Source organism: Rhinoderma darwinii, chromosome 2 (genome assembly GCF_050947455.1).
Source record: "Rhinoderma darwinii isolate aRhiDar2 chromosome 2, aRhiDar2.hap1, whole genome shotgun sequence".
NCBI classification, from domain to species: domain Eukaryota; kingdom Metazoa; phylum Chordata; class Amphibia; order Anura; family Rhinodermatidae; genus Rhinoderma; species Rhinoderma darwinii.
The window spans coordinates 167673687-167745775 of record NC_134688.1 but is presented as its reverse complement, the minus strand read 5'-3'; the positions used below and the strand labels follow the sequence as shown (position 1 = coordinate 167745775).

General features: G+C 42.4%; 1 protein-coding gene across 1 annotated transcript; it reads left to right on the top strand.

The window, feature by feature from the left end:
- Positions 1–31477: 31477 nt before the first annotated feature.
- Positions 31478–64013, top strand: LOC142741767 (ileal sodium/bile acid cotransporter-like). The gene is made up of 6 exons (XM_075851101.1): positions 31478–31875; positions 46310–46428; positions 51014–51102; positions 57093–57268; positions 57799–57956; positions 63880–64013. The coding sequence occupies exons 1-6, from the start codon at positions 31478–31480 to the stop codon at positions 64011–64013; spliced, it is 1074 nt and encodes a 357-aa protein (XP_075707216.1).
- The last annotated feature ends 8076 nt before the right edge of the window (positions 64014–72089 follow it).

The following is a 72089-nucleotide window of genomic DNA, read 5'->3' as shown; positions in this document are numbered from 1 at the left end:
CTCTTTTCCTTCTAAGCCCTGCCGTGTTCCCAAACAGCCGTTTATATGAACACATGCGAGGTATTGTTTTACTCGGGAGAAATTGCTTTACAAATGTAGTGATGCATTTTCTCCTTTAGTCCTTGTGGAAATTAGAAAAAATTAGCTAAACCTACATTTTCTTTGAAGGATTGTAGATTTTCATTTTCACGGCCTACTTCCAATAATTTCTGCAAAAAAACCTGCGGGGTCAAAATGCTCACTATACCCCTAGATAACTTCCATATAGTTTCCAAAATGGGGTCTCTTTTGGGGGATTTCCACTGGTTTGGCACCGCAAGAGCCTTTCAAACCTGACATGGTGCCTAAAATATTTTCTAATAAAAAGGAGGCCCCAAAATCCTCTAGGTGCTCTATTGCTTCAGAGGCCTGTGCTTCAGTCAATAAGTGCACTAGGGCCACATGTGGGGTATTTCTAAAAACTGCAGAATAGATATTGAGTTGCGTTTCTCTGGTAAAACTTTCTGTGTTACAAAAAAAATAGATGAAAAATGAATTTCTGCAAAAAAAAAAAAGAAATTTGAACATTTGACATCTACTTTGCCTTAATTCCTGTGAAACGTCTAAAGGGCTAAGAAACTTTCTAAATGCTGTTTTGAATACTTTGAGGGGTAAAGTTTTTAAAATGGGGTGACTTATCAGGGTTTTCTAATATATAAGGCCCTAAAATCCGCTTCACAACTGAACTGGTCCCTGTAAAAATAGCCTTTTGAAATTTTCTTGAAAATGTGAGAAATTGCTGCTAAAGTTCTAAGCATTGTAACGTCCTAGAAAAATAAAAGGATGTTCAAAAAACAATACCAATCTAAAGTAGACATATGGGTGATGTTAATTAGCAACAATTTTGTGTGGTATTACTATCTGTCTTACAAGCAGATACATATAAATTTCGAAAAATGCCAATTTTTGCAATTTTTCGCAAAATTTTGGTGTTTTTCACAATTAAATACTTAATGTATCACGCAACTTTTGCCAGTAACATAAAGCCCAATGAGTCCCGAGAAAACAATCTCAGAATCGCTTGGATGGGTAAAAGCATTCCGAAGTTATTACCACATAAAGTGAAACATGTCCGAATTGAAAAAATTTGCTGTGTCCTGAAGGCCAAAACAGGCTGCGTCCTTAACCCCTTAATGACCAGCCTATTTTAGACCTTAATGACCAGGCTATTTTTTAAGTTTTTCCATTGTCGCATTCCAAGAGCTATAACTTTTTTATTTTTGCGTCGACATAGCTGTATAAGGTCTTGTTTTTTGCGGGACAAGTTGTATTTTTCAATAGTACCATTTTTAGGTACATATTATTTATTGATTAACTTTTATTAACTTTTTTTTGGGGGGGTAGAAAAAAATCAGAAACTTCGCCACTCTTTTTTGCTTCCTAAATCTGTGCCGTTTACCGTGTGGTATAAATAACACAATACGTTTATTCAGCGGGTTGTTATGATTGCAACGATACCAAATTTGTATAGTTTTTGTATGTTTTACTACTTTTACACAGTAAAAACGCTTTTTTTTCAAAATTATTTGTTTTTGTGTCTCCATATTTGAAGAGCCGTAACGTTTTTATTTTTTCGCCGATGCAGTTGTATGAGGGCTTTTGTTTTGCGGTAAAACTTGTCGTTTTTATTGGTACCATTTTGGAGTACTTTTTTAACTTTTTTACTAGTCCCATTTTTACTATTTGGACATTGCTTGTAAAACAGATAGTAATATCGCACAAAATAGTTACAAGTTCACATATCCCATATGTCTACTATATGTTGGCATCGTTTTTTGAACATTCTATTATTTTTCCAGGGCGTTACAAGGCTTCGAACTTTTGCAGCAACTTCTCACATTTTCAAGAAAATTTCAAAAGGCTATTTTTTTGGGGACCAGTTCAGTTCTGAAGTGGCTTTGAGAGCTTTATATATTAGAAACCCCCCATAAGTCACCCCATTTAAAAAAAACTGCACCCCTCAAAGTATTTAAGACAACATTTAGAAAGTGTCTTAACCCTTTTGGTGTTTAACAGGAATTAAAGCAAAGTGGAGGTGAAATTGACTAATTAATTTTTTTTGCAGAAAATCTGTATTGCTGTTTGGATACACGGCAGGGCTCAGAAAGGCAGGAGCGCTACTTGGCATGCAGATTTTGCTGGAATGGTTTTTGTGTACCATGTTGCATTTGCAAAACCCCTGCGGGACCAAATCAGTGGAAACCACCCAAAAGTTATCCCATTTTGGAAACTACACCCCTGAGCTTTTTGACCCCACCGTTTTTTTGCTGAATTTCGTGGAATTAGGCCGTAAAAATTAATATCAATATTTTTTCCACTAAAAAGGGTTATATGAGAAAAAGCACCCCAACATTTGTAAAGCAATCTCTCCCGAGTACGGCAATACTCCACTTGTTGTCATAAACTGCTGTTTGGTTACACGGCACGGCACAGAAAGGCAGGAGTGCTACTTGGTAGGCAGATTTTGCTGGAATAGTTTTTGGGTGCCACGTCGCATTTGCAAAACCCCTGCATGGACCAAATCAGTGTAAACCACCAAAAATGACCCCATTTTGGAACCTAAAGCCCTGAAAGAATTTATTGAGGGGTATAGTGAGCATTTTTACCCCACAGTTTTTTTGCTGAATTTCGTGAAAAAATGCTGTAAAATTGAAAATTCCATTTTTTCCTGATAAAACATGGAAATTTCCAATTTTTACAAAGAATAAAGGAGAAAAAGCACCCAACCATTTGAAAAGCAATTTCTCCTAATTACAGTAATACTGCACATCTGGTAATAAACTGTTATTTGTATACATGGCAGGGCTCAGAAGGGAAGAAGCACAATTTGGCTTTTGGTGCTCAAGGTTTGCTGGAATGGTTTTTGGGTGCCATGTCGCATTTGCAAAGCCCCTGAGGGACCAAAACCGTGGAAACCCCCCAAAAGTGATCCCATTTGGGAAACTACAGCCCTCAAGAAAATTATTGAGGGGTATAGTGAGCATTTAGACTTCACAGTTTTTTTACAGAATTTTGTGGAATTAGGCCGTAAAAATTAATATCAAGATTTTTTCCACTAAAATATTGACATTTCTTCAAGGTTTGTATGAGAAAAAGCACCCCAACATTTGTAAAGCAATCCCTCCACATGTGGTCATAAACTGCTGTTTGGACACACGGCAGGACTCAGAATCGGAGGCGCACTATTTCGCATGCAGATTTTTCTGGATTGGTTTTTGGGTGCCATGTTGCATTTGCCAAAACCTGAGGTACCAGAGTATAGTGGAAGCCCCCAAGAAGTGACCCCACTTTAGAAACTACACCCCTTAAGACATTTCTCTTTTGCCAGGACTTATGACAGGGCTCAGAAGTGAAGAGCACAATGGGCATTTGAGGCCTATTTTGGTGATTTTCACAACATTGGCCCGTAATTGCAGGACTCTGAGGTCAAACAGTAAAACAAACCCGCAACTAGTGACCCCTATTTTGGAAAATAAACCCTTTAAGGCATTTTAACCCCTTCCGGCATTTTCACGTACAGTTACGTGATGGGAGCTGGTGTTTTCCCGCAATTCCACGTAACTGTATGTGAAGGAGATGGAGCTGGCTCAGGAGCTGAGCCAGCAACATCACCGCCGGGTGACAGCTGTATGTTACAGCTGGCACCATGAGGTATCGGCCAGGACCGGTGTTAGCCTCTGATCCGACCGATTAACCCCTCACATCTTGCGTTCAATAGAGATCGCAGCATGTGAGGAGTTTATAGCCACCAGCACCCTAGCAACATGATCGCTGGGTTGCCGGTGTCCGCAAAGGCTATCGGAGGCCTAATACTTACCTCGCGGTCTGCCAGGAATGGAATCCTCCTATGCCCCGTCGTCGGCAGGGCCCAAAAGGCTTCCGGTACCATCGGCAAGATGGCGCCGGCTCAGCTTCTGGCTCAGAAGCTGAGCCGGCGTCATCAGCAGTGTGTGTCCGCTGTATGTTACAGCGGACATCCCACTGTAAAGGCAGGAACCAGAGCTAGCTCCGATTCCTGCCATTAACCCCTTCAATGCAGCGATCCAATGCAATCGCTGCATCAAAGTGGTTTGTATGAAATCGGCAGCCTGCCATGCGATGGCAAGGCTGGCGACTGCTACTGTGGCAACAGGAGGGCTAACAATGGCTTCCTATCTGCCATTACGGAAGCCGATTAGGCCCCGTCCGGAGGCAGAGCCTGATCGGCTTGCTGTCAGTGAACAACTGACAGTTCTAATACATTGCACTACATAGGTAGTGCAATGTATTAGAACATCAAACAGTTGGAGCTTCAAGTCCTCTAGTGGGACTAAAGAATAGTGTAAAAAAAAAAGTGTAAAAAAAGTAAAAATAAAAGTTGGAAAAAATACAATAAAAGTTTCAAGTAATAACATAAAACACAATCGCTCTTCTCCCTAATCAAGACATTTATTATTGAGACAAATAATAAAGCCATACATATTTGGTATCGCTGCGACCGTAACGACCTTAACTATAAAAATATTATGTTATTTATTCCGCGCAGTGAACGCCGTAATAAAAAATAAATAAACAATACTGACATAATTGCTATTTTTTGGTCACTTTGTCTTCCAAAAATTTAAATAAAAAGTGATCAAAAAGTCACATGTACCCAAAAATGGTACCTATAAAAATTATAACTCGTCTCACAAAAAACAAGCCCTCATACAGCTCCGTCAACGAAAAAATTAAAACCGTTATGGCTCTCACAACTTGGCGACAGAAAAAATCCATTCTCTTTACAAAAGTTATTTTATTGTGCAAAAAGTTGTAAAACATAAAAAAGTGCTATAAATTAGGTATCACCGGAATCGGACTAACCTGCAGAGTAAAGGTAACATGCAATTTATAACGCATGGTGAACGCTGTATAAAAAGAACTAAAAAAAATGCCAGAATTGCTGTTTTTTGGTCACCTTGCCTCCCAAAAAAAAAAGGATAACGAGTGATCAAAAAGTCGTATGTACCCCAAAATGGTACCAATAAACACTACAGCTCGTCCCGCAAAAAAAACAGCCTTCATACAACTACATCTATGAAAAAATAAAATTAGTTAAGGCTCCAATAAGTCAGGAAAGAAAAAATATGCAGTTGTGCCAACCCGAGGGGAACATTTCTTCTGTTTCAAGTGGCGAATTATCAAAGCCCCTAAAATTAGGGAACCAGGAAGGGTAGGGCCCAAACATATCTTCTGGAAGTGAGGGTGCCCGTATTATACCAGGACAACACTTCCCAGCAAAATTCCTCAAACTGCAAAGATGCTAAGTGTGGACCAAAAGGGGAATAAGTAAGGACCATTTATCAGTGCGACACCGGCCTGTGCAGAAAGGATTGTGTCACAGCGTAACACAAATCTATGGATTATTTTTTTTATTTTTTTTTACCCCATTATTATACCACCTGACTATGCCCCTTATATACTCCGCCCGGCTTACATGTACCCCCACAATATAAACGGAAACACCAGTAAGACTCCAAACAAAACTACTACCAAGCAAAATCCACGCTCCAAAAGCCAAATGGCGCTACCTCCCTTCTCAACCCTCCTACAGTGTGCCCAAACAGCAGTTTACTTCCACATAAATGGCATCGCCATACCCGGGAGAACCCTTTTAACAATTTTTGGGGTGTGTGTCTCCAGTGGCACAAGCTGGACACTACATATTTGCCACTGAAATAGCATATCTAGGGAAAAATTAAAAATTTTACTTTGCACCTTCCGCAGCGCAATCATTCATGGAAAAGGCCTGTGGGGTGAAAATGCTCACTACACCCCTTAATAAATGCCTTGAGGGGTGCAGTTTCCAAAATGGGGACACTTCTCAGCAGTTTCTTTTATTATTTCACATCAGAGCCTCTGCAATTGTGATCCAATACTTTGTAAATTGCCAAATTAGGCCTTCATTTTACATGGTACTCTTTCACTCCTGAGCCTGGTCGAATGTCCAGGCAACAGATTAGGGCCACACGTAGGGTGTTTCTAAAACCGGGAAACACAGCATAATAATTAGAGAGATGTCTTGTTATGGTGGAAAAAGCTGGGCGCCACATATTGGCAAATCCCATTTTCACTCTGCAACATCGAGTGCACACCAATTTCTGCCAATCACTTGTCGGGTTAATATGCTCACTACACCCCTAGGTGAAACCTTGAGGGGTGTAGTTTCCAAAATGGTGTCACTTCTGGGGGGGATCCACTGTTTTGGTCCCACAGGGACTTTACAAATGCGACATAGCACCCAGAAACCAATTCAGCAAAATCTGTACTCCAAAAGCCAAATGGTGCTCCTTCCCTTCTGAACCCTACTCTGTGCCCAAACAGCAGTTTATGACCACATATGTGGTATTGCTGTATACAGGAGAAGTTGCTTTACAAGTGTTGGGGTGCTTTTTTTCATTTATTTGTTGAGAAAATGATACATTTTCAGCTAAAACTACGTCTTATTGAAGAAAAAGGATTTTTTTTATTTTCACTGCCCAATTCTAATAAAATCTATGAAACACCTGTGAGGTCAAAATGCTCACTACACCCCTAGATGAATTCCTCAAGGGGTGTAGTTTCGTGAATAGAGTCACTTTGGGGAGTTTCCACTGTACTGGTATCTTAGGAGCTTTGCAAAAAGTAACATGGTGTCAAGAAACCAATCCAGCAAAATCTGTGCTCCAAAAGCCAAATGGCGCTCCTTCCCTTCTGATCCTTGCCGTGTGCCCAAACAGTAGTTTATGACCACAAATGGGGTATTGCCGTACTCCAGAGAAGTTGCTTTACAAATGTTGGGGTTCTTTTATTCCTTTATTTGTTGAGAAAATGAAATATTTTGAGCTAAAGCTACGTCTTATTGGAAAAAAAGGATTTTTTTTTATCTTCACTGTCCAATTCTAATAAAAGCTATGAAACCCCTGTGGGTTAAAAATGCTCACTACACCCCTAGATGGATTCTTCAAGGGGTGTAGTTTCCTAAATGGAGTCACTTATTTGGCGTTTTCACTGTTTTGGTCCCTTAGGGGCTTTGCAAATGCGACGTGGTCTCCGCAAACTATTCCTGCTAAATTTGAGCTCCAAAAGCCAAATGGCGCTCTTTTCCTTCTAAGCCCTGCCGTGTTCCCAAACAGCCGTTTATATGAACACATGCGAGGTATTGTTTTACTCGGGAGAAATTGCTTTACAAATGTAGTGATGCATTTTCTCCTTTAGTCCTTGTGGAAATTAGAAAAAATTAGCTAAACCTACATTTTCTTTGAAGGATTGTAGATTTTCATTTTCACGGCCTACTTCCAATAATTTCTGCAAAAAAACCTGCGGGGTCAAAATGCTCACTATACCCCTAGATAACTTCCATATAGTTTCCAAAATGGGGTCTCTTTTGGGGGATTTCCACTGGTTTGGCACCGCAAGAGCCTTTCAAACCTGACATGGTGCCTAAAATATTTTCTAATAAAAAGGAGGCCCCAAAATCCTCTAGGTGCTCTATTGCTTCAGAGGCCTGTGCTTCAGTCAATAAGTGCACTAGGGCCACATGTGGGGTATTTCTAAAAACTGCAGAATAGATATTGAGTTGCGTTTCTCTGGTAAAACTTTCTGTGTTACAAAAAAAATAGATGAAAAATGAATTTCTGCAAAAAAAAAAAAGAAATTTGAACATTTGACATCTACTTTGCCTTAATTCCTGTGAAACGTCTAAAGGGCTAAGAAACTTTCTAAATGCTGTTTTGAATACTTTGAGGGGTAAAGTTTTTAAAATGGGGTGACTTATCAGGGTTTTCTAATATATAAGGCCCTAAAATCCGCTTCACAACTGAACTGGTCCCTGTAAAAATAGCCTTTTGAAATTTTCTTGAAAATGTGAGAAATTGCTGCTAAAGTTCTAAGCATTGTAACGTCCTAGAAAAATAAAAGGATGTTCAAAAAACAATACCAATCTAAAGTAGACATATGGGTGATGTTAATTAGCAACAATTTTGTGTGGTATTACTATCTGTCTTACAAGCAGATACATATAAATTTCGAAAAATGCCAATTTTTGCAATTTTTCGCAAAATTTTGGTGTTTTTCACAATTAAATACTTAATGTATCACGCAACTTTTGCCAGTAACATAAAGCCCAATGAGTCCCGAGAAAACAATCTCAGAATCGCTTGGATGGGTAAAAGCATTCCGAAGTTATTACCACATAAAGTGAAACATGTCCGAATTGAAAAAATTTGCTGTGTCCTGAAGGCCAAAACAGGCTGCGTCCTTAACCCCTTAATGACCAGCCTATTTTAGACCTTAATGACCAGGCTATTTTTTAAGTTTTTCCATTGTCGCATTCCAAGAGCTATAACTTTTTTATTTTTGCGTCGACATAGCTGTATAAGGTCTTGTTTTTTGCGGGACAAGTTGTATTTTTCAATAGTACCATTTTTAGGTACATATTATTTATTGATTAACTTTTATTAACTTTTCTTTGGGGGGGTAGAAAAAAATCAGAAACTTCGCCACTCTTTTTTGCTTCCTAAATCTGTGCCGTTTACCGTGTGGTATAAATAACACAATACGTTTATTCAGCGGGTTGTTATGATTGCAACGATACCAAATTTGTATAGTTTTTGTATGTTTTACTACTTTTACACAGTAAAAACGCTTTTTTTTCAAAATTATTTGTTTTTGTGTCTCCATATTTGAAGAGCCGTAACGTTTTTATTTTTTCGCCGATGCAGTTGTATGAGGGCTTTTGTTTTGCGGTAAAACTTGTCGTTTTTATTGGTACCATTTTGGAGTACTTTTTTAACTTTTTTACTAGTCCCACTAGGGGACTTCACTATACGATCCTCCGATCGCTATTATAATACACTGCAATACTTTTGTATTGCAGTGTATTACTGCCTGTCCGTTTAAAACGGACAGGCATCTGCTAGGTCATGCCTGCGGCATGATCTAGCAGGCATTCATTACAGGCAGACCTGGGGGCCTTTATTAGGCCCCCGGCTGCCATGGGAGACACAGACACTCGGCGATCTTATCGCCGGGTGTCAGTGGGATGAGAGGGAGCTCCCTCCCTCTCTCCAAAACCACTCAGATGCGATGCTCGCTATTGAGCACCGCATCTACGGGGTTAAACGGGTGAGATCGATACTAATATCAATCTCACCCGGCAGAGCAGGGACGCCCCCAGCCCTCAGCTGCCTCTGGCAGCTGTGGGCAGGGAGATTTGACAGCTCCCTGCTCTGTTTACTTATTCCGATGCCGCGACGTAAAAAGTCTATGACATCGGAATAAGGCCCGTTAGTGACCGACGTAAAAAGACTATGGGCCGGTCACTAACAGGTTAAAGGGTTAAGGGGTGTAGTAAGCATTTTGACCCACAGGTGTTTTTTTAATTAGAAATTAATGCGCAAAGTGAAAATTGTCATTTTCTACTGATATGCCATTTTGGTGCCCAGTTTGTGCCACTGAAGACAAAGACCTCATAAAACGTTAAGCGGGTTCTCCCGGGTATGACGATGCCATATATGTGGACATAAACTGTTGTTTGGGTGCAAGGCAGGGTTCAGAAGGGAGGGAGCACCATTTGGAGCGCAGATTAAGCTTGGTAGTTTTTTGTTTAGGGTTTTACCGGCATCTCAGTTTATAGTGTGGGGGCATATATAATCTATGCGGAGTCCATCAGGGCATAATTAGACGGCACAATATTGCGGTAAATAAATAATAATCCACAGATGTGAGGCCGGTGTCGCACTGATAATTGGTGCCGAATCGTATGCGACTTTGGAAAGCTCTGAACATTTTGTGTTGTCATATTCTGAGAGACAGAACTTTTTTATTTTTTCTCCACAGGAGCTGTGTGAAGGCTTATTTGTTGCGGGACAATCAGTACTTTTCATTGGTATCATTTTGGGGTACATGCGATTTTTTGATCACTTATTATTAATTTTTTTGGCAAGCAAGGTGACCAAAAAACATAAATTCTGACAATGTTATTTTTTTTATAGTGTTCACCGTGTGCTATAAATTTAAATTTTACTTTATTCTGTGGGTCGATACGATTACGACGATACCAAATGTATATCTTTTCTTTTTATGTTTTTTAGCGTTTGCACAATAAAATCACACTTTTTTTTAATTATTTATTTTTTGTGTCACCATATTCTGAAAGCCATATCTTTTTTATTTTTCAGTCAAAAGAGCTGTGTAAGGGCTTGTTTATTGCGGGACGGGTTCTAGTTTTTATTGGTACTATTTTGGGGTACATGCGACTTTTTGGTCACATTTTATTTAATGTTTGTGATGGGTAGTGATAAGAAAATAGCTATTCTGGCACTATTTTGTATTTATTTATTTTTTGCAGTGTTCACTGTGTGGGAAAAATAAAATTATAGTTTTATAGTTTGTGTCATTACGAACGTGGCGATACCCAATATGTGTACTTTTTTTTACCGGTTAAATTTTTATCCTATAAGAAAAGATTTATAGGAAAAAAGCTGTTTTTTTTATTAACTTGAAACTTTTAGTTTTACACTTTTAATCAACATTTAAATTAACAATTTTGTATTTGTCCCACTAGGGGACTTGAAGGCCTGCACCACTGATCTTTACTCTAATACATTGCACTACCCACGTAGTGCAATGCATTAGAGCTGTCAGCCATTCACTGACAGCAAGCCTATTAGGTATAGCCTCTGGGCAGGGCCTAATAGGCTTCCGTACGTGGCAGACCAGTAGGCCCTTGTTGCCGTAGCTATGATTGGCATCCCCACGATCACATCCTGTTGATGCCAATCGCAACAAACCACTAAGATGCCACGATTGCTTTTGATCGCGGCATCTAAGAAGCTAATGGCAGGGTCTGAGTTAGCTCCATTCCCTGCCGTTACAGCAGGGTGTGAGGCTGTAACATACACTGGCACCCTCGGCTGATGTCGCAGACTTGGCTTCTGAGCCTGTGCCTTTTTCCTTTTGCTGGCGGAAGCCTTTTAGGCCCTGCCTCCGGGCGGGACCTATCAGGCTTCTGTACTTGGTAGACAGGAGGTCACTGTTAGGCCTCCAGTCTGCACGAGCAGCCATCGGTTTCGATCTGCTGGTAAACACCATAGATGCAGCTAAGGGATTAATCGACATGCAGCAGGGTGTCAGCTGTAAAATACAGCTGACACCCGCTGACGATGGTGCGGACTCAGCTTCTATAGGTTCCTATACTTTGTGTTGCATTAAGTACTTAACGACAACAACGCACAAGTACGTTGGATGTCGTTAAGGGATTAATCAGCACCGAATTTTGGACCTCAAAAAGGTCATGGTGTTAAAATTAAATTTAACTCCTTCCCGACAGCCCACCGTCTTTTGACGTCAGGCGGTGCAGGTCCCCAGTCTATAGCGACGTCTTTTGGCGTCGCTGTAGATGAGGCTGATGAGCGCTCAAGCGCTCATCCTCTAAGCAGGAGCTGTAACTAACAGCTCCTAATCTCAGAGCTGCCTTCTGGACACAGCTGGGGTCGGAAAACATTCCAACCCCAGCTGTTTAACCTTTTGATTGCCGCAGTCCGTGACCGCGGCATGATCAAGGGAATTCCCCTCTTTGACCTACAAAGGATCCCAGGGCTGTCTGTTCCATTTGCCTACTGTTTGGGCACACTATGTGCTGCCCTAACAGCAGCCTGTGTCATATTGACACAGTGTAATGTATTAGCATACAGGAGTATGCTAATAAATTATAAGTAAAAAATAAAGTTATAAATAAAGTTATCCCTTAATGGAATTAAAAAAAAAAAGTAACAAAAAATAAATTTAAAAAAAAGTCCCCAAAAAAGTCATTATTTTGCATAAAATATATTTTATTGCCCCCTCATTACATAAAAACAAAAAACCTACACATATTAGGTATCTGTACGACCAAAATAACATGAAGAATTAATTTAACAGGTTATTTAGCATGAAACATGAACCGGATAAAAAATAAACAAGAAAAACAACGCAGAGAATTGCTTTTTCCAATATTCACGCCGTAAAAAAAAAATGCTTTACCTCCAAACTGCAGGGGAAAAAAAAAATACTATTTCTCTCGCATAAAGCAAGGCCTCATACAGCCATGTCAATGAAAAAATAAAAAAGTTATGGCTGCTGAAAGGCAGAGAGACAAAAACAGAAAAATGTAACTGGTCATTAAGGTCTTTTCAGGCCTGGTCATTAAGGGGTTAAGGTCTATGAATGTACTACTTGACCATTTGGCTGGATGATGGAAAGCAGTAGGTTTGATAGCACTTGTTATATCCAAAAAAGTATTTCTCTGTGTATACTATATACTTAGCTGTTCAAGTGACTGTGAGATCATACAGTATATTAAAATATATGTAAATAGAACATTAGATTCTCAGCAACCTGAGATACAAGGAATTGTATCCCTGTCATCTCAGAAGTGGGAGTGCCTAATCCCATATGTATAAAGTGAAGAATTTATGTGATGTTTATTCTTGAGATGGTAACCTTACTACAAAGATAATAAGTTAGAAACAATAAGCAAACAAAATATGAGAAAATGTCATCCAATAAGATCTGTAAACCTTTTACTGCTGGAAATGCCCACAAAGGTGTACGGATTAAAGGGATAAAGTGAAAAATTATGTGATGTGGAAATCAGTGTAAATAAATGGAATCCACCTGACATTCAGTTGAAAGGTGAATCACAATATTATGTTTACCTATTGCTTACACAAAATGATTGTCATCTCCGCTGTGTCAGGAGAGGATTACAGAAATATATATACGTAAACATGCATCTGCACATGTGGCTTGGCCGCTGTATTTTTATGCCTGAAATCTCTACGCTTTAGCGGTATTAGGTGATAATCATAGGGGATATTAATAAAAAAAATTGAAGTACATTAAAAAGAAGCTTGATTTTTGTTTTACTAAGGCCTCATGCACACGACCGTATTTTTTCCCACCCGTAAATACTGGCGTAAATACGGGTCCGGTGTCACACGTATTCGACCCGTTTTGCACCAGTATTTACGGACCCGTGCCCGTAAATATGGGTCCGGTGTCACCCGTATTCCACCCGTATTTACGGGCACGTTTTTGGCGGCAAAATAGCACTGCACTAATCGGCAGCCCCTTCTCTCTATCAGTGCAGGATAGAGAGAAGGGACAGCCCTTTCTGTAATAAAAGTTAAAGAAATTCATACTTACCCGGCCGTTGTCTTGGTGACGCGTCCCTCTCTTCACATCCAGCCCGACATCCCTGGATGACGCGGCAGTCCATGTGACCGCTGCAGCCTGTGATTGACCTGTGATTGGCTGCAGCGGTCACATGGGCTGAAACGTCATCCAGGGACGGCCAGGACGTCGGGCCGGATGTCGAGAGGCAAAGGCAACGGCCGGGAGACCGGACTGGAGGAAGCAGGAAGTTCTCGGTAAGTATGAACGTCTTTTATTTTTATTTTTTACAGGTTGCTCTTTATTCTGATCGGTAGTCACTGTCCAGGGTGCTGAAAGAGTTACTGCCGATCAGTTAACTCTTTCAGCTCCCTGGACAATGACTATTTACTGACGTCGCTTAGCAACGCTGCCGTAATGATGGGTGCACACATGTAGCCACCCGTCATTACGGGAGCTCCATAGACTTCTATGGACTGTCCGTGCCGTTATTACGGCCTGAAATAGGACATGTTCTATCTTTTTCAACGGCACGGGCACCTTCCCGTAAGAAAACGGGAAGGTACCCGTGGCCAATAGAAGTCTATGAGCCCGTTATTACGGGTCGTAATTACGACCCGTAATAACGGGAGTTTTTACGGTCGTGTGCATGAGGCCTAATTAAATGCCAAAAAAAGGAGAATGCATACCTGGAGTTATATCGGTTATATAATAAATAACGGGTTGATTATTTTGTTTTCTGCTCATCCTACTACAACTGCCTTCTTTGTAGCAAAGTTGGTTCCTCCCACCATTATTCTATAAGGTACTCATGTTAGATGGGCATTTAATCAGCCCCGTTTTTTTCCTGTACAGACACTCATCAATCCCTGGGCATCTAGGCATATTTCAGCCATAGAAAAAACAGGTCCTGTCCCATTAGGCTATGTAGTGGCTTTGTTCAATTACACAATTTCCCTTCAGAGTCTAGTATGGCCTTATGAGAGCTATCTGGCCATTTAAATAACCACGGTAGATAAGCAATATCTCTCCTGAAGCCATAGCTCAGAAGAATAGTGTTCAGGTACTAAAGGGGGTTTTACACTGGGCAATTATCGGGCAGACAAGCCTTCATGGAACGCTTGTTGCCGATAATTGCCCTGTGTAAATAGGGCAGCGATCAGCAGATGAACGAGCAAATGATCGATCATCTGCTGATCGTATTGTTTTAAACAAACTTAAATATTATTGTTGTCGGCAGCACAACGGAATCAATAGCATAGTCAGAACCCTTGCACAACGGACACAAACGGAAATCATTGGCACCAGAAACCTATGGTTTCCGTTTGTGTCTGTCAGGGCTCCGTTACGACAGAAAGCTCCATCAGAACGTCGGAACGGAGCCCTGACGCAAATGTGAAGGAAGCCTAAGCTGTCTTTACAAAATTGAATTGATAAATATCTTCCCTTGTTTCTTCCTAATGATAGTAGTGAGAGAAGAGCAAGAGATTAAACTAATAATGGAGTTAAATTAGTTTATAATGTATATTTGATGATAAAACAGTATTGAAATGGTGTAAATGTATAAATTATTTTAAAAGATAATGTTATGTGCCATACCGTGTACATTTCCAATACAAGAATATAATCAATGTATGACATAGATAATTGCAAATTATTTATTAACCTCTTCAGAACACAGCCTGTTTTGGCCTTGTGGACCCAGCCAATTTTTTCAAATCTTACATGTGTCAATTTATGTGGTAATAACTTCGGAATGCTTTTAACTATCCAAGCGATTCTGAGATTGTTTTCTCGTGACATATTGGAGTTTATGTTAGTGGAAAAATTTGGTCAACAAATTCAGGATTTATTTGTGAAAAACACCAAAATTTGGAGAAAATTTGCAAAACTAGCATATTTCGAAAATTAAATGTATCTCCTAGTAAAACAGTCCCAATATGTCTACTTTATGTTTGCATCATTTTTTTTAACATCCTTTTATTTTTCTAGGAGGTTACAAGGTTTAGAACTTTAGCAGGAATTTCTCACACTTTCAAGAAAATTTCCAAAACCTATTTTTTCAGGGACTAGTTCAGTTCCGAAGTGGCTTTAAGGGACTTATATATTAGAAACCCACATAAGTCACCCAATTTTAAAAACTGCACCCCTCAAAGTTTTCAAAACAGCATTTAGAAACCCTTTAGGTGTTTCACAGGAATTACATCAAAGTGGAGGTGAAATGTATAAATTTAATTTCTTTTTTTTTTTAGAAAGTCCATTTTAATCCATTTTTTTTCTGTAACACTGAAGGTTTTACCAGAGAAGCGCAACTCAATATTTATTGCCCAGAAATATCACACATGTGGCCCTAGTGTACTAATGGACTGAAGCACATGCCTCAGAAGCAGAGGCGAACCTAGAGGATTTTGGGGCCTCCTTTTTATTAGAACACATTTTAGGCACCATGTCAGGTTTGAAGAGATCTTGTGGGGCCAAAACAGTGGAAACACCCCCAAAAAGTCACCATTTGGCAAACTACACCCCTCAAGGAATTTATAGAGGGGTATAGGGAGCATTTTTAGCCCACAGGTTTTTTGCTGAACTTAGTGGAATTAGAAAATCAACATTTTTTCCAATAAAACGTAGAAATGATCAAAGCATAAAGAAGAAAAAACACCCCAACATTTGAAAAGCAATTTCTCCTGATTACGGCAATACCCCATATGGGGTAATAAACTGCTGTTTGGACACACGGCAGGGTAAAGAAGAGAAGGAGCGCCATATGGCTTTTGGAGCTCAAATTTGCTGGATTGGTTTTCGGGCGCCATGCCACATTTGCAAAAACCCTCAGATACCAAAACAGTGGAAATGCCCCAAAATGTGTCCCCATTTGGGAAACTACAGCCCTAAAAGAATTTATCTAGGGGTATAGTCAGCATTTTGATCTCCCAATTATTTTGCTGAATTTAGTGGAATTTGGCCATGAAAACCTCTATTGTTTTTTATTGTTTTTTGACGGAGTTTCACCATGCGCTATAAATGACATATATAATTTATTCTGCCGGTCGATGTGATTACAACGATACCATATGTATATAGTTTTTTTCATATTTTACGGTGTTTGTACGCTAATATCACGTTTTTAAAATAATTTTTTCGTAGTTGTGTTACCAGATTCTAAGAGCCATAACTTTTTTATTTTTCCATCAAGAAAGCTATGTGAGGGCTTGTTTTTTGTGGAACAAACTTTAGTTTTTATTGGTACAATTTTTGGGTACATGCGATCTTTTGATCCTTATTTATTCATTTTTCTGAGGGCTTAAGTGACTAAATATAGCGATTCTGGTACTATTTTTTTAATAACTTTTTTACGTCGTTCACGGTGCAGGACAAATAACATTATATTTTTATAGTTCAGGCCGTTACGATACCAATTATGCATAGTTTATTTTTATTTATTTATATTTTCTAATAATAAAAGGACTGTATAGGGGACAAAGGGTGATTATTTTATTTTATTACTTGGAACTTTTACTTTTTTTATAAAAAATGTTTAACTTTTTTTTTTAGTCCCACTAGTACTTGAAGATCCAACTGTTGGATCATTGTTATAATACCCTACAATACTTATGAAATTCAATTGTTTTTTATTTTTACAAAGTACAATACAAAAGTATACAACATCTCAATGATACAGTCTCACAGTATTGTATACAGAACACAGAAAAAGTTTGCACCTTTAGATATCATAAACGTGCCTCGGACGTTGACATACTGACGTATTAACAGACAAACAAACATAAAAACAGACATACAAAGAGTGGTGGTGATAAATACAAGCAATTATACATATGAGATGTCAAAAAGGAACAGGATGATACAGGATATGAAAACCATGTATAAGTTAGCACAGATACATTCAGAGTGACAGAGTTCTTACGGAGCAGAAGTTGAACATGGGGTAACTCCATCCAAGTGGCCCATTGAGACAAACACTTCTGCCTATAAGCTTTAGATGTAGCAAAGTGCAATAGAAGTGAAGATAAACCCTGTTTAGCACCTCCAAGAGATTCAGAGCCTCAGCTGTTTTCCATCTCTTGGCTATATGGAATCTGGAAGCGATAAGAATATGGCTTATTGGCCACCTATATTCTAAAGGGATCTCAGCCATCTGCATATCCAATAAAGCCAATGCAGGGGAAGGTAAAAGTTCTGCTCCCATTAATTCCGATATATAGCGGAAGATACGCTTCCAGAATGGGTAGACTGATTTACATGTCCACCATAGATTAAATAAAGTGCCCCTTGCTCCACATTCCCTCCAACACAAAGGAGAAGCCGCGGCTTGCATATGTTGTAGCCGCACAGGTGTGAGGTACCAACGAAGCTGAATTTTCCTAACGGCTTCTATATGATTTACACATTTGGATATCCTATCTGAGTCATGTAAAGCAGCCCTCCAGTCCTCCTCCGAGAACTCCCGACCCATATCCGTCTTCCACTGCGTCATGTATTTCAATTTGAGAAATGAGCTGTGGGTATTTAAGGACAAGTAAGCTGAGGCCAAACCTTTCAGCGATGTAATATCCGAATCCAAGAATCTTTGAAACAACGAAGACAGCCCAGAGGCCTGGAGAGCTGCTGAACCCCTCTGAAGAAAGTGCCTAATTTGCAGAAACATAAACAAGTGGGTATTCGGGATATGGAATTTAGCCTGCAAGTCCGCAAATGAGCTTAATTGCAATCCATCAAACAGGTCAGATATCTGCTGTATGCCTGCTTGCTTGGCACCACAAAGAAAGGTCTAAATTAGGTATCCAGTGGGAAAGATATATGAATGGGCATTTCATTAGGGAACAATGATACACTTTATATACCTTAACTGCTTTGCTCCACATCTGAATCATATGCCTAGTCGTAGATAAAGAGCTGAGGTCAGTTCGCGAACCTACTAAAACACCCTCGTAAGGCAGCATTAATATCTGATCGAAAGGTATGGACACTCTCTATTTGTGTCCACTGAGTTTTAACCTTCGGGCCCCAACAATATCTAACCGCCGCCAAGGCAGCGGCCATGTAATACAGATAGATATTTGGTACACCTAAGCCACCTCTAGACACATGGGTGATCATTAAAGCTTTAGATATCCGAGCTCTTTTATTCGCCCATATAAATTTAAGAAGTGTGGATTGTAAATCAGTAATAATAATAATAATAATAATAATCTTTATTTATATAGCGCCAACATATTACGCAGCACTTTACAATTTAGAGGGAGCATGAAACAAACAATATCAGACATTACATAGTGACAAAGTTCATTTACAATTCAAACCTGGGGAGTGAGGACCCTGCTCGCAAGAGCTTACAATCTATGAGGACATAAGGGAGACACAAAGTGTAACAGTGTTTGTTCTGTACAATAGTCCGGCCATTTTTATACACATGCGGTGGTAACATAAAGCTGCATGAGCCGGTCACCAGCCACTATCCGTGTATGACGGACATGAAGAGAAGGAGTGTGAGGGAATCTTATTCTGATGACTAATCTAAATGGAGGGCCATGGAAAGGAGTCAGATTAGGGAATGTTATAGGCCTGTCTAAATAGATGTGTTTTCAGGGCACGTTTAAAACTGTGGATATTGGGAATTAATCTGATTCCCTCAATGGTATTTGTAGGGGGATAGTTTTCAAATAGTAAAGAATCTTCGGCATGAGCCACATCTTTACTGGGTTTATCCTACCCGCCCATGATATATTAACATCAGAGACATGCTGAATTTGAGCCTTAATGGAGGAACAGAGATCTTTAAAGTTAAAGGCAACCATATCCGCCGATTTAGCCATAAGCTTAATGCCTAGGTAAGATATATGACCTTCCGTCCAGCTGAATGGAACTAATGTAGGAATATGTTTTTTAAGAGATTTAGAAACGTGAATTGGTAACAATGCAGATTTGGAGTCATTAATTTTATAATAAAATACTTTACAGAAGACGACTATACTCGCCAGGACATGAGGAAGAGATTGAACTGGGGAGGTTATAGTCAAGATTACATCATCAGCATACAGTCCAATTTTATGCTGCACATTACCGACGGAAATACTTATGACATTCTGGTGAGATCTTATAGACAAAGCGAATGGCTCCAAAATTAAGATTAGCGGTGAAAGGGGGCACCCCTTTCTTGTAACATTTGACAAGCAAAAGGATTTGGAGATTATCCCTGATATGAAAATCTGGGCCGAAGGTAAGGTATACATTGACATTATAGCTCTATGGATCCACCTCACAAACCCAAATTTAGTAAGAACCTGTGACAGGAAGCCCCAGTGAACCCTGTCAAAAGCCTTTTCGGCGTCCAAGGAGAGGCACACTGTAGGAACAGAAGAAGACTGAACAATATGAATTAAGTCTATCTTTCTCCTAGTACCATCAGTAGCTTGTCTGTGCTTAACAAACCCAACTTGGTCTACATTTATTAGTGAGGGAAAGAGAGGGTCCAACCTAAGGGCCAAAATTTTTGCAAACAATTTCTGTTTCAATATGTCTTTATTAAACAGTTGAGACATCAGAAAATATATGTGTATAACAGTTCTACTCGCAGGTAGAAGTAAATAGTTAGTCTCAAATAATAATTAACCTATAAGCTTTAACATTTTGAGAAAATGGGATTCAAAATAATATGGATAATAAAAGAAAGGTAAATAAAATAAATGTTGTGAAGAACGTATACAGGTCATCATAAAGAAAAAATAAAATGTATACAACAGACAATGTATGAGCTCCCAAATCCGTATTCAACAGAATAATAATAATAATCTAAAATTACCTGGTGATGTTAGCGGCTTCCCTGGTTTTGGCAAGGCAATAATTGTAGCTGCCAGCATTTCCTTAGGGAAGGAATCCGCTTGTACTGAGGCATTAAACACTTGGGGCAAAGGGTCTGATAAGAGGTCAGGAAAGGTTTTATAGTACTCTCCCGGAATCCCATCAGGACCCGGGGCTTTCGAGGTTTTAATAGCTTTCCCTATATCTTCTACTGATACAGGAGCATTTAAAGATTCTGTTTGTAAGTCATCTAGCTTTGGGAGATCTAGTCTGCGAAGGAACTCCTCAATCAGCTTGTCTGTAGGCTGGGGAACCGTCTCATCTGTGTTTAAATTGTATAACTTCTCATAGTATGCAATGAATGCATCAGCAATATCCACCCGATTATGAACTTTGCCTTTTGTAGGGTGATCAATGAAACCTATTGTACTCCTGGCCTGATATTTTTTAACTCTCCTAATAAGTGTAGCCCCAGCTTTATCTCCGGCTACATAGAAATGTGCTTTCATCCGTTTCAAAGCCATTTTGTATTTGTACAACATCAATAAGTGGAGTTGTTTATGAAGTTCTCTAATCTGGGCATTAGGCATTAGGCTTCAACTTATTCAAGCGCTCCAGGTGATATAACTGAGTCAGTATGGAGTGTTTACACGACTCTCTCTGCTTCTTTTCGAAAGTTCGCTAATTTAATAAATTCTCCACGTATAACTGCTTTGTGGCAGCACCAAAGTGTGGATGCAGAAATTTCAGGGATGAGTTAATTTCAAAGTAACTTTGAATAGCTGCTGCTAAGGTTTCCTTGTGTTTGGGCATATTCAGAAGATATGTATTCATACGCCATGGTCTATGGTTTTGGTTTGGTCTATGGTTTTGGAAATGATATTTTTCTAAAACAGTGAGTAAAATTGGTGCGTGATCAGACCATGTAATATGTCTAATAGAAGTTGATTCCACTGCTTGCACCAATTCACTATCTATAATAAACATATCTATTCTCGTGTAAGAATTATGGGTATGGGAGAAGTAAGTGTAATCACTTTCCCCAGGGTGTAAGTATCTCCATATATCATGCAAGTGTTCGTCTTTCAGTAACTGTGGTATAGAGGGTTTGCCCATACCAACCACATTCGTAGAGTCCATGTCAGGATAAGATGTAATATTAAAATCTCCACACATTATAAGGGATCCCTGTTTGACCTTATTTACTAACTTAAGAAGCTTATTAAGAAAAGAGATTTGTCTTTGATTGGGGGCATATACCCCAACTAAGGTGTATATTTTGTTATTGATATCACAGGTGATAATCAAGTATCTCCCTTGTGCGTCTACCCATGAATTCCTATAGGAAAAGGCCAGTGTATCCTTAATTGCTAAGAGCACCCCAGCTTTCTTACTCTCATTATTTGCAGTGAAAATATGAGGAAAACGGGCATGTGAACATTTAGGCGGGGCAGAATGTTTGAAGTGAGTTTCTTGGATACAGATAATGTCACACTTTGATTGTAAGGCTTCCGTCCACAAACTAGATCTTTTATATGGGCTATTAAGCCCATGAGCATTCAGGGAGAGAATTTTAAACACCATCTTAAACAAGTAAAAGCAAGGCGTACCTGATCCACAAAGAAAAAATTTTAAGTATTAGTACCAGTCATATTACAAAAGACATCACCACCACAACCGATAAACAGCATATAAAAACAGTGTGCAACAAGGCCACACATTAGATGTGTTAGCCAAAGGAGTGAGGGCATAATTCTGGGGTATACGTATAAAGCCATACACATACACCTATGACCCTCACAAACAAAGTGTGATGGGGGGGATATTTAAAGAAGCACTAAAAGTGCACAGGCAGAGAGGACACTCCACCAATATAGGGACTCATATTCACATTATCAACTTATAAAAGGCTTGTCATAACAGTTATAAGAACCTGTCAAGCACCCCACTGGTGGGAGGATGAACAGGAGGCAAAAATATCAAGATAAAGCAGGCACTGAAGAAAGATCAATAGCTACTCCAAACTGTCCTTGCCATTCTATCTTATACAACAGCTTCCACAGCCTGACCGTGGGTATCACCTGAGAGGAAAATATGCATTCTACACACGCATAAGTAAATGTACCAACATTAATCACATGGCCAGCACTTCCCGCCATTCCTCCTCAATCCTTGCGGGACCACGAGGAGAAGTTCCTTGAGCAGATGTGCGAGGAGAACAAGAGAGAGGTATTAAGTTCCAATCCTTGATGGCTTTCGCCGCCTGTGCTGGAGAGACCCATCCTTGTGGACCAGGAGCTTAACCGGGAAGCCCCATCGATATGGTATGCCACGGTCCCGGAAGAGTATTGTAGATGCTGAAAATTCCCTCCTTTTAGCAAGAGTGGCAGCTGATAAATCAGTGAAGACTGTGATATCTCTGCAGGCATCCGGCAGGAGAGAAGGTTGTTTGAAATGTGAATGAAGGCCTCCTTTATATGAAAGAAATGAAATCTAGTGATAACATCCCTGGGTGGTGAGGGAGCCACAGACTTAGGTTTCGTCAGTCTGTGCAGGCGGTCAAGCACCTTCTCCATTTCTGATATATCTGGTAGCAGAGCAGAGACTATGTCCACTACATATTTATACAGTTGGTCGTTAGAAATTGATTCCGGGATGCCCCTTAGCCTCAAGTTGTTTCCGCAAGAGCGATCTTCTGCATCTGCAGAGGCCTGTCTCTCCAGCTCATCCTCCATACTGCTTACTTTGTCAATAAGATCGTTGTGCGACCCAGTGAGCCATCTTAGATTCCAAGTGATCCGTACGATCACCGATGCTTTGTATATCAGCTTGTAGTGTGTGAAGCATAACTTGGAAGTCTTCCTGAAGAGATTTACGTAGTGTAGATAACATACTTGCCATTGTTTCTTCCATCAAGGATGATGTTGAGGTCTGAATGGGACTATGAGTACCTCCACTGCTGCCGCTTTCAGCTGGTGAAGAGCACGCCATGATAGTTTTACAGCGCAGGCTATGCTGAGGCGTATTTCCCTCAGGAGGGTGGAAGAATTCTGTCAGCTTTTTAGGCTCTTTAACCTTACTCGTACGTCCCATATCTCATATCATGCAAACAAGCCCTATAGTCTTAAAATAGTTGAGATGGATAGTGCCGCAGTTTTCCCCACATATGGCGGAGTGCAATCACTGCATGGTCATTACATATACGTTAGAGGAGGACCAGCCGCCATGCTGGATAGAACTTAGCGCCTCTGAGCTGCTGTGTGCCCCCTTGCAGGGTCAGGCTGATGGCAGATGCAACACACAGATGCTTCCCTATAGGGAGATGTACTGTACAGTCTATGTACCCAGGGCAATGCACGGCCCTGGAGGTGATGTGGGTGAGCAGCAGGCCACAAGCTATGACTCCTGGAGCCTTACAAAATGACGGCCGTGCTTTATCCCTTGCTTCAGGACTATTTTATGCCACTCTGGCAGTACTCACAGTCTCCAGGATGACGTCCAGCACCTTGTGCAGCTTGCGGTGTGTGTAGTGCACCTTCCGGTGTCACTCTGGGACATCCGGTGCAGCGGGAGTGCGGCCCGCGCACTTCCGGTCAAAAGTGAGGCCGGGGATCCAACGAGGGCACAAGGCCCAAAATGCAAAAGTGCTCAGAACCGGCCGAGACCGGTTCCAAAACGACCCCCAGTGCAGCGGGGATCCAGTAATGGGGTATGATTCGTCCCTCCAGAAGGACAGCTGTTGGCAGATTAGGAATTGCTCAGCAGAGCTCTGCAGGAACACGTCCTTCCTCACTGCATGCAAGCCACCTCTCCCCCCTACAATACTTATGTATTGCAGGGTATTATACCTGTCAGTTTCACACTGACAGGCAGCGCCTATGGCAGGACTTAATTGCCTTGTGTAGATGACAGACCTGGAGGCCTTTGTTAGGCCTCCGGTTGCCATCGCAACCATCGGCACCCCGCAATCCCGTGGCGGGGTGCCGATGTTGTTGTAACTCCATAAATGAAATGCGCCGGTAACTATTGACCGCCACATTTAAGGGGTTAATCAGTGGGGATCATGGCTGTGAACCAACCCAAAGTCTTCCCTCAGTACTAAGTCTGCTAGTAGTAGCTAGTACTGAGAGATACCGGGCTGCAAGGAATGCATGAGTGCTCAGTTAGGAGCACACGTAGATTAACGGACTGCAGGCACAAGGACCAGCGCTGCAGCACGTTAATCTACGTGGGGTGGTCAGGAAGGAGTTACACATTAAAAATGCACTTGATTTGTGTCTGAGATAGATGGATGGATGGATAGATGGATGGATGGATGGATGGATGGATGGATGGATGGATGGATAGATAGATAGATAGATAGATGATAGATAGATAGATAGATAGATAGATAGATAGATAGATAGATAGATAGATAGATAGATAGATAGATAGATAGATAGATAGATAGATAGATAGATAGATAGATAGATAGATAGATTAAAGTGTAAAAGTAAATTAGATGAAAAATAAAGACCAGGTGGGTAAGAAGTCAGTTATCATTTCTCCTTCTATCAGAAAACCAGAATGGGCCCCAGATGGTTTTTTATCAAGTCAATAATCTAATGTTTACTCCTGTATTACATTGTCATGAAGACAGTATAATAATTCACTGGGAGAGCGCCTTCTATTAAAAAAAATAGATTGTCCTGAATGTCGAGAAGAAAACAGAATGACAAATAATCTATCTCTGTTACTTTGGATTCTTTCCATGGCAACAAATGCTACATTACAGAACAAACACATTCAAGAGACAGGAGAGTAACCGTTTCTACAGCGGTGTTGCTGCCACCTACTGTTTTTTTCTGCCCAAAAAATAAGAAATTAAGAAAAATCTTTCTAAAAGCCAAAATTAATATATTTGGCAAAAGATGAAATCAATCAACTCAGTGGGGATCTGGGTTTTATATAGCATTTCTAAAAAAAAAAGTTTAACACGGATGGCTTTTTAATAAATTTCTAATTCATTTCCAGTTGGCTTTAAAGTTTTGAGATATTGAGAATAAAAAAGGGCAGATTTCTGGTATTAAAACGTCATGTGTATCCATAGAATTATAATTTCCAAAAGAGTAGCAATCCGGCTTTAATGGGCCATGATGTAGAGATGATTGTGCTGTAGGTTTGTAATGTATTTAAATCATATAGCTTCATCTTTTACAAGCCACTCTTGTCCTGACCTAATGTATTGAGCTTCTTTTCACAGCTAGGGACACTAACAAACTTATAGATTTCAGCACTACATATAATTACAAGAATTTAAGATAAGCAAGTAACACGTTCTACTAAAGGAAGCTGGGAAACGGGTCATCAGACAAAAGGCTATTTAATATGGAAACAACCCAACAAGGATCAAACAGGATAAGCGAGATAACTGACAGCCACTTATCTCCCCCATTGAAATAATATGCAAACTTAGCAAAACATGTGTGCTAATGGAGAAGCCTTGGAATACAGTTATTCTCCGAAAATCTCATTCAGCCCTCAGCTATTTTGACTAACTTTCCTTAAAATGCTTTGATGACCCACAAATAGCCTATGCTGTGCTAAATACTAATGGGCTAAATACTAATGGGCTTTCCTATCACTATGAACTATGTAGTTATACCACATTTCTAACATCATATCACTAAAAGCAGTTATATAAAGGTTCTCATATACAATAGTAGCGTCAGACTGGCCCACCAGAGGACCGGAGGATCCTCTGGTGGGCCCAAGCAGCGAGCTGCTTTTATCCGGCAGCGGAGCATAGAGACATTGTTTCCCTGCACCACTGCTTACCCTTGTAGGCAGGTCCGGCGTTAGGGACCCTGCCAACTATAGCAGCCATAGCGGCTGCTACGGGGCCCGCGGCATGAGGAGACTCACGCCGCCCAGCACATAAATGTTATGCCTCCTCATGCTCAGTGGCGTCGCTAGCACCGGGGCCCACTTCACATTCCACATTCACTTTTTATAATTGAATAGTATAGGCCTGCAGCCTAAAAGGCGCTGGGACGGAGTCCCTGCACAGGCCGGCGTGATAATGTCATTGCATCAAGTTGGCTTACGCAATCTGAGACGGTGGAGCGCTCCTTCCATCCTGGGAACAAGGCTATGTAAGTACAATTATATATTATTTTTTTGGGGGGTGTGACGCTATCTACTAGTGGGGGGCTGTGTGGCGCCATCTATTAGGGGGGCTGTGTGGCACTATACAGGTGGAGGGCTATGTGGCACTATCTACTAGGGGTGGCTGTGTGGCACTATCTGCTAAGGGGGGCTGTGTGGCATTATACAGGGGAGCACTGTGCGGCACTATACAGGGGGAGAGCTGTGTGGCACTATGCAGGACAGGAGGCTGTGTGGCACTATGCAGGGGAAGGGTTGTGTGGCACTGTACAGGGGGAGGGCAGTGTAACACTATACAGGGGAGGGCTGTGTGGCACTATACAGTGGGAGGGCTGTGTGGCATTATACAGGGGGGTGCTGCGTGATGCTATTTACTAGGGGGAGTTGTGTGGCACTATCTATTAGGGGTCTGTGTTGCACTATACAGGGGAAGGGCTGTGTGGCACTATCTACTATGGGTGGCTGTGTAGCGCTTTCTACTAGGGGGATACAGGGGGAGGGCTGTGTGGCACTATCTACTAGGGGGGCTGTGTGGAACTATACAGGGGGAGCACTGTGCGGCATTATACAGGGGGTGGGCTGTGTGGCACAAAACAGGGGGAGGGCTGTGTGGCACTATACAGGGGGAGTACTGTGTGGCGCTATCTATAAGGGGGAGCTGTGTGGCGCTATATACTAGGGGGGCTCTGTGTCACTATACAGGGGGAGGGCTGTGTGGCACTATACAGGGTAGCTGTGTGTCGCTATCTACTAGGGGGCTGTGTGGGACTATACAGGGGGAGGGCTGGGTGGCACTATACAGGAGGAGGGCTGTATGGCACTATCTACTAGGGGGGCTGTGTGACACTATCTACTAGGGGGGCTGTGTAGCACTATACAGGAGGAGGGCTGTATGGCACTATCTTCTAGGGGGCTGTGTGACACTATCTACTAGGGGGGCTGTGTAGCACTATATGGGGGAGCGCTGTGTGGCTCTATCTACTAGGGGGGTTGTGTGGCACTTTACAGGGGGTGGGCTGTGTGGTGCTGTACAGAGGGAGGGCTGTGTGGCACTATACAAGGGGAGGGCTGTGTGACAATATACAGGGGGGATGTTGGCACTGTCTACTAGGGGAGCTGTGTGGCACTATACGAGTGGGCTGTGCAGCACTATACGAGGGGGCTGTGTGGCACTCTCTACAAGAGGGGGGCTGTGTGTCTGGCACTATCTACAAGGGGGGTTGTGTGTGGCACTATCTACAAGAGGGGGACCTGTGTGTATTGCACTATCTACAAGAGGGGGCTGTGTGGCACTATCTACAAGAGGGGGGCTGTGTGTGGCACTATCTACAAGAGGGGGGCTGTGTCTGGCACTATCTACAGTGGGGCTGTGTGTGGTACTATTATTATTGTGGGGCCTGAAGGGGGTACTATTATAGTGTGTGGCACCGAGGGGGCATTATTTCCATCTAGGGCATTATAAATGTGAGGTTTTTTGTAGGGGGTGGGGAGGTGCTACAAAAGCGAGAAGCCAAAGATGTTTGTGTTTCAAATTCTGCAGAGGCGATTTGTATTTGGGAGAAGGCGTCAGGGCAATCTGGGACTGATGAAGAAAAAGGAAAAGTGAGCGACTCCAATCTGAGAAGACATCACTGGTGAGTTACTGGATTTCACTGGATTGTATTAAAGGAGTTTTCTCATCTTAGACATTTATGATTTATCCAAAGGAAATGTCAAAAATGTCTGATAAATGTGGCTCTCAGCTCTGGTACCCGCAGCTATATCTGGAACTGACCGCAAAATCCAGGCGCAAACCAGGGAGAGCGTCGTGCGTGCACGCAGCTCTCTCTATTCTGTTGTATGGTTGTTATGGAAACAGCTGAGCAGCTCTTGCTTGGCTGTTTCCATAACTGACATTGAATAGAATTGTAATGATGGGGGTGGGGAGACAGACAAGTGAGCCCTAATCTACTCGCCACTCAGTCCCTGCCTACTTGCAACGACCCGCCCTAGGCGACGGGGTACAACTGGGCGACAGTCCCTACACTCAGTAAGTGCACGACAGACAACCAGACAAGGAAACACAGAACAAAGGGAAACGGGGCAGTTGCCCACGGCAACACCGTGAGCAACAAGAGAAGTAAACGAGCCGAGTCAAACCAGGAGAGTACGAGGTGCCATACGCAGAGCAGGAGAGTAGTGAACAAGCCGAGTCAAACCAGGAGTGTACGAGGTACCAAACGCAGAGCAGAAGAGTAGTCAGTAAGCCAGGGTCATATGAAGCAGGGTCAAATAGTACAGAAGCTGCAGCAGGGCCAGGAAACCAACAGAGAAGATTCACAAGCAAGGAGGAACAGGAAAGGCAGGTATAAATAGACAGATGGCGGGAGCTAGCTCCGTCTGGCCAGACTGTGATAGGCTCTCCCACTCCTAAGCCTGCCATCCTGAGTGGTGGAAGATGGAGTCAGTCTCACAGACATAGAATCAGGTGCAGACTGATTACCTATGGGTGTGGATACAGAAGCTGTGCCTGGCAGATCCTTCACAAGAATGCAGAGAGCTACGCGCACGCGTGACCCTCATTCCACTGGTCTTCGCCTGGATTCTGCAGTCAGTTCTAGATATAGCTGCGGGTACCAGAGCTGGGACACGCATCTATCAGACATTTTTGCCATTTCTGTGGATATGCCATAAATGTCTAAGATGAGAAAACTCCTTTGTTATATGGTCTGCAAAGCGCTTGTGTAGGATTGGCGTCTACCACTATATGGTCACTATTGGTCTTTAGTTTACTACACACATTTTACTACACAATTAAGAGTGGTTGCATTATTTTTAGATAGCTGACGGGTGGGCCCCAAGAATTATTTCCTCTGGTGGGCCGAAGGTAGTCCAGTCCGACACTGTACCATAGCCGACCTTCGAAAAAGCGAAAATCATGTAGCCATTAGACCCTTCTTTATCATTTTAAATTTTTATTTTACACTATTCTACTACATGATATAAAGGGTTTCTTACATTCATTTTTCTTGCAAAATGATAGTTATGATATGGGCAGTATAAACATCTACAGTGAAACTTCTCCAAAAGACCACATCCTTGAGAAGACCACCCCTGGTCTAGATCAGATTTTTCTGAGACGGATTTTCAATTATATCCTATGTATATTGGTGCTCTTCTTGAGAGGACCACCTCCGTAGAAAACCTTATTTTACTGCAATTTTTGGGGTTTATCTCAAAGCGGTTTCATTGTATTTTATGCCAGTTGTAAATGACATTCAATTCTCCGACATTAACCCCTTAATGACCAGGCCATTTTGCACGTTAATGACCAAGGATTATTTTTTGTTTTTTCACGGTCACATTCCAAGAGTCGTAACTTTTTTTTTATTCCATCGACATAGCCGTATAAGAGCTTGTTTTTTGCGGGACGAGTTGTATTTTGTAATTGCACAATTTTTAGATGCTTATAATATATCGATTAACTTTGACTAACTTTATTTTTGGAGGAAATTGAAAAGAAGCAACTATTCCAGCATTGATTTTCACGTTATAAATTTAGGCCGTTTACTATGCAGCGTAAATAACATGTTAACTTTATTCTATGGGTCGGCACGATTAAGGGGATAGCAAATATGTAAAGGTTTTATATGTTTTCCTACGTTTGCACAAAAAAAACCTTTTAGAAAAAAATTACTTGTTTTTGCATTTCAAGAGCCGTAACTTTTTTATTTTTCCGTCAATGTGGTTGTATGTGGGCTTGATTTGTGCGGGCCAAGGTGTAGTTTTCATTAGTACTATATTGGGGTACATTGGACTTATGGATTAACTTTTATTTAATTTTTTATGGAGGGAATGGGAGAAAAGAGAGAATTTTGCAGTTGTTTTTTGCGTTGTTTTTTTTTGCGCCGTTCATTCGGTGGTTTAATTAATGTATTCATTTTATTGCTCAAGTCGTTACGATCCTGGGGATACCATATATCTGTATGTGTTATTTGTTTTGACACTTTTACTAAATCAAACCACTTTTTGGGCAAAAAAAAGTGATTTGATTTTATTTTGACAGTAAATTATTTTTTTTTTAATTCACAAAATGTATTTAACTGCTTCACATTTATTTTTTTTTTAGTCCCACCAGAGGACTTCACCATGCGATCTGGTATACTTAGCATATCAAAGCATTATTGCCTGTCAGTGTAAAATTGACAGGCAATCTATTAGGCCGTGCCTCTGGCATGGCCTAATAGCCATTTGCTGAAGGCAGACCAAGAGGCCTTTGTTAGGCCCCTGTCTGCCACGGAAACCCGACGGCGCCTCGCAATTTCTTTACGGAGGCGCCGATGGGGTGACAGAGGGAGCTCCCTCCCTCTGTCAAACACATTAGATGTCGCTGTCGCTATTAACAGCGGCATCTAATGGGTTAAATTGCCGGAATCGGAGCGTGCTTCGATTCCGGCAGTTGCGGCAGGAGCCAGGCTGTGTATAACAGCCGTGCTCCTGCCTACTGATCCCATGGGTACACTGGCAGTAGCCACGCGATCAGAGGACGGATATATCCGTCCTTTTGCGGGAACTAGCAACTATACAGGACGGATATATCCGTCCTTCATCGTAAAGGGGTTTTCCACGACCGGACAACAGGACAGGTCATCAGTATATGATCGGTGGAGATCCCACACCCGGGCCCCGCACCGATCAGCTGCTCTGTCTGCCTCCCGATGTTTTGAACAGTGTGTAGTAGTTGGAACCGGAAGCAGATGGCTCTGACCACTGCAAAGCAGCTGTTTTGTAGAACTGCAGCTCTGCTCCTATTCACTGTCGATAGGTCATAAGTTGTCTGGTCGTGGAAAAGCCCTTTAGTGTCTACCATGGCAGAATCTGTTGTACCACCTCAGCGCAGCTGCAACTGTCACTATTTGACTTCGTTTGAGCTCTGTCAAGAAACTTGGAATCAGGACATGCGTATTGTCATTTGTGGAAGCTGCCAGGAGAAATATTATTTAAATGGAATGAGTTTGTGACAAAACATTAGCTTGAGGCTTAACCATCTAAATGGCACACCTCCCGTAACCAGCAAAGGTTTCATAAATAATTTAACTTGAGGTTTCTTGTAAAATTTGACACTAAATATATCTCAAGAACTTTACCTCTTAGCTCTGGTCTTTCCTGTTCTTCCTGATGTACCATGGAGTTCTGACCTCATAATGCATTTTTGACACTTTTATTAGACTTTAAATGTATATATATATATGGATTTTGCTCAGAATTGAGATATTATGAAGCAGCTGTTGAGGAGTTTGTTGCAATTGCTTTTTCGAAGAAGACTGTAGAAAATTAAAAAGCCATGAATCTACTAACATCAGAAAATAAGAATATGTTACTTTGCCCAGAAAATGCCACAATTTGCAATGGCACAAGTTGTCTGTTGCCCCCTGACAACTATAACAAGATTCTTAGCATTGTTTTGAGTACGACGATCACAATATTGTTGGCTCTCGTCATGTTCTCCCTCGGCTGCAGTGTGGAGTTTAAGAAGTTTTGGGGCCACATTAGATGGCCATGGGGTATTATAGTGGGTTTTCTTTGTCAGTTTGGAATCATGCCAATTGCTGGTTTTGTACTAGCAATTTCATTTGATGTCCTTCCAATTCAAGCTATTGTTATTCTTATTATGGGATGTTGTCCCGGAGGAACTGGCTCCAATATCTTGACCTACTGGGTAGATGGGGACATGGATTTAAGGTAAGATTGCATTAAGAATTTATATATATATATATATATATATATATATATATATATGCCGGTAGGCTCACAAAATTTGATCAAAATCTGCGCTAAGAACCTCCCTATTGTAGGTAGATTTAGCAGTAGTGCATATTTATTTGTATTGTATTTAGCAGTTTAGGTGACATTGGTGTTCGCAGAGTGCGGTCGCCATTTTCTTGTGTGCTGCATATATATATATATTTATGTGTGATTTTCTGTAACCAAATTTGTTTTTATTTGTATTTGCTTCCTTTCCTTCCAGAAAAAGGGTCATGTCAATAGGGGACATACGCAATCTGATTTTTCCCAATACAAGGTGGTGTATCTGACAGCTGCTTCTCTGCCTCTCCCTACTGAAAAAATATATATTTTTATGGGAATCAGGGCTGATAGCTGCCATATTTATATAGATTAGACTATGAAAAAAAAAAAAATTAGTTAAAAACTAATGAACCCTAAATTGAGATTGCAATAATCAGAGGTGCAGGGACATGCAGCACATCTTCTCTCTGGCTAATAGAGCCATGACAAAAAGGACAACCCCTGCATGGTACTGCAGCAGTAGTCCCCATGATTTCATATCAGGGATTCAAATTTCCCAGAAAGTTTATTGTATATAGAAAATTTCTCTTTTCTAATATGCAGTGTGCACAGTAGAAGCAAGTAATTTTGCTTATAAATGCACTAAAAGCTCATTAACATGGGCATAACTGCCAAGATATCAGGCACAGCAGGTACTATGAGGCCCATCTCAACTCAGTGGTGAAGGAAATGTAATAATTTCCATGGATTATGGAAGGCAAGATCACTGGGAAATCAAGGAAAGGAGGAGAAGACAATTCTTTCAAGTCCTAATGATCTTTTATGTCCTAGAGCACGCCCTATTCCAAGTTTTTTTTATTGGGTTCTATAGTAACTTTTGGCACCCCTGTTAAAAAATCCCAACAGAAATGCATGTACCAAAAAATAAAAAAATGTAAAAAAAAAAGCACTTAAAAGACAAACATTTGCTTTATGGTGAAATATGTAATGCAACCCTTTATGTTCACACTTCCATTTTTCATGCAGTTTTTTTTTATGCCTTAAAAGGAATAAACCCCCAGAAAAGTAGGAATATTAGGGTAAACTCACATATTTCATTCCATTCTAAAATACAGCTTACACCATGGAGACAACTATCTGCCCTATCTCAAATTTCACACTATGTACTGTAATGAGTGAAATGTGCTATAAAATCAACAGCGAAATGTGCATGTAAATATTATTCTTTGTTTGGGCTGCATAGAAAGGGTCATGTCTATAGGGGAAATGAAGATCAGATAAATTAGATTTCAACCTGCGCAATCTGATTTTCCCCAAAATAAGTCTATGCATATTCCTACTGAAAAAAATACCAGGGCTTAACCCTATCCTCTTTCTATAGCTAGCTAAAGTAATATCATTTGGGTTTTTGCTGCAGATTGTTGCAGATTTTACTGCAGATTATGATGCATATTTTTGAGCCAAAGCCAGAAGTGGGTCCATGAGTAAGGATGAGTATAAGTTCTTCCTTTATTTTTCACTTTTGACTTTGGCTTAAAAATCTGCAATAAATATGTGATGTGTGAATCCAGCCTTAAAGGCTATGTAAGGGGTCCGACCTCCAGGGTCCCTGCCAATCAGCTCACTGAAACGGCTACAGCACTCCATTGAGGGTCACGCCCACTTTATTATTTACACGGACACCTCAGCTGTGCCTGGCACTGCAGCTTGACCAATTCACTTCAATAGGACTAAATGGAACAAGCTGCAATACCAAGCACTCATAAAGACATGCCACTGTGTCTGTGTAAACTATGAAGGGGCCCCTCCATTGTGCTGATTGGCAGGTTCATAAGGGGCGGACCCCCGCTGATATAAAACTTTTGGCCTAGCCTAAGCTGTGGAGGTGTTCAGGTGATACTTTTCTGATAACCTGTTTTACATACGCACGCACTCCCTTACGCTCTGCATGGATTAAATATGTTTGTAGCTGTTGTGTGTGTAGTTTAAACTTCAAAACTTTGGGAGGGACCCTAATACACTGTGGATACTATAACCAGTTGGGTTTTGGGGGGGGGGGGGCTGACACCACAGAGAAAAGAAATATAAATGAAAGTTAATAAACATCTTCCATTCCTGCTAAAAAAAAAACGTCAACAAAGAAAAAACCTATGAGGTGACAGAAAAAATACGCAATAAGTTAGACTACTTTTTGTACATCTTCATAAGCTTAAAACATTGAAAGAGTTCCAAGATATAACATTGAAATAAACCAATTCATAATTGTAAAACTTGAAATATTTAAAAACAGAAGAATATATTCACAGAATGTGTTTACTAGTTTAAGTATGTGATCCTTGTCAGGGATAAATGTTTTACACTTTCAATTTAAACATTTACAACAGAGAACGGTAGTAATTGTAGAATAATTTCTAATTATTATTTGCTTAACTCAAGTGCTGATTTGAAATAAGCATGGAGTGTAGGAAGGTAATATATGAGATCCTAGACTAGGTTCACTCTTTTTCCATCAATTGCTTAATCTTTAAAGGAGTTTTCCAATCAGAGACGTTTATGACATATCCTAAGGATATGTCTTAAATGTCAGATAGATGCCGGTCCCACCTCTGGGACCCGCACCTATCTCTAGAACAGGGCCCCCTAAACCCCGTTCTACTGCTCTGTGTTGTGGCTGATGCATGTGATTCCTGCAGTGGCGGATTAAGTACACCATAGGCCCTGGGCTGTTACCCTAAGTTGGGCCCCCCTTCTCCACCGCCATCCTGCCGCGCTGTAACTATTGTTAACACTACCTTTTTGTCCAGGCATTAACAAATGCGTGTTACGATTCCCCTTGTCAAAAGGCTGTGTCCCTACATACTGACAGTCTCCAACCATCGCTGACAGTATCGCACTGTGTAGGGACACATCCTCCTGACAAGGGGAATGGTAACACCCATTTGTCTATCAGTCCTGGACTGCACAACGGCTTTTTGTGAAATACAAGGATTTCCTATAATAAACACATCAGGAGAGATGACAGATTCTCTATAAATCTATTGACTCACAGGTGACAACGTCGGATTTTTCCCTCTTTTCTTAACCATCCGGTCTAGACTTCATGACGACTTCTCCCGGGCATGACCCATTTCTGCACAATTTACCACTCAGATGTCTTCAGCTCCTCACTTTTCCACACCTATAAACGAAGATAAAATTATCATGGTGCCAAAAACGGTGCCCCTAATTATAATAGCACCAAACACTGTGCCCCTGAATAAAATAGTACCAAACGCTGTGCACCTAAATATAATAGCACCATAGTCTGCGCCCCTGAATATAATTGCATCAAACACTGTAAAGTAAAGCACCACATACACACAGCCTCTGTAGATAGCACCACACACAGCCCCCTGTAGATAGCGCAACACATAGCCCCTGTAGATAGCATCATACAAACATCCCCCTGTAGATCGTGCCACACACACCTTCCTATGGATAGCGCCACACACCCCCCTGTGGATAGCACCACACACATCCCCCTGTAGACAGCACCACACACAGCCCTACCTATAGATAGTGCCACACAGCCCACCCTGTAGAAAGCACCACACACACCCCCCTATGGATAGCGCCACACCCGCCCTGTGTATAGCGCCACACCCCCCCTGCGGGTAGCGCAACACCCCCCTGCAGATAGCGCCACACACAGCCCCCTGTAGCTAGTGTCACAAACAACCCCATGTAGATAGCGTCACACACAGCCCCATGTAGATAGCACCACACAGACCCCTGTAGATAGCATCAAACACAGCCCCCTGTAGATAGCGTCACACACAGACCCCTGTAGATAGAGCAACACAGACCCCCTGTAGATAGCGTCACACACTGCCCCCTGTAGATAGCGCTAAATACAGACCCCTGTAAATAGCGCCACATCCCTCCCCCTCTTGTAAATAGCGCCACACAGCCCCCCTTGTATAGTGCCACACAGCCCCTCTTGTATATAGTGCTACACAGCAATCCCCCTTAGATATAGTGATACACAGCGCTCCCCCTTCTATATAGTGCTATACTGCAACCCTCCCTTGTATATAGGGCTACACAGTGCCTCCCTCCCTTGGACCTACAGCTCTTGTAATTGCTCAGTATAGTGTCCCCCAAAGCTGACCCAACAGTATATTGCCACCCATAGCTGCCCCGTGCGGCATAATGCCCCCATACAATATAATGCCCAACATAGCTGCCACATACACTATAATGCCCCATACAGTGTAATGCCCCCATAGATGCTCCATACTGTATAATGCCCCACATACAGTATAATGCCCCCCATAGCTGCCCCATACTGTATAATGCCCCCATACAGTATAATGCCCCCATAGCTGCCACATACAGTATAATGCCCCCTTAGCTGCCCCATACAATATAATGCCCCATACAGTATAATGCCCTCCATGGCTGCCACATACAGTATAATGCCCCCCATACAATATAATGCCCCCATAGCTGTCTCATACAGTATAATGCCCCCATAGCTGCCCCATACAGTATAATGCCCCCCATAGCTGGCCCATACAGTATAATGCCGCCCATAGCTGGCCCATACAGTATAATGCCCCCATACAACATAGTGCCCCCCATAGCTGCCCCATACAGTATAATGCCCATCATAGCTGCCACATACAGTATAATGCCCCATACAATATAGGGCCCCCCATAGCTGCCCCAACTAGTATAATGCCCGCTATAGCTTCCACATACAGTATAATGCCCCATACAGTATAAAGCCCCCCATAGCTGTCCCATACAGTATAATGACCCATAGCTGTTCCATACAGTATAATGCCCCCATAGGTGCCCCATACAGTATAATGCCCCCATACAGTATAATGCCCCCCATAGCTGCCCCATACAGTATAATGCCTATCATAGCTGCCACATACAGTATAATGCCTGGGCCCCATAGCAAACTTTTGACTGGGGCCCCCCTTCCCCTGGGTATCACACAACTCCCCCCTGGTCGATAGTGCCTCCCTATAGATTCCGCCACACAGCGCCCCCTATAGATTGCACCATACAGCCCCCTGTAGATAGCGCCATACACAGCCCCTGTAGATAACGCCTAACAGCCCCCTGTAGATAACGCCATACAGCCCCCTGTAGATAACGCCATACAGCCCCCTGTAGATAACGCCATACAGCCCCCTGTAGATAACGCCATACAGCCCGCCCCCTGTAGATAACGCCATACAGCCCCCGGTAGATAACGCCATACAGCCCCCTGTAGATAATGCCATACAGACCCCCCTGTAGATAACGCCATACAGCCCCCCCTGTAGATAACACCAAACAGACCCCGCTGTAGACAACACCATACAGAACTCCCACCTGTAGGTAACGCCATACAGACCCCACCCCCCCTGTAGATAACGAAATACAGCCCCCCCCCCCCAAAAAAAACGGCCTATAATTTGTCCTACAAAAAAGATGTATCCCTCATCCACAGGATAGGGGATACATGTGTGATCACTGGCAGCGATAAAGAGAACAGGGGACCGAAAGTCCCCCTGAAGTTCTTCCATGACAAACCTCGAACTTCCGGTGTCTGCGCAGTTCAATTAAAATGAAAGGTGCGCTGGTCACGCATGTGCACAAGTGCGACCGGTTCACAAGTCATTTCTATGGAGCTGCAGACAGACCCCGGAAGTCCGAGGTTTGTCATGGAGAACTTCAGGGGACTTTCGGTCCCCTGTTCTCCTTATTGCTGGGCATCCCAGCGATCACACATGTATCCCCTATCCTGTGGATAGGGGATTCATGTATTTTGTAGGAACAACCCCTTCAGTGGCGTCGCGATGTAGCAGCCATAGCGGCTGCTAGCAGAGCCTCCGGCCATGGGGGGGGCCGTGCCGGCGGGTGGCACGGGCCCCCTCATGCTGCGGGGACCCCGTAGCAGCCGCTATAGCGGTAGTTTCGCCGCTGCCCATAGAACTGAATGGTAGTTACGGAAACAGTGTAGCTCGCATGCAACACTGCTTCCATCACTGCCATTCATTACTATGGGAGTTAGGGAAACAGCGTAGCTCAGCGAGTTACGCTGTTTCCGTAATTCATGGCCGGGAATCACACTCTTCAGCCACAAGACATAGCAGTAGGACAGGGTTTAGGGTGCCCGGTTCTAGAGATAGGTGCGAGTCCCAGAGGTGGGACCCGTATCTATCTGACATTTATAACATGTTCTGTGCATATGTCATAAATGTCTCTGATGGGAAAACTCCTTTAATTCATACAGCTCAGTGCAAAAAAAACAACTTGCCGCAACAATTTTCTATAAATTTAAGAAAAATTGTGCAATTTATGAACACAAATACGAGTATTTATAACAGGAGTTTAAAAATGAGCATTAAGCATTTTTTTTAAAATACAAAATCAACACATATCTCCTTAGCTGATATCTGAGATAAGGCTTGAGATAAATCCACTTCATCTTATCTACAGCATACATTTAAATATGGTCATATCTCATCAGATTCCACAAAGACCAGATATGGAGATAAGGGAGCAGGAAGCTTTGCTTTTATTATCTGTGATCAATCTTGTTTTACACCTACATCTAACGTGCCACTAGAAAATTGTGAAATCTTAAGAATATTGGTCAATGTGGAAAAACGTCTAATCATATGAGAACGTTTTTTCTTTTTCTAATTTGGCCAATATTAATTCCACCTCTACCACCTACCGCAGTTATCAGCTGGCACAGTTAAAGTAGAAGAATGAGAATAAGTAACTAAAGGTCCTCTTACACGGCTCGACGTGGGCCGTATAAACGAGTGCCGAGACTCGTTGATCGGCGCTCATTTGCTTCTTTCAAAAGGAGCTTTGTATGGGGACAAGCGCTCGTCACTACGATCACTCGTCCACATACATTTCTATCATGCCGGCAGCACATCTCCCTGTTTACACAGGGAGATGTGCTGCCGACAGTGATAATATTTTAAGCAACTAAAACTATACAATCAGCCGATGAACGAGCGTTTGCTCATTGGTCGGCTGATCGTTGCCCTGTTTACATGATGCAATGATTGGGAATGAGCATTCTGTGAATGCTCGTTTGTCCGATAATTGGCCCATGTAAAAGGGCCTTAGGAGTTCTCGAGTTCTCTAAGGGTAGTTTTACGCGGGCAGATTTTCTGCCAGGTAACGAGTGCCGATCAACGATGAAAGCATGTAGTCGGCACTCATTTGCATTTACATGGAGCAATGATTGGGTGTATGGGGACGTACAGACGTTGACACGATCATTCGTCCCCACACAGTTTACATATTGTCGGCAGCATTTCCCCTGCTCGTTTGTCAGCTGATTGTTGCCATGTGTAAACGGGCCAATGATCAGGAACAAGTGTTCCTACAGGCACTCGTTCACTAATCATCGGCCCATTTTAAAAGGGCATTAAGTGTTCTATAAAAACAGTAGAACAATGAAGGTCCATCTGTTTAGAAATTATATTTAAACACAAGAGAATGTTGTAGCTATTTCTTCAACAAATGTTATTAAAACATGTCTAGTCTGAAATTACCTGATAAATAATGGGTTAATGTCCCCGAAAAATGATGCCTCCCTTGTATACATAAAATACTGAATTTCATCCGAGGCCAGTGGTGTACACAGAATTTTCTCAATGGGGTTTGTCAGGTCCATAGACATACACACACTGATGTATATGCACATTCATGTGGACATACACACATAAAATACATACTCCAGTCACATTGAGTGGCCTTATAACAAACCCCTATAAAAAGCCAGACACAGTGCTTTCATATAACTGCCAGTCACATATACCCTTGATAGACCAAACCTTGTCCCATTTACAGTGTCAGATACATGCTGCCTTACCTTTGAACTGGCACATGCTAAATGTGATATGCATGTTCAGGGCCAGATTAAGGGTGTCTTGCATATGGAGCAGTGAATTTATATGGGGGCCCCCTACTAACTTGGGGACCTTCACCAACTCCAGACAAACATAATAACGTTACTTTCACATTCTAAGCTGTATGGTTGACAATATATACTGTAGCTTAAAGCACATATCTCTTATCTTACACTAGAATTTTGCACAATAAAAACACCATTAACTACCTGGCTTCTACCTGCTACACTTTGCTTCTTCCTTCAGCACAATATCTCTGATACCAGGCAGGGACAAATTTACATCTCTGGCTGGGTTCACACCTGTTTTTGGTGATTCCGTTGTTCTGCTCCATCAGAGAAATAGAACAAGGAAATACTGGAAGCATCGGTTCCATTGCACCATGGACGCCACCGGTGGCTGACGGAACCAGTTAACTATAATGGTTTCCATCTGCTTTCTGTAGGGGTGTCCATGCTTTTACCGGAAACAATAGCGTAGCATGCTGTGCTATTTTTTTCAGTAATGTCAGGCGGATCTGCTACGGAGGCTCCTAACAGAGCATCTAATTCATATGTGAACAGAGCCTATTGCTGTCAAAAGCATTATGACTGAATACATCCTCATGTCCTCAATTTGCTCCAATTTTTACTATAATATTATATAGAAATAATAATCCCATACAATACCAACATAATAACAAACACAATAATAACTTTCAATGTGCAAATAATACCTATACAATGCCTACAAATAATGTAATATACCATCTATATAATACTGTCCAAGGGTATGTGCACACGAGAACTGTCTTTTACGTCTGAAAAGACAGACTGTTTTCAGGAGAAAACAGCTGCGTCGTTTCAGACGTAAAAGCTCCTCCTCGCATTTTGCGAGACGTCTTTGACGCCCGCAATCTTGAGCTGCTCTTCATTGGCTTCAATGAAGAACGGCTCAAATTACGTTGCAAAGAAGTGTCCTGTACTTCTTTGCCGAGGCAGTCAATTTACGCGTCGTCGTTTGACAGGTCGTCTGCACAGTACGTCGGCAAACCCATTCAAATGAATGGGCAGATGTTTGCCGACGTATTGTAGCCCTATTTTCAGATGTAAAACGAGGCATAATACGCCTCGTTTTTGTCTGAAAATAGATCGTGTGAACCCAGCCTAAAGGCAAGTGATGCTGAACTAATACCTACAGTACTCAAATAATACCTGCATACAAAGACCAAATAATATCACCATGCCATGTGTAAATGATACCACCATACAAAGTCCAAATAATATCACCATGCCATGTGTAAATAATCCCTCCATACAGAGTCCAAAATAATATCACCATGCCATGTGTAAATAATATCTCCATACAGAGTCCAAATAATATCACCATGCCATGTGTAAATGATACCACCATACAAAGTCCAAATAATATCACCATGCCATGTGTAAATAATCCCTCCATACAGAGTCCAAATAATATCACCATGCCATGTGTAAATAATATCTCCATACAGAGTCCAAATAATATCACCATGCCATGTGTAAATGATACCTCCATACAAAGTCCAAATAATATCACCATGCCATGTGTAAATAATATCTCCATACAAAGTCCAAATAATATCACCATGCCATGTGTAAATAATACCTCCATACAAAGTCCAAATAATATCACCATGCCATGTGTAAATAATACCTCCATACAGAGTCCAAATAATATCACCATGCCATGTGTAAATAATACCTCCATACAAAGTCCAAATAATATCACCATGCCATGTGTAAATAATACCTCCATACAAAGTCCAAATAATATCAGCATGCCATGTGTAAATAATACCACCATACAAAGTCCAAATAATGTCACCATGCCATGTGTAAATAATACCCCCATACAAAGTCCAAATAATATCACCATGCCATGTGTAAATAATACCCCCATACAGTGCTCCTAACAGAACATAAAATACACTAAGGACTTCTTTTAATTAAATGCACAGGACAACACGTTACTATACTCTCTTCTATAGGACCCATCCCCCAGCACTGCCATCTCCTGTTGTAGTCCTGCACCTGACTTTTTTTAATTATTGCTTTCAAAAACGTACAAATATAAAGTATAAATATAAACCCAACTCCACCTCACTGACCAGTGACCCACCCACAGCCACAGAGAGAGAAGTGTTTATCCATAAACTCACATATGCAAAGGTTTCTCTTCCAACACCCTCAATCCATAAATATTTTCCTCATATAGTACAATCTCATTTATCGGCGGTCTTCATTTATAGACAGATGGACCTCTGACTCCCCCTGACATCTTATTATGACTGTATTCCACGCTACTGTATTGTTGCTCAGGTTAAGTGCTATATACTTTATATCAAAAACAGCTTGATAATCAATCAGCGGTATGCAGGACAGCCTTTCCCAAAACTATTCATTTGGGGTGGTTTTCCTGATTTCTACTTAGGGCATGTTCAGACTTATCGGATTTGCTCCGGAATTCCTTTGTGGCCAGGTAGTGGCAAATTTCCGCCAAGTCTGAGCATGCCCTTATGGCGCCTGATCAGTTCTGTGGTGATCTGTGTAGAACCATGTGACATAATACAGACATAAAACAGCACTCACAGACAGAATTCATACCTATTACATTCAGTGACTAACAGGTGATGTTTTTTTCAGAGGCGTTCTCTTTACTTTTCTTCTTCATCCGGTCCAGGCCGCTGTGACGTTGTCTACTAATGACTGCAGAGTTTGCTGCTGAGACATCTTTGAACCAGCACTTCTGCAAAATTAAATCAGACCCCAAGACTGGACCACTAATTTAATCACAGACTAGACTTAGGGGACCTGTCACCAGGTCCTAACAACAAACTCACATATATTACATTTAGCCCGCTGCCTCCCTGTTTCCAGCGCTGTTTTTCTTTTTGTTCTGCTCCCCCCTGTTCCTGAGTAATGATGCTCCGTACTTTAGGCGCCCAATATGGTAATTCCCTGTAGTTAGCCAACAAGGCGTGAACTACAATGAATCTCCCTGGGTGGAGCCATCTTCTCAGCCTCTGATGCTGTCCAATCAGCGAGAAGTAGCTTATGACAAGCCTTGTCCAGTGACACCACGCAGGGAGAAGTCTTCTAATCAAACGCATTTGTTCTAAACTGCCTCGCACTGGAAACAGGGAGGAAGTGGAGTAAAGTTAATATATGTAAATGGGATGTTAGGACCTGGTGACAGGTCCTCCTTAAAAAATGAATTCTGTCCCCTAAATAAATTCAGACCCGCAAAAAGACACCTAAATATTAGATCCTCAGATTGGACCCCCCCCCCCTATTTACCACTCACACGTCTCACACGTCTCACACACAGACACTACTTACAACACATCACCAAACAAGTATCCCACAGCTCCCCATGTACCTCCAGTGACCCCCAGACTGCCGCTCATGCCCACGTCTCCAGATTTCTCCCCTCCTCACACACACTGATCCCCCATATACCCCCCTCCTCACACACTGCTCCCCATATACCCCCTCCTCACACACTGCTCCCCATATATCCCCTCCTCCCACACTGCTCCCCATGTACACCCCCCTCCTCACAGACTGCTCCCAATGTACACTCCCCTCCAAACACACTGCTCCCCATGTACCCCCTCCTCACACACTGCTCCCATGTACCCCCTTCTCACATGCTGCTCTCCATATACCCCCCTCCTCACACACAGCTCCCCATGTACCCCCTCCTCACACACACTGCTCTCCATGTACTTCCTCCTCACACACACTGCTCACCATGTACCCCCTCTTCAAACACACTGCTCCCCATGTACCCCCTCCTCACACACACTGCTCTGCATGTACCCCCTCACACACACTGCTCCTCATTTACCCCCCTCCTCACATACACTGCTCACCATGTCCCCTCTCCTCACACACTGCTCTCCATATACCTCCTCCTCACACACACACTGCTCCCCATGTACCCCCTCCTCACACACACTGCTCCCCATGTACACCCCTCCTCACATACACTGCTCTCTATGTACCCCTCCTCACACACTGCTCTCTATGTACCCCTCCTCACACACTGCTTTCCATGTACCTCCTCACACACTGCTCCCATGTACCCCCCCTCCTCACGCACTCCTCTCCATGTACACCCCCCTCCTCACACACTGCTCCCAATGTACACCCCTCTCCTCACACACTGCTCCCAATGTACACCCCTCTCCTCACACACTGCTCCCCATGTACCCCCCTCCTCACACAATTCTCCCCATGTCTCCACCTCCTCATACACTGCTCCCCATGTATCCCCTCCTCGCAAACTGCTCCCCATGTACCCCCTCCTCACACGCTGCTCCCCATATACCCCCCTCCTCACACACACTGCTCCTCATGTACACCCCTCCTCACCTACAGTGCTCCCCATGTACCCCCTCCTCACACACACTGCTTCCTATGTACCCCTCCTCACACACTGCTTTCCATGTACCTTCTCCTCACACACTGCTCCCATGTACCCCCCTCCTCACATACACTGCTCTTCATGTACCCCCCTCCTCACGCACTCCTCTCCATGTACACCCCCCTCCTCACACACTGCTCCCAATGTACACCCCCTCCTCACTCACTGCTCCACATGTACCCCCTCCTCACACACTGCTCCCCATGTACCCCCTCCTCACACACTTCTCCCCATGTCTCAACCTCCTCATACACTGCTCCCCATGTATCCCCTCCTCACAAACTGCTCCCCATGTACCCCCTCCTCACACGCTGCTCCCCATATACCCCCCTCCTCACACAGCTTCCCATGTACCCCCTCCTCACACACACTGCACTCCATGTACTTCCTCTTCACACACACTGCTACCCATGTACCCCCTCCTCACACACACTGCTCCCCATGTACCCCGTCCTCACACACACTGCTCTCCATGTACCCCCTCACACACACTGCTCCTTATGTACCCCCTCCTCACATACACTGCTCTCCATGTACCCACTCCTCACACACTGCTCTCCATGTTCCTCCTCCTCACACACACTGCTCCTCCTCACACACACTGCTCCCCATGTACCCCCTCCTCACATACACTGCTCCCCATGTACCCCCTCCTCACACACACTGCTCCCTATGTACCCCTCCTCACACACTGCTTTCCATGTACCTTCTCCTCACACACTGCTCCTATGTACCCCCCTCCTCACATACACTGCTCTTCATGTACCCCCCTCCTCACGCACTCCTCTCCATGTACACCCCCCTCCTCACACACTGCTCCCAATGTACACCCCCTCCTCACTCACTGCTCCCCATGTACCCCCTCCTCACACACTGCTCCCCATGTACCCCCTCCTCACACACTGCTCCCCATGTACCCCCCTCCTCACACACTTCTCCCCATGTCTCAACCTCCTCATACACTGCTCCCCATGTATCCCCTCCTCACAAACTGCTCCCCATGTACCCCCTACTCACACGCTGCTCCCCATATACCCCCCTCCTCACACAGCTTCCCATGTACCCCCTCCTCACACACACTGCACTCCATGTACTTCCTCCTCACACACACTGCTCCCCATGTACCCCCCTCCTCACACACACTGCTCCCCATGTACCCCCTCCTCACACACACTGCTCCCCATGTACCCCGTCCTCACACACACTGCTCTCCATGTACCCCCTCACACACACTGCTCCTTATGTACCCCCTCCTCACATACACTGCTCTCCATGTACCCCCTCCTCACACACTGCTCTCCATGTTCCTCCTCCTCACACATACTGCTCCTCCTCACACACACTGCTCCCCATGTACCCCCTCCTCACATACACTGCTCCCCATGTACCCCCTCCTCACACACACTGCTCTCTATGTACCCCTCCTCACACACTCCTTTCCATGTACCTCCTCCTCACACACTGCTCCCATGTACCCCCTCCTCACATACACTGCTCTCCATGTACCCCCCTCCTCACGCACTCCTTCCATGTACCCCCCTCCTCACACACTCCTCTCCATGTACCCCCTTCCTCACATAAACTGCTCCCCATGTACCCCCTCCTCACACACACTGCACTCCATGTACCCCCCTCCTCACACACTGCTCTCATGGTTTCGGGACATATAGACTGAGATCCGTGTCACAGTCCCCTGATGCATAGACCTGTCAAGGGGGGTTTAATTCCTTGCATACAGCTAAGCCTGTGGCTCGCGGATTATTTGCATTTTATTGTATTCAACGTTTAGTAAATATAGTTTAGGCAACAACTATATTAATGTGAATTTCCTGTTAAATTATTTTTACCCTGCTTTGTTTGCATGCATTTTGTGACCTAAAACGAGAAGTTAAAAAAATAGATTTTTCCCACAACATTTTCTAGTGTCAAAAAAGTTTTAATGTTATAACATTTTACGTGATATTTTAAGAATAGAATCTCACCTAATATTTCTTTGTTTGCAGCTTGAGCATGACTACTTGTTCCACATTATTTGCACTTGGTTTGATGCCTTTGTGTCTATTTCTTTACACTAAAAAATGGGTTGATTCCAATTCCATCGTTATACCATACGATAGCATTGGTAAGTTTCTGTGTTGTAGTATTGCCTGTTATTGTTAGAACTTAAAGGGAATGTATCATCAGAAAATTACATTACTTACATCATGTTTTTATTATAAACATATTTTTTAATATTTTTACTGGGTTTGTTTGTGCGTGTTACTATCTACATAAAAACAAATTGTTAAATATTCCAGTTTTCATTCTGTCAACTACAGCAGACACTATAGGCTTATGTTTTCTCTTTTCTGTAGCTCACTTGTTAGCGTTAATTATAGATTGGGACATAATGAGCAGAGTCATCTCATTATCATTAGAGTATGGGCAAGCCAATGACAGATCTGTTGTACTGCTGGAGGCCCAAATAGGATAGGATAGTAGTTCTATACACTGTACACAAAGACAAGTTCTCAGTATGAGAATCTCCCCTGTCACTCTCTGGTATCTAGGGAAGGGGGCTGCACTTCATCACTTTCTGGAACCGTAATAGTATGACAATTCTCTGTTAATTGACTCCCATTCATTGTAGCTGCCATAAAGCACACTCAGACCCCGCTGTACTGTCTATTATAATAATAATAATAATAATAATAATAATAATAATAATAATAATAATAATAATAATAATCTTTATTTATATAGCGCCAACATATTCCACAGCACTTTACAATTCAGAGGAAACATGTACAAACAATATTGGACATTACATAGTCACAAAACGAATTTACAATTCAAACAAGAGGAGTGAGGACCCTGCTCGCAAGAGCTTACAATCTATGAGGAAATAAGGGGGACACCAAATGTAAAAAATTCTTAAGTACAATGTTCCATCCATCTCTTATACATATGGGGTGGTACACATAAAGCTGTATGAGCCGGTCACCAGCCAGTATCTGTATATGACAGACATAAAGTGCATTAGGGTGCAAGGAGTGTGGGGGATACTGCTGAATGTAGGCGTCATGTCCTTATGACTAGTGTAAAAGAGGGGCCAGGGAAAGGAGTTAAATTAGGGAATGTTATAGGCCTGTATAAAAAGATGTGTTTTTAGGGCACGTTTAAAACTGTGGACGTTGGGAAATAATCTGGGGTAGTGTATTTTAGAGGACTGGTGCAGCACGAGAAAAATGGAAGAATGTAGAGCACGTGTAGGGTGGTAGACAGAGATGAGGGAGGAGATGTAAGGTGGCGCAGCACTGTGGAGAGCTTTGTGGGTGAGAGTTTGAATTTAATTCTGAAATGTATGGGCATCCAGTGCAGTGACTGGCACAGGGTATAGGCGATGGTGTAGCGGTTGTTCAGAAAGATGAGCCTGGCTGCTGCACTAAGGAAAGACTAAAGAGGGGACAGTTTATTGAAGACTGATTATTAATGAGTTACAGTAGTCAAGACGAGAGTGAATCAGAGTGACAATGAGAGTTTTGGCCGTTTCCACAGGAAAAAATATGGCGGATTCTGGAGTTGTTTTTGACATGAAATTGACAGGAGCGTGTAAGTGATTGAATGTGTGAAGTAAAGGAAAGATCTGATTCAAAAATAACCTGAAGACAGTGGGCGTGTTGCCTGGGAGTTATGGTAGAGCCGCACACTGAGATGGAGACATCAGGTTTAGGTAGGTTGGTAGATGGTGGGAACACAAGGAGCTCAGGTTTAGAAAGAGTCCGTTTCAGATAGAGAGAGGACATGATGTTAGAGACTATACAGATAATACAGGAAGGAAATGTGTGGCGCCAATATGGCCGCCTTAATGGAAATTTTAAATATTGAAAAAAAAGAACAAACATTATTTCTCTTCTCATTACATCTAATTTAAAGAGGCTCTGTCACCAGATTTTGCAACCCCTATCTGCTATTGCAGCAGATAGGCGCTGCAATGTAGATTACAGTAACGTTTTTATTTTTAAAAAACGAGCATTTTTGGCCAAGTTATGACCATTTTTGTAGTTATGCAAATGAGGCTTGCAAAAGTCCAAGTGGGTGTGTTTAAAAGTAAAAGTCCAAGTGGGTGTGTATTATGTGCGTAGATCGGGGCGTTTTTAATACTTTCACTAGCTGGGCGCTCTGAAGAGAAGTAACATCCTCTTCTCTTCAGAACGCCCAGCTTCTGACAGTGCAGATCTGTGACGTCACTCACAGGTCCTGCATCGTGACGGCCACATCGGCACCAGAGGCTACAGTTGATTCTGCAGCAGCATCAGCGTTTGCAGGTAAGATCGACTTACCTGCAAACGCTGATGCTGCTGCAGAATCAACTGTAGCCTCTGGTGCCGATGTGGCCGTCACGATGCAGGACCTGTGAGTGACGTCACAGATCTGCACTGTCAGAAGCTGGGCGTTCTGAAGAGAAGAGGATGTTACTTCTCTTCAGAGCGCCCAGCTAGTAAAAGTAGTAAAAACGCCCCGATGTACGCACCTAATACACGCCCACTTGGACTTTTACTTTTAAACACACCCACTTGGACTTTTGCAAGCCTCATTTGCATAACTACAAAAATGGTCATAACTTGGCCAAAAATGCTCGTTTTTTAAAAATAAAAACGTTACTGTAATCTACATTGCAGCGCCTATCTGCTGCAATAGCAGATAGGGGTTGCAAAATCTGGTGACAGAGCCTCTTTAAGCCATTCACATTAAATACACTATTTTTGACTATGTTGCAGAGTTCTTCATTTATCAATATTTAATGGAGAACTAAACATATAACACCCACTGAATGGTTCCTCAAGCTTCCAATTTAAGAGGCAGTAAGGAATAATGGGCTATAACTGAAATAATACATCCTTTGCTGATTGGCTGAGAGTGCACACCTGACCAGCTCCATGAACGCTTTGGAAGAAAAGTGCCAAGGAGCCGGTAAAGTGATCTCTCCTGCTTTGTTTTACATACAGCGTGCACTTTCTTAGGCTCCCTGATAGAGTCTGAACTCAGTTTTAGGCAAGTTGGCATCTTATTCTTCCCACTGCAAAATATTTTGTATGTGTAGATCTCGTGATTGTGTGTAATTTTTTAGAAAAAACTACTATGACTAGTACCTAATTCTTGCCTCAATTTTATAATTCAGAAAGACCTTGTTCACATATTACAGATTTTGATGTTTGATTTCTGTTTTGCAAAAATTATTATTAAATTAAAAAGAGTAGAAAATTTTCATTCAGTTATACTTTCCAATCTTTAGGATCCACTCTAATCTCCAAACAAAAAGTGCACCAAACTGAGCTTTGTCACCGCCACCGTGAGAGCTTGTCTTAAATTTGAATGATGTTTTATTCTGAACTATGAGAATGTATAGAGGAAACCATTAGGGCTTGTTCACACAGTGCATTTGGTGCAGTTTTTGTATGCATTTTTCTAAACCAAAACCCTGAGGAGATCTTGAACATGAATATGAGTATTAAGTTTACTTAAGACTTAAACTCTTCTTTTCTGGATGCTTTCTTTGTTTATTTATTAAATTTCATTATAAACTGCCCCAAAACTGAGTTAACAGGGCCTATAACATAGTTAAGGGGCCCTGACATTAACCGATTGCAACATGTCCAGCTACAAGAGTTCAAATTCCCTGTAGCACCATTGCATGGGAAATAAGGCATTACACATTACCTATTAATATTATTGGGCTATCCGTGTAAACCTTGGACATGCCGGATCCTCCAGACCAAGAGACGCTATTTTTAGCCAATCAGTTCTGACTAATACATGAGGGTCCTGATTGGGAGACCTCCCTCTATTAACTCAGAATTTTCGGCATTTTGAAAATGATTATCCTAAACCAGAAAATTGCTTCCATTTCTGCATGGAGTACACATAATAACTCTATCCGAAACGTGCCAGTGGTGCAGAATCAACAGATGGAGCAGTAAAATATTTACTAGTTCATTCTTTACTGTTTTATCTTTTCTTTGACACTTTAAACTCATTGGCGTGGAATCTATTATTTGACGTTTTTCCTTGAAAAGTGCAGAGTAATCACAGACCGCACTTACATTATTCAGGTAGTGATTTTTGAGGGCACTGTGATATTGACTTTGGAAAATAGTAGAAGCAAATCAAGCTCAGGTGATAAATAGAATAGATAAAGGTAAGTATTATTACAACTGATTAACGCCTGCTTGAGGTTATTGGACAAGGTAAATTAAGTGAGTCGAGAGGTAAGGTAAGATATCTTCTCAGCATACTGATCAGTTTGATTGGAAGAAGATCACACTGGTTTCTCACAGTTTACACATTAATAGAAATTCAACACCGAACCTAAGAAAACAATAGTTGGTTGAAAAAAGGGGGAAAACAGGACCACAATGGCGCTGCTGTTAATATAAATCGGAATGAACAGTGTTCATGGTTTAATGAGTAATAGAATAAGAAACACATCTAGTCAATCTCTCGCATGTTCTGTATATTTAGCTTTTTTATTATTTATCTGTTTTTACTATTTTTCTCCATTAATAAGGCATTTTCACAGGCAACAATATTATATGTCAACCAAACATACCAAAGATAAAGTTACTATATTACTTACAGCGTATAATATAACTTAAGATAATGCATGGAAGGCAGGATTACTCTCCTGGTATTAATATTTACAAAATGTTTTTCTTTTTTAATATTAGGCATTTCTTTGGTAACTCTAGTAGTTCCTGTTGCAATTGGAATATTTGTAAACTATAAATGGCCCAAACAGGCGAAGATAATATTAAAGGTATGAAAAAAAAAAGTTTTTTAAAATTGATGCACATACACCGCATTTTGGAAAATCAATTCTACATGAGCCCACATACTTTGCTAGAACAAAACATCCTTTGGGCCATGTTCAGACGTGGCCGAATTTTTATGCTGCAAATGTTGGTGCAGATTCGGGGCAGTTACGCAACGAATCTGCAGCAACATTTGCATATTTGACAGGTAATTCAGACGTTGCAGATATCACAGTGGACTTGCCACAGATTTCAGTTTTTGCATTGCAAATGCTGAAATCCGCAGTGAAATTCCGCTTCTTCTCTGCAACGTCATGAGCATGCTACGGAGGGAAATTCTGCACCGCAGCCTGATTTCCGCATAGTTATTTTCTGCAATGTCTGAACTAACTTTCCTAAAAATGTATAGAAAACAAATGTAAAAAACGGCTGCTGCAGAATTCCACTGCAGACTGTCCGCAGCGGAATTCAACAGCAATTCCGCCACGTGTGAATGTGCCCTAAGGCTAGATTCAAACAAAGTGTTTTTGTGGGGATTTTAACAGCGGTTTTTGTATGCGTTTTTCAGTGCGGCCAAATAAAGTCTATAGTGAAATTTAAAATGCAACTGGGTTTTGTTTTTTGGCATTTTTGAGGCAATTTTTTGGTCAGTGGTGTTTTCTTCCAAAAGCATCATGTTTTGGGTGTGGTGTTTTTCAGGCTTTTTCCCAAAGACTTCGAAAAGGCCATAAAAAAAGCCATAAAGGCCATAAAAAAAATTATGAAATGACACTAAATGAAAAACCCCACCAAAAACGTCACTAATAACACCATAAAAACGCATTTTACATTTTAATAATGCTGACATTTTTAGAAGCGTTTTTTTGATGCAGTTTAAAGTGGCAAAAAAAATCTGTGTGTGAAGCAGGCCTAAGAGGCCTGCTTTCACATGTGCCTTTTGATGCAGTTTTTTTATGCAGTTTTTGAAGCCACAACCAGGAGTGGATTCAAAATGAGAAGAAAAATTGAAATTTTCCTATATACTTTCAATTTCTTTATGATCCACACCTGGCATTGGGTTAAAAAACTGCATAAAAAACTTCTTCAAAATGGCACCTGTGAAATCATATTGAAAGAAGCACCCACACTGCGTGCAGGTGCTCCAACTGAGTGAAGGGGTCCATTAGCTGTTTCCAGCGGGATCAAAATGTGACCAGCATAGAACTACACTGGCTAGGATCTCTTACCTTAACATTTTATGCTTGTGGGATAAGCTTTTATATGGACGTGCAGCCATACTGGATCATACGCACGGTTAAGCTAAAGTTGAGGTCAATAACTAGAATCAAGGAGAGATATTAAAAAAAAAGACATAATGACAAGGAAAATACAGCAATAATATAGGAGGGACAGAGTGACAGGACCTGCTCCTCAGCCACTGATTGGGACCCAATCACTCGAAATGTTCTTGTCTACAGATACTGCTTTTCCGAGGATAAGACTGTAGAGTACACCCAGATCTTAGGTAAAGAAGGAATTACAGGTCTACAAAAGGGAAGTAAAAACTAACAAGTCAGGGCACCTACAGCAAAGAGACACAAAAGGGCAGGATAGGCAAGACAAAGCCCAAGACAAGCAGAGGTCAGGTTCACACAAAAAATCAAGGCTTTAAATTCAGGTTCAGTATAGAAAACAAAGTATGAAGCGAAGTATAAGGCACAAGAGGAAGGTTTGAGATACAGGATTTTCAAGAGGAAACTTTAAGGGTGAGTAAAGTTGGTTACTCATTAAGCCAGACAAGATACAAAGAGCACAGGAGAAGGGTTGTGTCCCAGCAGATGTCAGATCATCCATAACAATAAATCGCAAGCTCAAAATACAGAAACACACTATCAATATAAATAAGCCATGGAATATGATGGGCAGGGGCGTAGCTAAAGGCTCATGGGCCCGGGTGCAAGAATTCAGCTTGGGCCCCCCTACCCCTCCCCAGCACCACCATCATCATCAGACCCCTGCGCGCTCCTATGCCCAGACGCCTTGCCCAACAGCCCCCATAGCATAATGCCCCCACACAGTATAATGCCCCATAATGTATAATGCCCCCCATAACAGCCCCATACCGTATAATGCTAACCATATCAGCCCCCCATACAGTATAATGCCCCCCCACAATATCAGCCCCCCCATACAGTATAATGCCCCCATATGTGCATAATTACTTACCTATCCCCGTTCCCACGTCGAGTGGAGGATCCTTCGCCTCCTCCGGTGTGTGCTATGAGTGACTCAGCGCAGGCAGGCGCGATGATGTCGCTACATCCCGCCTGCCTGCGTCGAGCCGCTCAGGGCACAGGGAATGCTAGATCAAGGAGATGTCAGCTCCTTGCTCCAGCATTGATTGGAACCGGGACCTCGGTGAGTGACTCACGAACCCACAGGGGGACGCGACCCACAGTGTAGGGATGTCCCGATACCAAAATTTGGACTTCGATACCGATACTTCGTTTACTTTGCCAACAGTAATAAAATAAAAAAAAGTTATTTCGTTTTCTAATGTGAGGCACGAGGTGTGATGATGAATTTTGAATGTGCCCCACATTAATAGTAATTAACCCCATCATGTTTCTCAGTCATAATGGGTTAATATGTAAGGTACATGATGGGGTTAATTACTATTAATGTGAGGCACATGGAGGTTAAATTCATCATCGCACCTTGTGCCTCACAATTAGGCCCCATGCACACGACCGTAAATAACCTCCATTTTTGCGGACCGCAATTGCGGTTTGCAAAAATGGACCCATTCACTTTCATTGAGCGCGGACACATTTCCGTAGAGCTACGGATGGGTGACCGTGCCGTAGAAATGTTCCGAAAATTATGGAACATGTCCGTACATTTGCATTTTGCGGGCCGTGCTCCCAAATTTTGTATGGGAGCACGGCCCGAAAATGCGGGTGGCAGTCGGCGGCCGTAATTGCGGGCACGGTCGTGTGAATGGGGCCTAAGTGATAGAAAGCAATTTTTATTTTATTTTTTTACAGAGTACACATCATAAATGATGCATAAAAATAGTTATGCAGGTTATTACGGCCGCGCCAATACCGATTATGTGTATGTTTTATGTATTGAGACTTATTTTAATGTTTATGGTAAAAAAGGTGTATGTGTATTTTTTTTATTTAACATTACTTTGTTTTTACTTTATTTTTAAACTTCAATGTACTGGCATATAGCTATATGCCAGTACATTAGCCTGTGTACTGATAGTACACAGGCAGTTGTTAGGACATACCTCAGTATGCCCTAACAACAGGAAATATGGTAAGACAGCCCTGGGTTCCTTCAATAGACCCTGGGCTGTATGGCCATATATGGTATGTCCCTTAATCGCGTCACAGGAATTCCCTGTGACGCGATCCAAGGGGCTTCCCCCCTTCTCATTTTCCCCTGAATGCTGCAGTCAGCTTTGATCGCAGCATTCAGGAGAATAGCGGCGGAGATGAGAGGTTTCTCTGATCTCCTCCATTATAGAGCCGGGCTGCGACTGTGTAATACAGCCATTGCCCCGCTCCTGACAGGAAGTGCGTGCGTGGTCAGCATGAGGAGGTGCGGCCGGCACTGCACTAATGAGCGGCGGTTCAGGCACTGAGGACAGAACATGGGGGTGTTTTGTAGTGCGCCCGCCATGTTCTGTCTTCAGTGCGGCAGATCATTAGTGCAGCGCCAGCCGCATCGCATCATCCTGACGGCACACACATGTCAGGACTCAGGAGCGGGGCAGTGACTGTATTACACAGCCGCAGCCCCGCTCTCATAGTCATGTGTTACTATACTGTATTGTGTTGTATTGTGCAGTTTGCGGTGGAGGAGGGGGGGCTGTGATTTAACGCCCCCCCTCTCCACCGCAAACAACACAATACATTACAAGGCATCACAACACAATACATTACATTACAATACATAACATTACAACACAATACATTACATTACACTGCAGCTTACCTGGAGTCCTCCGCACCGACTCTTCTGCTCGGTCTGGAAGCCGTGTCACGTGACAACACGGTCACATGGTACACTAAGTGTGCCATGTGACCGTAGCCAGGAATTGCCGGCTTCACGGCACAAAAGATTGTTAGGAAACATGCTGTATGGCAACGGGGGCCCGTGGGCCCCCCAGGCTTAGGGGCCCGGTCGCAACTGCGACCGCTGCGACCCCTATAGCTACGCCAATGATGATGGGTTACAGCTTTTCTGCAGCCTTAGGCTTTATTCAGGCGAACGTGAAAAAGGTCCATGCAACGCGCGTTGCACGGACCTATATGTGTCTATGGGGCCGTGCAGACATGTCCGTGATTTTTGCTCAGCGTGAGTCCGACATGTCCGTTCTTTGGGCGTTGAAGTCAATGGGTGCGTGAAAACCACGCATGCCGCACAGAAGCACTTCCGTGCGAACTGCGTGATTCGCGCAAGAGCTGTCAAAAGGATGAATGTAAACAGAAAAGCACCACATGCTTTTCTATTTACAAACATCCAAACGGAGTGTCTTTGAGAAGAGCGAACCCGGACAACCGAACCGAACTTCACCGGGTTCGGCCGAACCCGGCAAAAAAATTTCCGGTACGCGACGTCCGGATATAGTCACTGTCCAGGGTGCAGAAAGAGTTAAACTGGTTCATCACCCTGGACAGTGACTTCCGATCCCAATATACATGAACGAGTAAAAAAAAAAAAAAGGTCTGACTTACCGATGACTCCTGGCTTCTTCCTCCAGTCTGACCTCCCGGGATGACAATTCAGTCCAAGTGACAGCTGCAGCCAATCACAGGCCAAGCACAGGCTGCAGCAGTCACATGGACTGCGGCGTCATCCAGGGAGGTGGGGCCAGATATCAAGAGAGGCGCGTCACCAAGGACGCGTCACCAAGGCAACGGCCGGGAAGTTCTCGGTAAGTACGAACCTCTTTTTTTTTTTAAACAGGTTGCTAGATATGGTGATCTGAATTCACTGTCGAGGGTGCTGAAAGAGTTACTGCCGATCAGTTAACTCTTTCAGCACCCTGGACAGTGACTGACGTCGGCTAGAATCATCTCTATGATGGCGTCTGCGCGAAAATCACGCAGCCGCGCATCATACACGGATGACACACGGAGCTGGCAAGTGATTTTTGCGCGCGCAAAACGCCGCGTTTTTGCGTCCGCAAAAACGCCACGTTCGTGTGAATCCAGCCTTAGATCGTCAATTTGTATAAATAGCTCCTACTTTCCCTTGGGTAGCCACATTTTTCATCCAAAAAACTGTCCAGGTTAATACGCACAAAAAGGGGTATAGTTTTGGGGCATGGCTTCACGTCGATGAAGTTGTAAGTGGAGAGGTATTGCGAAGGACCCCCGGCCACATGTATTCCAGACTGTAAATTATCAAAATCACTGACAAAATAAGCCATATTTTAAGTGGTATTCTGGGCACTGGATAAGTGATAACTGTTAGTTTAGTGAGGTCCAACCACTGGGACCCCCTCTGATCATCAGAATGGCAGTCCAAGGCGTTTTGTGCCCCACAGCCGCAAGCTCGCTGCCAGGAGGCATTATATGGAGCTGAGGACGGGCATGCCCCCTTCGTTCAAAGTCTATGGCACTGATGGAAGCTGCGCAGGAGCAGGAAATGCAGTGCTGGGGGTCTTCATTATATGTCACTAGTAGCACAGCTGCTCATTCACTGTCCTGAAAATGATTTATAGGGGTCCTGGTTCCAAAATGACGATAAGGTAGAAAATTCACAGGAAATTTCTTGTTAACTCCCGTTGGATAGAATGTATGAACTATGGTATAGACAGATTCCTAACAGAGACAAACATTAGTGTCCTCCTCTGCTTTATAACCTTCCCCCACAAGGGTTAACAAAAAATCATATTTCATTTCTCTATTACTTAAGGCCCTATTACATGGGCCAATGATCGAGCAAACGAGTGTTCACACGAATCCACTTAATGAGAGATGTTTTTGTTGTGTAGGTGGGATCAATAACAGGAGGCCTTCTTATCGTTACCATAGCTGTGGTTGGAGGAGTACTGTACAAAGGATCCTGGGTTATCGATCCAAAATTGTGGGTTGTAGGAACTATATTTCCAGCTTTAGGATTCGTAATAGGCTTTATCCTAGCAGTGATGGCCAATTTATCATGGTCCAGGTATGTATGTTTTCTAAGAATTTCTTCTTGATGTATAATAGATAGAAGTGGGCATTGCATTATGTAATACTTGTCTTGTAAAAATTTATGCTGAACAGTGATTTTAAGACAGTGATCGGCGTGATCTTCCTTTACTAGTTCTGCTCATACTGTAATTTCTTTTTATGAGTGTCCTTGAGATCAGTGGAAGGTAGTAAACGGTAAAGAATTTATATGGACGACAATTGTTTTTAAAGTTCCCACTGTTCTGTTAAAGTTAATGGTACAAAACACATAGAAATCATAGTTTCTACCACTTATGCCAAAATTTTAACATGTAACATTTGAATAGTTGTAGCACAAGGGGAAAAAATTATAAGAAGAAAAATAAAACTGTTGGTTTTGTTGTTCATGTTAGAAAATGAAAGATCTGGTAAGTTGCTATGGAAAACTTATCCAATTTCCTTTACGCTAGTTTACAGAAATAAGCCTATTGTACTTCAATTATGTATTACTTGTGCCTCATTCAAAAATAATAATAATGTATTTAGGTGTCGCACGGTGGCGCTGGAGACTGGAATGCAGAACACGCAGCTATGTTCTACTATTGTACAACTCTCATTTACACCTCAGCAGCTGGGATTGATCTTTACTTTCCCATTGATATACAGTATTTTCCAAATCCTGATTGCCATCATTTTTCTAATAGGTAAGTCCACCTGGTTTTTATTTTAATTTTTTTATTGTTTTTACAGCAATAAGATGAGAAACAAGTCGAAATGGAAAATGACCGCTACACCTACAATATTTCCCTAAGATCATCCGCTATTAGCAATCTGATGGATTATTCAAAATGTGATTGTGTCATAAAACAGGTGCACTTTAACCCCTTAATGACCTGCTACATTTTTCTGTTTTTGCCTCTCTGCCTTTCAGCAGCCATAACTTTTTTATTTTTTCATTGACGTAGCGGTATGAGGCCTTGTTTTATGCGAGAGAAATAGTATTTTTTTACCCCCGCAGTTTGGGGATAAAATAATTTTTTTTTACAGCGTGAATGTAGGAAAAAGCGATTCTCTGCATTGTTATTACACTACCATAAGGAGAAGACTTCATGAGAGCAAATACAGAGGGTTCACCACAAGGTGCAAACCATTAATCAGCCTCAAAAATAGAAAGGCCAGATTAGACTTCGCCAAACAACATCTAAAGAAGCCAGCCCAGTTCTGGAACAGCATTCTTTGCCCAGATGAAACTAAGATCAACCTGTACCAGAATGATGGGAGGAAGAATGTATGGCGAAGGCTTGGAACTACTCATGATCCAAAGCACACCACATCCTCTGTAAAACATGGTGGAGGCAGTGTGATGGCATGGGCATGCATGGCTGCCAAAGGCACTGGGTCACTAGTGTTTATTGATGATGTGACTGAAGACAGAAGCAGCCGGATGACTTCTGAAGTGTTCAGGGATATACTTTCTGCTCAGATTCAACTAAATGCAGCAAGGTTGATTGGACGTCGCTTCACAGCACAGATGGACAATGACCCACAATATACTGCAAAAGCAACCCAGGAGTTTTTTTTTTGTTTTTTTTAAATTCTTTATTTTGATGACCAAGAAGATCCATTTTGTAACATATGGGGTACAGATGACAAAATACAAAAAAAATTACGGAGATAATAGAAATGCAGCATACACATACATATCCACTGGTATTATGTAAGCAATCATTCCCATATAGGGAGATATACTGAGTAGAAGCAGGCCTCCACCGCGGAGGTCTGATTCAAATGTCCACACTGAAGGACAAAGAGAGGAAGAACAGACATTTAGAGAAGATCGAGAAGGGGAGGTAAGGTCAGGAGAGAATATGCAGGGGGGGGCCTCCAAGACATCCCTCAGGACAAGAACGCTAATCAGGTTGCCTAGATAAATGTGGCTCCTTTATAATGTTTTCGTAGGAGTCTGAGTCCTGAAAAACAGTCCATGGTGTCCAAGTTTGGCAGAACTTGGTGTGTGAGTCATGAATGACGGAGGTCAAGTCCTCCATATGCATAAGGTCGTTGACCTGTGAAACCCAGAGGGAGAGTGTAGGAGGAGCGGAATCTTTCCATCGTAATGGGATACAATGCCGTGCTGCAATCACTAAAAAGTGAAGCAGGGAGCGCTTATATACATTCACCGGGATGTCGCAGGGATGGAGAAGGAAGAGGGCCTCGTCCAATGTTGTCTGTGCCCGTGACCTCAATTATCACCCGCTTGATGCCTTCCCAGAATGGGATAAGAAGGGTGCATGACCAAAAGGTGTGGAGGAGGGTACCATTTTCTCGCCCACATCTCCAGCACAAAGGGGATGCTGTAGGGAAGATATGGTGTAACCGGGCTGGTGTCCTATACCAGCGAGATAGCAATTTGAAGCCCGCTTCTTGATATAGGGAGCTAATGGAGGTTTTGTGGGCCATAGTGAGAATACGTTTGCTTTGAGTGAGAGAGAAGGAGATATCCAGGTCAGCCTCCCATTTAGAAAGATAGGAGGGGAGAGGTAGGTCAGGGGGGTCTATAAGAAGTTTGTACATTGTGGACAATATGTGCCTAGCCAAGTCAGAGCCAGCACATAGGTCCTCCAGAGGAGTCCTGTCCTTGTGGTAGGATGCAGGAGGTGAAATAGAAGAGCAAAAGTGTCGGAGTTGAAGGGATCGCCAATGTCCTAATGGGGGAGGTCTGGGACATGAGCCATCTCCGAAACAGAAAGCCACGCCGTGTCGTTCAGAAACTGAGCTGCTCAAAACCACCCCGAGGCCTGCCATGAATGAAAGACTGGGTCAGTCATACCGGTGGGAAAAGAGGGGTTGCCCAAGATAGGATACATTGGGGAATGTAACGGGAGGAATGAGGTTCTTACTGAAGTAAGGGAGCAGCACAGTAGTGTTGGGCCAATAGTGGGGTGATGACGTAGATGTTTGAGTTGGCTACGGTGTAGCCAAGGGACAACCATCAGGGGCATAGAGGAGAAACTCTGCTCCAGGCCCACCGAAGGTTTAAAAACCAGTCAACTACCCGAGAAAGATGAGATGCAATATAATAAGATCGGACATCCGGAAGTGCCAACCCTCCAGATTCTCTAGACCGACCAAGAAGTGTGCGTGAGAGTCGAGGAGTTTTACCACACCAAATGAAGGAAATCTGGAGAGAATTGACCGCTTTAAAGAATTGCATAGGAACAGCTATGGGATGGGTCTGGAAAACATAAAGGATTCTTGGAAGCACGTTCATTTTGAAGATAGTGCACCGGCCCATCCATGTAAAAGTACCTTTAAACCACCTGGTACAGTCCGCCTTAATATCAGCAAGGAGGGGAGGGAAGTTCAGTTGGAAAACATCCTTCAGGTCTGGGGAGATGCGGACACCAAGGTATTTCAAAGCTACCGGATTCCACTTAAAACTAAAAGAATGTTTCAAGGTCGAGAGGAGGTGGGGAGGAAGGGAAATGTTCAGTGCTTCTGATTTAGAAAAGTTTATCTTAAAGTTAGATAGTTTGGAAAAGCGCTGAAATTCCCGCATGAGATTGGGAAGGGAGACGGTCGGGTTAGTCAAGAAGAAGAGTAGATCATCAGCATATGCCGCTACCTTGCTAACTGTGGCCTCCGTCTCCAAACCCGTAATGTCAGGATTAGCACGAACATGCCGGAGAAATGGCTCCAAAGTCAGCACAAAGATCAAGGGGGACAGGGGGTACCCCTGCCTGGTGCCATTATGAATGGAGAAACCCTCCGAAAGGATTCCGTTCACACGGACTCTGGCAGACGGGCATGAATATAGAGACATTATCCAGCCCATCATGTGGGATCGGAGGCCAAGACGGAGAAGGGTTTCTTCCATAAAAGTCCAATTGACTCTGTCAAACGCTTTTTCAGCGTCTGTAGACAGGAGCATAAGGGGTGTATTGGATATCTTAGCTTTGTGTATAAGGTTGATGGCTTTAGTCCCGTGCTTCTCTGCCTACCATGAAACCCGTCTGATCCGCGTGTATCCCAGGAGTTTTTTAAGGCAAAGAAGTGGAATATTCTGCAATGCTCAAGTCAATCACCAGATCTCAACCCAATCGAGCATGCACTTTTCTCTAAATCACCTATGAATTGCTGTCTAAATCTGACTATTTAATTATATTGGAAATATGCTACGAACAAATGCTAAAATCAATTATGTATGATTTTTCTATACATATATGCACTATAATAAACATGTCAGGAGAGGGGGTAGATTATTTACAAATCCAGTAACTCACAGGTGACAACGTCTCAGATGCTAGTAGTTTTGTTTTCCTCTTTTCTTCTCCATCCGGTCCAGAGCTCATGACGACTTCTCCTGGCCATTACCCATTTCTGCAGCCCCTACATATAATATCACCATGCACTGCGCCCCTGAATATAATTGTGTCACACACTGTAAAGTAAAGCACCACTTACAGTGCCCCCTGTAGACAGCGCGACACACACCCCTATAGATAGCGCCAACCCCCATGTAGATAGCACCACACACACCCCCTGTAGATAGCGCCACATGCACACACCCCTGTAGATAGCATCACACAGCCCCCTATAGAGCTACAAAGCCCCCTATAGAGCCACGCAGCACTCCCTTGTATATAGCGCCACAGAGCGCTGCCTTCCTTATATCTAGTGCCACCCAGCGCTCCCCCCCTTGTATATAGTGCTACACAGCATCGTTACACTGCAGCCCTGGGATGATGTTTTATCCCATGTGAAGCATGCAGTCTGTGATTGGTTGCAGCGGTCACATGGGATGAAACGTCATCCCAGGAGGCTGGCCCGGATGAAGAAACAGAATTCTGGGCAAGTACAAGATTTTTATTTTTTCTAAATTGCGTTTTTACATAACATCTGCTATCTGTTGCGGGTTTTACGTCCCCATTCAATTAAATGGGGAAAACCCGAAACAAATAGGCAGCGTTTACGCAAATACAATTGACATGCTGCATATTAAAAAAACGCACTGCAGGTTAATATCTGAGCTTTTTTTTTCCCACTTATTTACGCAGCATGTGGATGAGAATTGTTCACATCTAATCTACTCTGCTGCTACTGTATTAGGGCTTGTCCACACTTAACGGAATTGCTGCGTATTTGCAACCCGGAAAATACGCAGAATACGGTAGCAGCAAAGTGAGTGTGATTTAACAAATCTCATCCAGACGCTAGGTAAAAAATCTGATCAGAAATTTTGTCCTGCGGTGCTTATTTTTCGTGCTGAAGCATGTCAATTCCTATTGCGCTTTTCAGAGGAGATGTCATCATCTCCCAGCAGTGAGAAAAACGCAGCAAAATATGCACCATTTTATGTAGCAAAAATGCAGGAAATTGTGCTTTTTTTTTCTGAGAGTTTCTGCGGAATTTCTGCAGATATATATATATATACACATAGTATATATACATACACACGCTATATATAGACATACATACACACATACACACACTATATATACATACACACACACTATATATATATATATATATATATATATATACATACACACACACACACACACACACACATGTACACATCAGACACACATGAATACGCACATTATACACATATAAAGTACACATTGTAAACACACATGCACTTACCTTTTATGTAGGATATTTGTGAAGGGCATTCAGCAGGTTGATGGGGTGGGAGCCTTCACTCAGCGTTTCTCCTGCTCACAGTCCGACACAGAGACCGCCGACAATCTCCCCTCCCTCACGTCCCAACTGGTAACAGCAGCAGCAGGAGGAGAGGTGTGTAGAGCAGCGAAGTGGGGCTGGAGGGGGAGCTTCTAAAGCAGCACAGGGAGTTTTAACCGCAGCACAGACCACGGCTGCTAATAGCTGGGAGTCGGACAGAAGCTCACCTCATGCCAGGTGCGGCCCTGGCACCGGGGCCCCCTCTGGTGCTTGCGACGCCGCCGGGCATGAGGGGGTCCGTGCGGTCATGTGCCACTGATTGCAGCGTACTATTTCCTGTAAAACTGACAGGCACCTAGGTCATACCTCAGGCACAGCTTAGCAGGCATCCACTAAGGGCAGACCTGGGGGCCTTTGTTAGGCCCCCGGCTACCATAGAATCCATTGGCACCCTGTGATTGCAATTGCAGGGTGCCGATGGGATGAGAGGGAGCACCCTCCCTCCAAAACCACTTGGAAGCGGCGCTCGCTCTTGAGCGCCGTATCTAAGGGGTTAAACTGGTGAGATTGATCCCGCCAGTTAGTGCAGGTGTCCGGCTGTCTTTAGACCGCCCGACAACCACTTTAGCCGGCACAGGACACCCATGGCGGACTTATGTCAGAGCGCAGGGAAAAGTTGGCGCTCTGTCATAAGTACCCTTAACGGCCGCCGTGAAAAGGCGTATTGACAGTAGTTAAGGGGTTAATTGGACAGAACATAACTTTGTGGGACAGGTTTTGTCTTTTTAACATCATATCAAATCGACTGAAGAACATATATTATTTTTGTGTATTCATTTTTTACTCTATTTGGACCTACCCTGAATAATATCTCCTAATTGAATGAGACATTCCCAGAGTTATATGCGTTCTATGGTTAATTTATATGCTTTTTACTCCTAGGTTACCAAATCTATAAAAAGATATGTGGCAAAAAACTTGAAGTGGAAGACGCACCTGTGTCCCCATATGCACTGGAAAACGAGGGATTTGATCTTCGTGAAAAGCCAAATCTTGACGACAAGCCAAAGAACTGAGACTCAGCAATATAAATCAAGATGAAATATACCTGATACTTCATGGCTAATAACCGATCAGAACACAAGGACTTATTCAGAACGTGGAACAGACTTGGTTGCTTAAAGAAATGACATTATTCAGCTGTGTGGGGGATCTACTGTAGATATCGCACTATCAAGAAAATTGAGAAACCGTAAAAACGAAACTGCTTAGTACTTATGTAATACACATGGATCCTTAGGCTAAGTCTAGAAACGGGAGAAAGATTCCACTGTGGATTTAGCTGAAAATCCACAGCTTTCCATAGCAAAATCTGCAAGCGATACAAGCTGATTTCAGCCTTTGCATTGCAAAGGGTGAAATATGCGCCTTTTCCGCAACAAAACTAGCATGCAGCGGATTTGAAAACCTGCAGTATGTTACTATTTACGTGCAAAATTTTTGTGCTTTGTGTGAATGCAGTTTTAAAAATCCTGTTTAGGGAATGTTCACACGGCCAAATTTCAGACGTATACGAGGCGTATTATGCCTCGTTTTACGTCTGAAAATACGGCTCCAATACGTCGGCAAACATCTGCCCATTCATTTGAATGGGTTTGCCGACGTACTGTGCAGACGACCTGTTATTTACGCGTCGTCGTTTGACAGCTGTCAAACGACGACGCGTAAAAATACAGCCTCGTCAAAAGAAGTGCAGGACACTTCTTTGGACGTTTTTGGAGCTGTTTTCTCATAGACTCCAATGAAAACAGCTCCAAAAACGGACGTAAAAAACGCCGCGAAAACGGCGCGAAAAACGCCGCGAAAAATGCGAGTTGGTAAAAAAACGTCTGAAAAGCAGGGTCTGTTTTCCCTTGAAAACAGCTCTGGATTTTCAGACGTTTTTGTTGACTACATGTGAACATACCCTAACATGTATTGAACTGTAAATTGACATGGATTTGTGATGTGGAATCTTCACGGAAAATCTGTGTCAATTTTGAAGTGTCTGAACTCACCCTAAGGCTACATTCAGATGAGCGTAGCTAACCTCTGACGTGAAAAACTGCAGTTTTTCACATCCAAGGTTCACCCGTGCGAGACACATTGTCAAGGATCCCCCATAGACTAGAGTCTATGGAGAGATGCGTGACACGCAGGAAAATAGGACATGAAACACCGGTCGTGCGAACGGCCCCATTGAAATACACGAGTCAGTGACGAGATACACGCGTGTCTGAATGAGCCCTTTGGCTTCCCTATATAACAATGAAGATAACAAGGTGACTTATTATCATGGGTAATATTTTAATGGGATAGTGGCTATAGAAAATTCTAAATATTTGTATAGTGGAAAAACTATCCTGTCTCCCATTCCATTTATAGGATAATACATAACTTTAAAGCCCTAATAATCCAGGCAAGGTGAATTTTCACTACTAAAGCCTACAGGATCACAAACTTCAATACTCGCTGCTAGGATATTCAAACTCTGTCCCCATAGAATACAGTAGGTTCGCTGCTCCTAATGATCAATCTGGGTCTGCTCTATTGTATATTGTGATGCAAATGTTTAATGCATTACACTACGCAGATGGCAGAGAGATTTATTCAAGGAAGACTTCCCCATCTGAAATAAAAAGTGTGCGCTATATATTTTTTTCATTTATATATGTAGCAGAGCTCAGCATGTCATTAAGCACAGCTTACTTTGGCGTCTTACCTCATTTTTTCAGGTAAATGTACTGGTTTATCTTAAAGGGAGTCTGTCACCAGAACTTCGTTTTGAACTAGCAGTATGCGAATACAGTTCGTGCTACAGCGGCGATCCTATTGTTTATACTGCACATGCACCGACTAAGATGCAGGAACGCACACTACACTACAGGGCCAGGCATGAACTAGCCGAGTACGCTGCCCGGCCCATGTCAATCACATCCAGCAGGGAGGGACGGGGGGGGTTGAATAGAGCAATGACGCACTAGCATTTTGGTGCAACGGAGGCGCCCTCGTTGCACTGAAACGCTAATTTGCATAAGCTTAATAAGTGTGTTTTTAATGCAAAGCAGGCTCCTGGGGAACAAGGAAAACACATTTGAAATCAGGTTAGCATGAAGTAGATTAGCATACTGGTAGTTCAAAACAAAGTTCTGGTGACAGACTCCCTTTAAATTTAGTATATCATCACGATGTAATAGATTGTAAATTCAGGTCTGCTACATCTGTAACTACTATCTGTAGAGACCATTTTCTGTTACACATATTAGTACATAAAAAAAAAGGTATGTTCCGGTGCTTACAATGTTTTAGGTACGTGAAAACCTATTCGGTTAGGAGGCATTTACCACCACAAATTGTGCAACTACTTTCGCAATAAAAAAAAAAAACCGATCAAAGAACAAGCTAGACTCTTTAAAGTAACACACTGCATTTAAGAGGGATCAATTTTTGAAAGGCCACTTTCACACAGCAGTATTTAGGTCAGTATATTGCATCAGTATTTGGAAGCCCTAAGGGCCTGTTCACATCACTGTTCATTTCCGTTCCGGGGTTCCGTCGGGTGAACCCCGCAACGGAAAGTGAAACGGACAGCACCGCTTCCGTTTCAATCACCATTGATCTCAATGGTGACGGAAACATCGCTAATGCTTTCCGTTCGTCACCATTCCGGCTGGTTTCCGGTTTTCCGACGGAATCAATAGCATTAGCGATGTTTCCGCCACCATTGAGATCAATGGTGACTGAAACCGAAGCTGTACTGTCAGTTTCACTTTCCGTTGCGGGGTTTACCCGACGGAACCCTCCGACGGAACACCGGAACGGAAATGAACAGTGATGTGAACAGGCCCTAAACCAGGATTGAATCTATAACAAGGGAGATAAGTTTATCTTCCATTTCTGGTATTGGCCTCCAAATACCGATGCAAAATACAGACTAATTTACCGCCATATAAAAGTGGCCTTAGGCTGGGTTCACATTGCGTCTTTGTTTGGATTTTAGCATGCATTTTTTGTTTTGACTGATTAACTCCCATTGAGAGACATGGGAGTTGATAAACCAGAACAAGAAACCACAAGCTAAAAACGCAGTGTGAACCCACGCTAATACTTATACCATTTGGTTACAAAATTATTCAACATCATGGAGCATTTAGTAAGCACCACTAAAATATCAGAGCACGCGGGTTCCCTATCTTACTGTACTGATCTAGACCCCAATGTCTCTCCTCCAGCAGCAAAGTGTCACGAGACTAGCGCTTTTGGGGAATTTTATTAGACCGTACATTTACCAGAAAGCCCCTTTAGAGGTTTTTAGAACATTTGAAACATTAACCAGCGAACAAAAGTAGAATACAAATCATATTTCTGAAATAAACGTTTGTTCCGCTCAATCTTTACAGGAAACATAAATAACTTGGATATAGCTTGTTGTAAACATTTATTGCTGAATTCTCATGTAAATAGTTTTATATTGTGTCATATACCTGCATCTGTGCTGCTAGAAAGTGGTAACAGGTTACGTAAAGGGAAGGAAGAAAAAAAATAAAAAATATATATTTACTAATGTTTGCTATTCTTAAAAAAAATAAATAAAAGAAAATGAACAAGCGTCTGTTTCGCTAAAAAAGCTAGATGACAGTGTCGCAGTAAAAGAGCATCATCCATACAGTAAGAGCCTGCCGCAGAGCAGCCGTTCAACTACAGTCTGTAGAGACTAGTTATAGAAACATCCGGCCTTCCTTCTTGTATATTAGGGTATGTTCACACGGCGGGGGTCCGTAACGGCTGAAATTACGGGGATGTTTCAGCCTGAAAACATCCCCGTAATTTCAGCCGTACCGGCATGTGCAGGCGCTTGAACGCCGCGTCAATTACGGCCGTAATTAGCGCTGCTATTCATTGGAGTCAATGAATAGCGGCTCCAATTACGGCCAAAGAAGTGACAGGTCACTTCTTTGACGCGGGCGTCTATTTGCGCGCCGTCATTTGACAGCGGCGCGTAAATATACGCCTCGTGTGAACAGACAAACGTCTGCCCATTGCTTTCAATGGGCAGATGTTTGTCAGCGCTATTGAGGCGCTATTTTCGGGCGTAATTCGGGGCAAAAACGCCCGATTTACGTCCGTATATAGGCCGTGTGAACATACCCTTATATATATATTTTATCATGTGGAGTGTTTTCCTTATTCCCCCAAGATGAAATCCCTTCCCACTTTTAGTGCATACAAGTGAATGGTGTTTTCAAGTCATTTAACCATTGCAGAAAATAAAAAAATCTGTGCAGATCTTAACAATACAAAAAGTGTGAAATCCACAAAAATATAGTACAGATTTCAGCGTGGATTTGCTGCAGATTTTTGTACAGGGAAACCCTCTGATGTAATTATTCTCTAAAAAATAAAAAGAGGCCTGTTGTATCTGTATGTTTTGCCTCTCCTATGAGTTAGGGTATGTGCACACACACTAATTACGTCCGTAATTGACGGACGTATTTCGGCCGCAAGTCCCGGACCGAACTCAGTGCAGGGAGCCGGGCTCCTAGCATCATAGTTATGTACGATGCTAGGAGTCCCTGCCTCGCTGCAGGACAACTGTCCCGTACTGAAAACATGATTACAGTACGGGACAGTTGTCCTGCAGCGAGGCAGGGACTCCTAGCATCGTACATAAGTATGATGCTAGGAGCCCGGCTCCCTGCACTGTGTTCGGTCCGGGACTTGCGGCCGAAATACGTCCGTCAATTACGGACGTAATTAGTGTGTGTGCACATACCCTTATCTGTTGTGGAGTAATTTAAAGAGGCTGTCACCAGATTATCAAATCCCTATCTCCTATTGCATGGGATCGGCGCTGCAATGTAGATAACAGTAACGTGTTGTTTTTTTTTAAAACGATCATTTTTGGCCAAGTTATGAGCAATTTTATATTTATGCAAATGAGCTTTTAAATGGACAACTGGGCGTGTTTTCTTTTATTTCCAACTGGGCGTGTATTCTGTGTGTACATCTGGGCGTGTTTATTTGTTTTACTAGCTGGGCGTTGTGAATAGAAGTGTATGATGCTGACGAATCAGCATCATCCACTTCTCTTCGTTACCACCCAGCTTCTGGCAGTGCACAGAAACACAGTGTGTCCTCGCTCGTCCCACGCGATGAAGTTCCTGTGGGAGGAAGTGACGTCACAGCGTGATCTCGCGAGAACACGCTGTGTGTCTGTGCACTACCAGAAGCTGGGTGGTAACGATGAGAAGTGGATGATGCTGATTCGTCAGCATCATACACTTCTATTCACAACGTCCAGCTAGCAAAACAAGTAAACACGCCCAGATGTTACAAACACAATACACGCCCAGTTGGAAATAAGAGAAAACACTCCGTTGTCCATTAGAAAGGCTCATTTGCATAAATATAAAATTGCTCATAACTTGGCCAAAAATAATCGTTTTAAAAAAACAAACTTTACTGTTATCTACATTGCAGCGCCGATCACATGCAATAGGAGATAGGGATTTGATAATCTGGTGACAGAGCCTCTTTAACCCCTTAATGACCGGGCATGTTTGTACCTTAATGACCAAGCCAGATTTGTCAAACCTGGTATGTCTGACTGTATCAGAGAATAACTCTGTGAAAGTTTTGAATATCCAAGTAATTCTGACATTGTTTTTTCGTCACATGTTGTACTTAATTTTAGTGGTAAAAGTAGACTGATACGATTTGCGGAAATTAATAAAAAAATAGAAAAATGGAAGACATTTTGTAAAAATTACCATTTTCCCCTATTTTTAACTGCAATATGTCACATATGTACACACATACTGTACAATTTTTTTAATTAAATATATATTTCTATCTCTTTACTCTATTTTGGCAGCACTTTTAAAAAAATAAAATAAATTTTCAGCAATTTAGAGGACTTACAAATTGAATAAGAATTTTATAAATTTTGAAGTACTTTTTGTTTTCCTGCACCAAGCCAGGTTTTCAGAGGCTCATAGGTCTCAGAGTGATGGAAACCCCCACAAATGACCCCATTTGGAAAACTAGACCCCTTAAGGTATTTACCTAATGGTATAGTAAGTATTTTGACCCCACAGTTTTTTGCTAAATTTAATACATAGCAGGTGAAAAATAAAAAAAATTCACTTTTTTTCATAAAAGTATCAGTTTGAAGACCAATTTCTTTGTAAAGCGACCATGAGAATGAAGAAACACACCACAAAATCTATCACCCTGTTTCTCCTGTTTTCAAAAATACCCACATTGTGGCCCTAATGCGCTGCCTGGACACACGGCAGAACCCAAAAGGAAGGGAGCACCCGGAGGCTTTCAGGACTCCTATTTTGCTTGAAAATGTTTTAGGCCCCACTGTACATTTGGAGAGGCTTTGAGCTGCCAGAACGATAGAAACTCCCCATAAACGACCCCATTTAGAAAACTAGAACCCATAACGTAATTATTTAGGTGTATAGTAAGTGTTTTGACCCCACAGTTCTTTGCTAAATGTAATGCATATCAGGTGAAAAAAAAAAAAAATTCACTTTTTTTCATAAAAGTATCAGTTTGAAGACCAATTTCTTTGTAAAGCGACCATGAGAATGAAGAAACACACCACAAAATCTATCACCCTGTTTCTCCTGTTTTCAAAAATACCCACATTGTGGCCCTAATGCGCTGCCTGGACACACGGCAGGACCCAAAAGGAAGGGAGCACCCGGAGGCTTTCAGGACTCCTATTTTGCTTGAAAATGTTTTAGGCCCCACTGTACATTTGGAGAGGCTTTGAGCTGCCAGAACGATAGAAACTCCCCATAAACGACCCCATTTAGAAAACTAGAACCCATAACGTAATTATTTAGGTGTATAGTAAGTGTTTTGACCCCACAGTTCTTTGCTAAATTTAATGCATATCAGGTGAAAAAAAAAAATAATTCACTTTTTTCATAAAAGTATTAGTTTGAAGACCGATTTCTTTGTAAAGCGAACATGAAAATGAAAAAACACACCCCAAAATCTATCACCCTCTTTCTCCTGTTTTCAAAAATACCCACATTGTGGCCCTAATGCGCTGCCTGGACACACGGCAGGACCCAAAAGGAAGGGAACACCCGGAGGCTTTCAGGACTCATATTGTGCTTGAAAATGTTTTAGGCCCCACTGTACATTTGGAGAGGTTTTGAGCTGCGAGAACGATAGAAACTCCCCATAAACGACCCCATTTAGAAAACTAGACCCCATAAGGTATTTATTTAGGGGTATAGTAATTATTTTGACCCCACAGTTCTTTGCTAAATTTAATGCATATCAGGTGAAAAAAATAATAATTTCACTTTTTTCATAAAAGTATTTGTTTGAAGACCGATTTCTTTGTAAAGCGAACATGAAAATGAAGAAACACACCCCAAAATCTATCACCCTCTTTCTCCTGTTTTCGAAAATACCCACATTATGGCCCTAATGCGTTGTTTGGACACACGGCAGGGCCCCAAAGGAAGGGAACACCCGGAGGCTTTCAGGACTCATATTTTGCTTGAAAATGTTCTAGGCCCCACTGTACATTTGGAGAAGCTTTGAGCTGCCAGAACGATAGAAACTCCCCATAAACGACCCCATTTCGAAAACTAGACCCCTTAAGGTATTTATCTAGGGGTATAGTTAGCATTTTGACCACACAGGTTTTTCGCTAAATATATTGGAATTAGTCTGTAAAAATTAAAATGTTCTTTTTTTCTGAAACAACATAGAAATTTTTATTATTTACAAGGAATAACGAAGAAAATGCACCCCAACATTTGTAAAGCAATGTCTCCCGATTACGACAATACCCCATATGTGGTAATAAACTGCTGTTTGGACCCACAGCAGGGCTCAGATGGGAAGGAGCGCCATTTGGATTTACGATTTTGCTGGAATGGTTTTCGGTGCCATGTCGCATTTGCAATGCACTGGAGGGACCAAAACAGGGGAAACCCCCCCCAAAAGTGACCCCATTTTGCAAAAAACTTCAAGGAATTTTTCAAGGGGTATAGTGAGCATTTACACCCCACGGGTCTTTTGCAGAGTTTATTGGAAATAGGGCGCAAAAATTAATATCAACATTTTTTCCACTAAAA

What these genes read in the sequence shown, in the direction of transcription:
- LOC142741767 (XM_075851101.1), top strand. Translation starts at nt 31,478, where the DNA reads ATGAATCTACTAACATCAGAAAATAAGAATATGTTACTTTGCCCAGAA. An exon ending in GATGGGGACATGGATTTAAG is followed by an intron (nt 31,876 to 46,309) that starts GTAAGATTGCAT and finishes CTTTGTTTGCAG; the next exon opens with CTTGAGCATGACTACTTGTT. An exon ending in TATACCATACGATAGCATTG is followed by an intron (nt 46,429 to 51,013) that starts GTAAGTTTCTGT and finishes TTTTAATATTAG; the next exon opens with GCATTTCTTTGGTAACTCTA.